The 67,772-nt window shown below is 36.6% G+C and overlaps 11 protein-coding genes, 1 non-coding gene and 1 pseudogene across 17 annotated transcripts; 9 read left to right on the top strand and 4 right to left on the bottom strand.

Annotated features, from left to right (window-relative positions):
- Positions 1 to 6,726, top strand: part of LOC117621972 — a 17,274-nt pseudogene extending 10,548 nt beyond the window's left edge.
- A 4,849-nt stretch (positions 6,727 to 11,575) lies between these two features.
- LOC117622790 (COBRA-like protein 1) lies at positions 11,576 to 15,015 on the top strand. The gene is made up of 6 exons (XM_034353562.1): positions 11,576 to 11,849; positions 12,429 to 12,508; positions 13,138 to 13,594; positions 13,684 to 13,843; positions 13,950 to 14,227; positions 14,404 to 15,015. The coding sequence occupies exons 1-6, from the start codon at positions 11,747 to 11,749 to the stop codon at positions 14,694 to 14,696; spliced, it is 1,371 nt and encodes a 456-aa protein (XP_034209453.1). The 5' UTR covers positions 11,576 to 11,746; the 3' UTR covers positions 14,697 to 15,015.
- A 240-nt stretch (positions 15,016 to 15,255) lies between these two features.
- On the bottom strand, positions 15,256 to 17,540 carry LOC117623125 (COBRA-like protein 4). Its single transcript, XM_034353986.1, has 6 exons — positions 17,379 to 17,540; positions 17,196 to 17,275; positions 16,611 to 17,067; positions 16,340 to 16,487; positions 15,944 to 16,221; positions 15,256 to 15,863 (listed from the first exon to the last, which is right to left on the bottom strand). The coding sequence occupies exons 1-6, from the start codon at positions 17,428 to 17,430 to the stop codon at positions 15,580 to 15,582; spliced, it is 1,299 nt and encodes a 432-aa protein (XP_034209877.1). The 5' UTR covers positions 17,431 to 17,540; the 3' UTR covers positions 15,256 to 15,579.
- Positions 17,541 to 18,722: 1,182 nt separating this feature from the next.
- LOC117623126 lies at positions 18,723 to 19,644 on the top strand. The gene is made up of 3 exons (XM_034353987.1): positions 18,723 to 19,021; positions 19,146 to 19,234; positions 19,329 to 19,644. Exons 1-3 carry the CDS (start codon positions 18,998 to 19,000, stop codon positions 19,474 to 19,476), a joined length of 261 nt encoding a protein of 86 aa, XP_034209878.1. The 5' UTR covers positions 18,723 to 18,997; the 3' UTR covers positions 19,477 to 19,644.
- Positions 19,645 to 21,401: 1,757 nt separating this feature from the next.
- Positions 21,402 to 23,466, top strand: LOC117622863 (PI-PLC X domain-containing protein At5g67130). Its single transcript, XM_034353645.1, has 8 exons — positions 21,402 to 21,527; positions 21,623 to 21,745; positions 22,057 to 22,194; positions 22,315 to 22,413; positions 22,511 to 22,814; positions 22,884 to 23,107; positions 23,196 to 23,282; positions 23,361 to 23,466. The coding sequence occupies exons 1-8, from the start codon at positions 21,438 to 21,440 to the stop codon at positions 23,391 to 23,393; spliced, it is 1,098 nt and encodes a 365-aa protein (XP_034209536.1). The 5' UTR covers positions 21,402 to 21,437; the 3' UTR covers positions 23,394 to 23,466.
- Positions 23,467 to 29,262: 5,796 nt separating this feature from the next.
- Positions 29,263 to 35,150, top strand: LOC117623030 (cytochrome P450 85A). Of its 3 annotated transcripts, none has more exons than XM_034353868.1 (10): positions 29,263 to 29,488; positions 32,431 to 32,634; positions 32,762 to 33,083; positions 33,199 to 33,348; positions 33,450 to 33,692; positions 33,811 to 33,897; positions 34,002 to 34,080; positions 34,439 to 34,545; positions 34,653 to 34,777; positions 34,900 to 35,150. In XM_034353868.1, the coding sequence occupies exons 2-10, from the start codon at positions 32,447 to 32,449 to the stop codon at positions 34,991 to 34,993; spliced, it is 1,395 nt and encodes a 464-aa protein (XP_034209759.1). In that variant the 5' UTR covers positions 29,263 to 29,488; positions 32,431 to 32,446; the 3' UTR covers positions 34,994 to 35,150. The 3 variants fall into 3 exon arrangements, with proteins under 3 accessions (XP_034209759.1, XP_034209758.1, XP_034209757.1); XM_034353867.1 differs by having other exon boundaries at positions 32,420 to 32,634; XM_034353866.1 differs by lacking the exon at positions 29,263 to 29,488 and having other exon boundaries at positions 30,841 to 32,634.
- A 1,437-nt stretch (positions 35,151 to 36,587) lies between these two features.
- Positions 36,588 to 38,991, top strand: LOC117621550 (probable UDP-arabinopyranose mutase 1). The gene is made up of 4 exons (XM_034352101.1): positions 36,588 to 37,100; positions 37,784 to 38,034; positions 38,123 to 38,291; positions 38,410 to 38,991. Exons 1-4 carry the CDS (start codon positions 36,789 to 36,791, stop codon positions 38,746 to 38,748), a joined length of 1,071 nt encoding a protein of 356 aa, XP_034207992.1. The 5' UTR covers positions 36,588 to 36,788; the 3' UTR covers positions 38,749 to 38,991.
- A 1,015-nt stretch (positions 38,992 to 40,006) lies between these two features.
- Positions 40,007 to 45,946, bottom strand: LOC117623133 (probable tRNA (guanine(26)-N(2))-dimethyltransferase 2). Its single transcript, XM_034353997.1, has 12 exons — positions 45,574 to 45,946; positions 44,280 to 44,582; positions 44,082 to 44,169; positions 43,721 to 43,842; positions 43,374 to 43,513; positions 43,208 to 43,280; positions 42,350 to 42,438; positions 42,142 to 42,247; positions 41,391 to 41,603; positions 40,981 to 41,175; positions 40,652 to 40,729; positions 40,007 to 40,565 (listed from the first exon to the last, which is right to left on the bottom strand). Exons 1-12 carry the CDS (start codon positions 45,667 to 45,669, stop codon positions 40,329 to 40,331), a joined length of 1,740 nt encoding a protein of 579 aa, XP_034209888.1. The 5' UTR covers positions 45,670 to 45,946; the 3' UTR covers positions 40,007 to 40,328.
- A 1,284-nt stretch (positions 45,947 to 47,230) lies between these two features.
- LOC117620662 (scarecrow-like protein 3) lies at positions 47,231 to 48,718 on the bottom strand. Its single transcript, XM_034350802.1, has one exon. It carries the CDS (start codon positions 48,446 to 48,448, stop codon positions 47,231 to 47,233), a length of 1,218 nt encoding a protein of 405 aa, XP_034206693.1. The 5' UTR covers positions 48,449 to 48,718.
- Positions 48,719 to 51,758: 3,040 nt separating this feature from the next.
- LOC117621971 (myb-related protein 305) lies at positions 51,759 to 52,839 on the top strand. The gene is made up of 3 exons (XM_034352494.1): positions 51,759 to 51,888; positions 51,976 to 52,105; positions 52,216 to 52,839. The coding sequence occupies exons 1-3, from the start codon at positions 51,759 to 51,761 to the stop codon at positions 52,775 to 52,777; spliced, it is 822 nt and encodes a 273-aa protein (XP_034208385.1). The 3' UTR covers positions 52,778 to 52,839.
- Positions 52,840 to 54,567: 1,728 nt separating this feature from the next.
- Positions 54,568 to 54,641, bottom strand: TRNAI-AAU. Its single transcript has one exon. It is a non-coding gene; the product is annotated as a tRNA-Ile (tRNA).
- Positions 54,642 to 54,728: 87 nt separating this feature from the next.
- On the top strand, positions 54,729 to 55,445 carry LOC117622814. Its single transcript, XM_034353593.1, has 2 exons — positions 54,729 to 54,901; positions 55,181 to 55,445. Exons 1-2 carry the CDS (start codon positions 54,789 to 54,791, stop codon positions 55,404 to 55,406), a joined length of 339 nt encoding a protein of 112 aa, XP_034209484.1. The 5' UTR covers positions 54,729 to 54,788; the 3' UTR covers positions 55,407 to 55,445.
- Positions 55,446 to 61,176: 5,731 nt separating this feature from the next.
- Positions 61,177 to 65,796, top strand: LOC117622421 (agamous-like MADS-box protein MADS2). Of its 4 annotated transcripts, none has more exons than XM_034353085.1 (8): positions 61,177 to 61,872; positions 64,472 to 64,550; positions 64,671 to 64,735; positions 64,814 to 64,913; positions 64,991 to 65,032; positions 65,130 to 65,171; positions 65,246 to 65,385; positions 65,483 to 65,796. In XM_034353085.1, exons 1-8 carry the CDS (start codon positions 61,688 to 61,690, stop codon positions 65,565 to 65,567), a joined length of 738 nt encoding a protein of 245 aa, XP_034208976.1. In that variant the 5' UTR covers positions 61,177 to 61,687; the 3' UTR covers positions 65,568 to 65,796. The 4 variants fall into 4 exon arrangements, with proteins under 4 accessions (XP_034208976.1, XP_034208974.1, XP_034208975.1 ...); XM_034353083.1 differs by having other exon boundaries at positions 64,469 to 64,550; positions 65,483 to 65,794; XM_034353084.1 differs by having other exon boundaries at positions 61,178 to 61,872; positions 64,469 to 64,550; positions 64,674 to 64,735.
- Positions 65,797 to 67,772: the final 1,976 nt, after the last annotated feature.

The following is a 67,772-nucleotide window of genomic DNA, read 5'->3' as shown; positions in this document are numbered from 1 at the left end:
TGTAGACAAAGTTGGAAGGAATAATATTATTAACACAAAGTTGTCGGCCATTTGCAGGATTTAGTGGTCTCATCGTGATATAGGACAGGAGTAGGGGTCATCATTTGGCTAGCGGGCCTATGGACCAATGGCAACCCACTTAGCGCATCGAGAAAAAACCCAACTCAACATGGTTCGTTATGGTCTTTAGGATGGCCTGGCCCGCTATTTAATGGGTTGGGGTGTCTAAAGCCTAACCCAGCTCATAAGCCCAATTCATTTGAGCCCATGAAGGTCAGACCCAAAAAGCCCATTAAGGCTCGGCCCATAAGCCCATTTATTATATATATAAGTTTGTTTGGTTTGCTGGAAGCCCAAGACAAAGCCCAATATCAATGTTTCGTGTTTTTTTTCCGCCAATTATCAATACCTTTGTATAAAAGGAGGCATTACAATGATTTCACTTGATTTGTTATTGAAGAATTTATGGGGAAAAAAAAAAAGAGAAATATAAACATAGAAAAAAAAATGGAGAAAAAAATAGACACATAATAAAAAGGAAAAAAAAATAAGAGAAAAATGTAGTAGGCTCATTTAGGCACGACCCATGGGGCAGAATTAGGCTTTGAATTTGTTGTAAGAGCCCAACCCAGCCTGTTATTTTCTCAATCCTCCTTGAGGCTCAGCCTGGCCCAAGCCCATTAAATTAGGTCTGGGCTAACCAGGCTCGGCTTATTGATGACCTGTAGATAGGAGTGGCACAAGTTGTAATTTTTAAGAAAATTAATCCTAAAATAAGTGTCTTATACATACGCGAGGAAGGTAATCAAAAAAGAAAGAAGATGAGTTCTTCTTTCTTTTATCACTTAGGAGCCGTGCGAGATGAAAGTCTCATGCACAGAGATGGTGAGATTTGATTATTTTTTTATTTTTTTTATTTTTACCGCTCTCAGTCTTAAGAGAAAGACAACATTATTCGGGATAGGAAGAAAAAAATTATGGAAATAAATCTACGCTTGTTGAAGGTGAAGTTTGTAAATAAAACAATGCCTTTTTTAACCAAATAATCAATGCCAAACAGACACTAAGTATTGTTCAAGCCCTTGCGAGCTAGCTGGTAGCTAGTAACCTAACATGGGGATGGATGTAGACAAAGTTGGAAGGAATAATATTATTAACACAAAGTTGTCGGCCATTTGCAGGATTTAGTGGTCTCATCGTGATATAGGACAGGAGTAGGGGTCATCATTTGGCTAGAGGGCCTATGGACCAATGGCAACCCACTTAGCGCATCGAGAAAAAACCCAACTCAACATGGTTCGTTATGGTCTTTAGGATGGCCTGGCCCGCTATTTAATGGGTTGGGGTGTCTAAAGCCTAACCCAGCTCATAAGCCCAATTCATTTGAGCCCATGAAGGTCAGACCCAAAAAGCCCATTAAGGCTCGGCCCATAAGCCCATTTATTATATATATAAGTTTGTTTGGTTTGCTGGAAGCCCAAGACAAAGCCCAATATCAATGTTTCGTGTTTTTTTTCCGCCAATTATCAATACCTTTGTATAAAAGGAGGCATTACAATGATTTCACTTGATTTGTTATTGAAGAATTTATGGGGAAAAAAAAAAAGAGAAATATAAACATAGAAAAAAAAATGGAGAAAAAAATAGACACATAATAAAAAGGAAAAAAAAATAAGAGAAAAATGTAGTAGGCTCATTTAGGCACGACCCATGGGGCAGACTTAGGCTTTGAATTTGTTGTAAGAGCCCAACCCAGCCTGTTATTTTCTCAATCCTCCTTGAGGCTCAGCCTGGCCCAAGCCCATTAAATTAGGCCTGGGCTAACCAGGCTCGGCCTATTGACGACCTGTAGATAGGAGTGGCACAAGTTGTAATTTTTAAGAAAATTAATCCTAAAATAAGTGCCTAATTCCAATACATAATGAACTATTCTGATTGGAACTTAGTTATCCAACACCCTAACTTTGATGGCTCGAAGTTTCAGCTTCAACTACAAATCACTAAATCACTATTAATTAATGTGTAAATTTATTTTTTTTTTTCTCTCAACGGATTTTACTACAGTGCTTTGGGGAATTAATTTGTTCATTGACATCCTGATGCAATCTGGGCCAAATGGATAAGTACATACAGAGTTGCTCAATCTTTGGAGGATGGTTGGGCATTTCCTAGGGCCGTTTTATTTGATGGAGATTACTGTCAAATGCCAAAACATGATGTCTATCCAAGCTTGCCAAAAATAGAGTCGAAGCTCTACTATATTTCCATCTCTGTAATAGTAGTTGCGCTAGTCATGTCTATAGTTATTATATTTGTGACAATTTATGTTCACAAATTGACTATGTCAAATAGTTGTTGAGCAAAGAGACTGATTGCTTCTTACCAAAGCATATGTTCTCTTAATATCTTTCCTGCATACTTGCTCAGGTGTGGTTGTTTTGGGCATTTTTGGGTCTTTACTATGCTGGGCTTTAATTGTAACTCTTTCTTGTAAATGAAATAAAAAGTTCAGTTTGACAAAAATGAAAAAGAGACTCCAGTATGCTTCTCTGTAATTTCGCACAAATAAAAGTGATCAACCATTTCTTAGTAATTTCTCATCTGAACTTTCAAATTATTGGACATTTAACACTCGAGACTCGATGTAAGTAGTAAAAATATAGTAAACTAAGTTCCATTCAATTGATGAAATCACCATATTGGATGGTCAACAATCGAGGCCCGACCCAGCCTGACCCAACCTGACTTAGCCCGACCCAACACGGTCGGTTTGACACCTTTAAATGGCATCCATACATTTGTACATTTAGTGGAAGAGAGCTATAATTAATTTTTTCTCAATTGGATGCATACAAATTTGACATGGATTTAAATAAATAGGCCTACGTAGCACTACATTATTACCAGCACTATCGACACATTCAAGCTCCTGGATGGTCAATTGGATGGACTTGGGTAAAGAAGGAAGCCATTTGGCCCATGCTTGGATCAGAAGCAACAAGGCTAGGGGAAAATTGTTCGTCTCTTAAAGATGCAATCCCTCATAATTTGTGAGCGGAGCTCAACAATTGTTGACCAAATGCCAGGGGTCTTATACAACTAACAAGTAAGAAATTGTTGCAAATGAGGGATCCTTAGGTCTTGGGTGCCAAATGGAGCCCTAGATGTAGGATTTTTCACTATAACTATTAATCAGTCTGAAACCACTTACAGAGATGTGAGAGTTCCTAAAAATTTCACATTGAAAGCACCCGTTCCCAGCTATACATGCGGCTCCACAAGTACATAAAGTTCCCAACTATAGACAAAATGAGGGTCACTCAAGCATCGAATAAGTCGATGTTTATTCAACCCTTGTATTTGTGTTTGTTTAGGGTAGTATGAATTTTAATTCTAACCTCTTTGTTTTCCATTTGGTGTATGATAGTGACGTGGAACATGGCATACACGTTTTCACCATTCATTGCTCGTGAAATGCCAACATGTTGCGTCTCTCTCTTCGCCTTTTACGATAGCAACATTGTGTCGTGCCCAACATCTTCATGTGGCTGCCGAAGTAATACAAGCAGCTCAGAAATATGTGCACAGTGAGTTCATTACTACTTATATCACTTAACTTGCTGTGACGTTTAGTGTTTAATTTAAACATATTTTGAGAATTTGTAGGAGGGATAACATGGATAGCTTCGAGCCTCTAGTTCGATGCATGAGCATATGTGCCCAATTTGAGTTCATTGGCGCATTATGCTGAACTACAAGGAGTACTGGCGGGTAAAAACTACGGTAACTAACTTCCAGTATAGACTGATCTATGCAAATTTCTCTGGAAGCCCAAGACTAAGCCAAATATCCGTGTTTGGTGTTTTTTTCTGCCAATTTTTAATACCTCTATATAGGGCTCGTTAATGGACTGGGTCGGGTTCTTTTAGAAAATTTAAAGCTCAAGTCCGACCCATGGGCCGGACTTGAGAAAGCCCATAAAGTCGGGCCGGGCCTAAACGGGCCTACTTCATTAAAAAAAAATCATAAACTTAATCATAAGGGCATTTTAGTCCAAATTTGAGATTGAACTCACTTAATTCCAACGGTTTCACATCAAACCAAATTCATAAAACACTCAATAAAGTCACACAACTTAATAAGATTTTCCACAAAAATAATAAAACCAAGTATTATTTTTGAGGTTATTACATAATTAGACCGTAATCGTTTTAAAAAATAATAAGTATCAAAAAAATATTTTTTTTTAAAGGATGGTATGAATAAATATGCAAATATTTGGTGATGTGTTCAAGAAAAGCATGATTATATTTGGTGGTACGATTATGTTTCGTGATATGATTATATTTGGTGATGTGATATGTTGTTCATCTTATTTTTATATATATATATATATATATATGATTGTTGAATTAATAATTGACACAAATTAATGTGATAATCATCTAATTATAAACTAGGAATGAGTAAAGAAAAGTAAGTGAAATGAAACAAATTATATATGTGATTTAAGTAATATAATCCTAAACCTAAACTCTTATTTATACATAATTATATATGTATGCGGGCCTAACGGGTCGGGCTTTTGTGGGCGGGCCGAGCTGGGCTTTCTTGGGCTTAACTGGGCCTGGCCTATGGGCCGAGCTGGGCTTCAGACACCCAAGCCCAAGCCTAGCCCAGCCCAAGGCGGGCCCGGCCATCTCAAAGTCCATTACGGGCCGGACCGGACATTTTTCTAATGGGCCAAGCTAGCCCCCATCGACCCATGAGCGCGCGGGCCAAATGATGTGGCCTACCTCTATATGAAAGGAGGCATTACAGTGATTTCACTTCATTTGTAATTGAATAATTTATGAAAAAAATAGAGAACTATAAACATTGAAAAAAATAGACACATAATAAAAAGGAAAAAAAAATTAAGAGAAAAAATATAGTAGGCCCATTTGGGCATTTCCTAGGGCAGTATTATTTGATGGAGATTACTGTCAAATGTCACAACATGATGTCTATCCAAGCTTTGCCAAAAATAGAGTCGAAGCTCTACTTTATTTCCATCTCTGTAATAGTAGTTGTGCTAGTCATGTCTATAGTTATTATATTTGTGACAATTTATGTTCACAAATTGACTATGTCAAATAGTTGTTGAGCAAAGAGACTGATTGCTTCTTACCAAAGCAAATGTAATGAAAGCATGTGTTTTCTTTATATCTTTCATGCTTTACTTGATCGGGTGTGGTTGTTTTGGGCCTTGTTTGGTATTTGTTATGTTGGGTTTTATTTGTAACTCTTTCTTGTGAATGAAATGAAAAGTTTAGTTTGACAAAAAACGAATAAGTGACTCAAGTACGTTTCTCAATAATTTCGCACAAATAAAAGTGATCAACCATTTCTTAATAATTTCTCATTTGAACTTTCAGATTATTGGACGTTTAACACTCGAGACTCGATGTAAGTAGTAAAAATATAGTAAGCAAGTTCCATCCAATTGATGAAATCACCATATTGGACGGTTAACGGTCGAGGCCCGACCTGGCCTGACACAACTTGACTTAGCCCGACCCAACACGGCATGTTTGATGCATTTAAATGAGATCGATACATTTATACATTTAGTGGAAGAGAGCTATAATTAATTTTTTCTCAATTGGATGCATACAAATTTGACATGGATTTAAATAAATAGGCATACGTAGCACTATATAATTACCAGCACTATCGACACATTCGAGCTCCTGGATGGTCAATTGGATGGACTTGGGTAAAGAAGGAAGCCATTTGGCCCATGATTGGATCAGAAGCAACAAAGCGAGAGAAAAATTGTTCATCTCTTAAAGATGCAATCCCTCATAATTGTGAGCGGAGCCCAACAATTGTTGACCTAATGCCAGGGGCCTTATACAACTAACAAGTAAGAAATTGTTGCAAATGAGGGGTCTTTAAATCTTGGGTGCAGAATGGAGCATTAGATGTAGGCTTTTTCACTATAATAGTTGCTCAATCAGAAACCACCTACATAGATGTGAGAGTTCCTAAAAATTTCACTTTGAAAGTACCCGGTCTTGGCTATACTTGCGACTCCACAAGTCCATAAAGTTTCCAACTGTAGATAAAATGAGGGTCACTCAAGCCATGAGTAAGTCAGTGTTTATTCAACCCTTGTATTTGTGTTTGTTTGTGGTAGTATGAATTTTACTTTTAACCTCTTTGTTTGCCTGTTGTGTATGACAGTGACGTGGAATGTGACATACATGTTTTCACCATTCATTGCTCGTAAAGTGCCAACATGTTGTGTCTTTCTCTCCGCATTTTACGATAACAACATGGTGTCGTGCCCAACATCATCATGTGGCTGTCAAAGTAATACAAGCAGCCCAGAAATATGTGCAGAGTGAGTTTCATTACTACTTAACTTGTTGTAACATTTAGTGTTTTTGTGAGTTTAATTTAAACATGTCTTTTGTGAATTTGTAGGAGGGATAACATGGATAGCTTCAAACCTCTAGTTTGATGTATGAGCATATGTACCCAATTCGAGTTCATTGGTGCATTATGTTGAACTACGAAGAGTACTGGCGTGTAAAAGTTACGGTAACTAACTTCCAGTACATAATGAACTATTCTTATTGGAACTTAGTTATCCAACACCCCAACTTCGATGACATGGCTCGGAGTTTCAACTTCAACTACAAATCACTAAATCTCTATTACTTAATGTGTAAAAAATAGACACATAATAAAAAAGAAATAAATAAGAGAAAAATATAGTAAGCCCATTTATGCTCGGCGCAATAGGCCTGACACTTGGTGGGCTTTCTCAAGCCTGACTTATGGGGCGGGCCTGAAATTTGAATTTATTGTAAAAGTCCAACTCAGTCTGTTATTTTCTCTCTCCTCTTTTTGGTCCTGTCCGGCCCAAACCAATTAAATTTAGCCCAAGCTGGCCAAGCCTCGCCCATTGACGACCTATAGATAGGAGTGGCACATGTTGTAACTTTTAAAATAATTAATCCTAAAATAAGTGTCTAGACGGCACTGATCGGGTAAATTGGGCCGCAATCATAGATAGATAACTGTTGGGCTAAAGCCAACACTTTAGCCCTAATACAAAATGGGTCTTTATTGAAATATCCATTTATTAAAAATAAATTAATAAAAAATAAGTCCCCAAATGCAAACACTTTAGTCCTAATACAAAATGCGCCCAAATATGGCCGCAATTATAGATAGATTACAGATAACATTACATGACCATGCCCCAATCAAATCAAGCTTCAAAGTTAAAACCAGAACCATTAACAACTACTCGAAGATGCCAATTTCTTTTTTGGTCTGCAACAAGATGCCAATTACCAAATACCAATTGCTAAACCTTTTGATTATGATTTGTGATCATCACAACTGTCAAGCATTTACTTTGAAACAGTCAATTAATCTTTTTTTAACCTATTATATAATAATTATTCTTTCGTTTTCTTTTTAATAAATAAGCTGTTAATACAATATTAGTTTTTTTTTTTTTAAATTTCACTACATTTTAAAATGACTTGGCAGTCAGACTGGCAAAGAGAGCACACATGCTACTGCGTTCTTCCAGCTCTCTCTCCTCTCTTTACGCCTTTTATTGTGTGAAGTGTGCAGGTGTATTCATTCATCCTTCTCTTTTTGCCTCGTGGTCCAAGGCCAAGGGCTCGGACCAAATCAATCTAATTGAGGAGTTGTCTAGTCAAGTTGTTTTAGTCATCCACTCTTTCAGTTAGCTGGTCAACTCTAAGACTTAGGTATGCTTAACTTCGTGAATTAGGAGGAGAGAATTGTGTGGAGCCCAATTGCACACGAGCTAGGTTTCATTGGAGGTGTACGCGGGAGCATACATCAAACGTGGAGGCAAAGGACGAATGGAGGTATTTGCTCTAAGATCGGGCCATAGCCTAGATGGCCGCATATTGCAGTTGTGCCGGGTGCTGCGATGTCATCGTGGTGGAATGCATCAGACCCAACCGCGTTGCCTTGCAGCTGTAGATTGATTTCGGTTGTGGAGCTGTGAGGTGGGACGGCTGTTTTAGCCGTGAGAACATATGATAACAAGGCAGAGCTCGCCGTGGGCCGCAATGAGGCGCTGTGTTGTGAGCCAGGATTGCGCTCTCGACCGCGAGGCCAAGAGGAGGAGCTCTGACAGTTGCAGGAATTTTTATGTGTCTAGGTCAATCAGAGGTTTGGCTTGCTTCTCCTTTAGCTTCTAGAGTTCTAGGCCCCTGAAAAAATAAAGAGACCCAAAATAAAAAAGAAAGAAGAGAAATTGGGCCATGACGACAATGGTGAAGCGTCGGGGATAGCTCAACATCGCGTCATCTTGGTGGCTTGCACCGGTTACGGCAATCTTGCTTCTCATGCGCTTGCTTCCAACTATGGTTGTTTGAAAGGCTTCAGTTGAGCGATGAAAATGAGGAAACAATTTCCTTTGATTCAAGAGCATGCGTTGAGTATAACTAGTGCTCTTAATGAAAGCACCAATTTATTTATGCAAATTTCTCGCGGGAGAATATTCGCGTGTAGATTCTTCACCCTTCGAGCTTCCTTCTCTCTCTTCCTCGATTCATGCGAACAAATATGAGGAAAAGACCATATTCAGGGGGTATTAGCCAAAGGCCCTCCAATGCCTAAGTTAGTTCAATCGAATCTTTGATAAAATATACGGCAATAGCTAAATTGGACTGAGTTTTCTCTCATGTGGAGAGTCAGGTGGTCGGAGCCATGTGTGGTAGCACTTAGCCGTGTGAGGAGAGTGGGAAAAAGGGGCTGCGAGAGAAAGAAAGGGAGAGAGGGTTTGTGTAGGGTTTTTGATTGTGAGTTTAGAATTACCTTAAGGGCATGTTTAGGTATCAGTAATGGAGAAAGTAAGGAATCATAGAATTTAGGAATCGGAGAACTAATGAATCGGTGTGGGAAGAATCATTCCCATTAATTTGTTTACTAAATATCTAGAATTAGCAAAGGAATGGGGTTGATTCCCATTGTTACTGTTTACTAATTTTCATGAATCTGAATCGAAATTAATTTGATTACTAAAATGCCCTGCACATTTTCACCACAACACATATATAATTCTCAAACAGGTTAAGGAGAACAAACTAATCCCACAACAAACTAGTAAGACGGTGTAAGCACGAGGACTCAATATGCTGAACAAGATGAATAGTAAGAGCCCAATTCAATGATAATGTTAATAACACATTTGTCTAGAGTCAATTTCAAACGAAAAAATAAACTCCAATAAATATATATCTTTCACCTACGTAACTAGTAAACATTCAAATAATAATAACCTGCATAATCTTCATACGATTAAATACATAATCTTCATACTACCTATAAAAAAAAAGATATAATCTCCATAAACGTCACATCCCGGGATCGGCTCAGTCATTGCACGATATTGTCCGCTTTGGGCCCCCCTCTCTGTCCTCATGGTTTTGTTTATGGGAGCTCACGAGCAACTTCTCAGTGGGTCACCCATCCTGGGATTGCTCTAGCCCTCAACTCGCTTAACTTCGGAGTTCACATGACTCCGAAGCCAGTGAGTTCCTAAAAGGCCTCGTACTATATAGAGGCAGGCATGTACATATAAGGCACATCACCTCATCTCTCTTGGTCGATGTGAGATGTTACAATCCACCCCCTTTAGAGGCCAGACGTCTTCGTCGGCACACTCACACCACACGGCAGAGTGGCTCTGATATCAAATTGTCACATACCGGGATCGGCTCCGCCGTTGTACGTTATTGTCCGCTTTGGGCCTCCCTATCTGCTCTCACGGTTTTGTTTATGGGAGCTCATGAGCAACTTCCGAGTAGGTCCCCCATCCTGGGATTGCTCTAGCCCCAATTCGCTTAACTTCGGAGTTCCCATGACTCCGAATCCAGTGAGCTCCCAAAAGGTCTCGTGCTATATGGAGGCTGGCATGTACATATAAGGCATGTTACAATAAAAGTCTTTATCCATGACTGTATTTTGTTTTGTGATGAATGTGAAGACATAAGATATAATAAGAAGAAGAATATAGATAGATAGATAGAATTTCTTACATAGCACAAGGTGTTATTGCTGCTTCTAGGAGGTCGTGTTTGCAACGCTAACGTGAAAAAGAAGTTGGGGCGTCTTGGAACTTCTTGGTGTGAGTTTTTGTTTTTTAAGGGTTTGGGTGTTTTGGAATTATGGTAAAGTGGTAAGGGTATTTTTGAAAGTCATTAAGAGAAAACAGGAATGGGAATCGTATCGACTACTCCTCCCTAGTTGATTTGATATCTAATTTTGAGGGGATGTGATTATGGATTTTGAGGTGGGGCCTACTTATTTTTTCATTCCTAATTGCAAGTAAACACAGGGGAAGTTGGGAATGGAAATCATTCACTTTCCTCCCATACCCATTACTGATACGAAAACATGCCCTAAATGTCTTGTGTGGCTATGTATTTATAGCTTCCTTGTGTGCTAGGGTTTTGAGAGATTAATTCTAAATAATATTTATTTTTCCAAAAAGATTATAGGAATTACTCTAAGAGATTTGGTTTCCTTGATTTAGAGAGATATTCATATATTAAATCAAAGATAATTTTCCTAATTAAATAGAAATTAATTAGGGTAATTTATTTAACTTAAAAAATAATCATTTTTCATGTGTTGTGTTCTTATTGGCTAGTGAAATATATGTTCCACACGAGTCAAGCATATAACAATAAATAAAAAAAATAAATAATCCTTCCTCATTGATCTATAAAATGCTATATTCAAATTTCAATAATATTGAACGGTAGTGATGATGGCTGGGACTGGTGAAGCTTTTGAGAACCAGGAAAGGTTGCAAAACCAAGAGACAAAACGCGTAGCCCAGTTCATGCATTACAAATTCATATTGGACACCAGATTTTAGGGAATGCTTATTGGCGTCCACACGTGACATATGAATTGGATGTATACTGTACACCTCTCTGCAATACACATTTGGTACAATTTACATTTAAATAATAAAAATTGTGTTCTATTTAGGACAAGGTCTTTGTCTTCTATTCTCCAAAAAGGGTTTATAAAATTTTGGAATAAAAATTAATAAATCCGGTATTACCCACAGAAAGATTTGATCAAAACCATATAATAAAAAAGAAGATGCATATGAAATGTAACTTTGCATTTAGACTTTTCAATAAAGCTTTTGCTGCTAGGCTACAAATTATCATTTTCCAATTCAAAATATGACTTAAGTTTAGCCTAATGGTGAATGCCAACCAACCTTGGAGTGTGAACAAACTCCAAACCACAAAGACAATCAAGCTTCAAACCAAGACCATTAGTAACCACTAGAAGCTGCCAAATTCTTTTTCGGTCTGCAAGAAGCTGCCAATTACCAAGCCGTTTGATTGTGATTTGTGATCATCACAACTGTCAAGCATTTACTTTGAAACAGTCAATTAATATGTTTAAGTATTCTTTTGTTTTATTTTTAATAAATAACCCGTTAATACAATATTAGTTTTTTTGAAAATTTACTTCATTTTAAACTGGGGGACTTGGCAGGCAGACTGGCAAGGAGCACACACGTTACCGCGTTCGTCCCACTCTCTCTCCACCCTTTACGCTTTTTTCTGCGTGGAAAAACGAAACTTGTGCCACCCTCTTGACCAAAAAGAAACTTTTTGCCACTCAAGAAATAAAACTCAGACATTCGGACCAGAACACAATCTTTTAACAGAAAATGGGGCCTCTGTTCCTACCCATGATTCGATCAGTCTCAAAATTTATCAGTTTCACCATTTTGCTTCTCTTTGGACTTGCTTGTACCAGCTTCACTGCTACAGGTATCATCAGTCTTCCTCTTTCTCATTCAATCTTTCTTAAGTTAGTTTTTTTTTTTTCTTGGAATTTGATTATATTCATGGGTTTATTCCTTTTTAAGTCTATAGTGGCCTAATGTGTCTGAGTGTCTCATATTAGTTGAATTCTGTTCCTTGAAGGTGTAGTTGACTGTTTGATTGGAGAAATGTTTGTGAGGTTTTGGCAACTTTTGGGTTTTGGGTTTTGAGTTTTGAGTTTGACAAATGAGGAAATCAATTTTTGTTTAATATCAGAACGTTTAATTCTCTGATGTTTATGCAAATGAGTTTTGATGAAAAATATGGACCTTAGCTCTTGTTTTTCCATTTTTGAGTTCTGTTTTGGAATTCGAACTCTTTTTTTCTTTCACAAAGAATTCGAACTTGTTAGTTTTAACAGATGAGATACTGAAGAAAGAAAATTTAATCAGTTAAACTAATTCAGCAATCAAATACTTTCTATTACAAGGAAAATGAGAACAAGACTCCAAAATTACTATTTTTACATAATCTCTATTGATTCAGCTCATCACCGTGTTCATTGTTTTGCTTATTTCTTACCAGAAGCATATGATCCGCTTGACCCCAGTGGAAATATCACAATCAAATGGGATATCATAAGCTGGACTCCTGATGGCTATGTTGTAAGTGTTATTTGAATTTTGAGCCTGTGATAGCGGAGAAGTGTTTATTTATTGTTTATTGCACAGCTTTTCTAATGTGGCTGTCTTCAAAGAAAGAAATAAACATACAAAGAACATAGATAATACAGAAAAATGGTTCTGAATTCCAAGGAATAACAAGAGCTGCTTATCAAGTTCTTCAAACGTTAGTTGCCTAACGTGAACAACAAATGAACTTCATGCTTCCATTTGGCTTCTTGCTTGCACAGATTAGAGTGCACTCAGCCTTGGCATGAGCATAAGAAAGTTTAGTGAATCTTTCATAGCCTACACAGTGACTCTGATTCAGATTTTTTTTTTCCATAGAGTAAGATTGGGGTTTTTTGGTATGTTTGTCACTTGCAATGTACATTCCTACTGGGGATATTCTGCAATTAAACTTAGTCAGTTGAATGAGTCTTAGGGTGTGGTCCTCTACATAAAATTTCGAACACAAGTTGAGATTAAATCTACATCTTTCTCTTTTGGTTGAGTAAATTAAATCTCTGTTAGTTGTGAAAGCAGCATTTTAACATGGATTCATTTAACCTTCCACTTAAGAATAGTTGAATAGGGTAAATATCTAATCAACATTCTCTTTGAATAAACAGGCTGTCGTTACCATCTATAACTTCCAGAAATATCGGCACATTCAAGCACCAGGCTGGTCACTGGGATGGACATGGGCAAAGAAGGAGGTTATATGGAACATGGTAGGAGGACAAGCCACAGAACAAGGGGATTGTTCAAAATTTAAAACAACAATCCCCCACTGCTGTAAAAAGAACCCAACTGTTGTTGATTTATTGCCAGGAACTCCTTACAATCAACAAATTACAAATTGTTGCAAAGGAGGAGTACTTACTTCATGGGTGCAGGATCCAGCCAATGCTGTGGGGTCTTTTCAACTAAGTGTTGGTCAAGCAGGAACCACTAACAAGACGGTCAGAGCTCCTAAAAATTTCACCCTGAATGCACCAGGGCCTGGGTATACTTGTGGTCGCGCAAATATCGTCAAACCAACTAAATTTGTCACTCCAGATAAACGGAGAGTCACTCAAGCTATGAGTAAGTTATAATAATATTATGAATGTTTTTAAAGACAAGTGTTTGTGCTAAGAAAACATCGGTTTAATCTTATCTTTTGTTCATGACAGTGACATGGAATGTTACGTGCACATATTCGCAATTCCTGGCTCAGAAAACTCCCACTTGCTGTGTCTCACTCTCATCCTTCTACAATGACACAGTAGTGCCCTGCCCAGCATGTTCGTGTGGCTGCCAAAGTAATGCAACTCATCCAGGAAGCTGTGTAGAGTGAGCTCTCTTCCAGAATCACCTTTTTAAACTTCTTTTTCCTGATTTTAAGATGGAATGTTTCTTATTTTTCTATAAGACATTTATGTTCTCTGTGAATTTGCAGGCCAGATTCCCCCTATTTGGCTTCAGTTGTCTCAGCCTCTAGCAAGAATAGCTACATGCCTCTGGTTCGATGCACTAACCATATGTGCCCAATCCGAGTTCACTGGCATGTCAAGCTAAACTACAAGGAATATTGGCGAGTGAAAGTTACAGTTACAAACTTCAATTACAGGATGAATTACTCGGATTGGAATTTAGTTGTCCAACACCCAAACTTTGACAATCTGACGCAGAGTTTCAGCTTTAACTACAAGTCAATAACTCCTTATGCGACAATAAGTATGCTAATCCTGACTTATTATTTTTTCATATGTTCTTTAATCGTAGTGTTATTATGTGATTTGACCTGTACTTCAAGTTTTCAAGATTTCTAAAAGACCTGCATATGTTAATCTTCATTACTATGCGTGCGCATTGAAAGTTGGGAATGTGTAATCTGGTTTTCTTTCAAACAGATGATACAGCCATGCTATGGGGACTTAAGTTCTACAACGATTTGCTGATGCAAGCTGGGCCTCTTGGTAATGTACAGTCAGAGCTGCTTTTCCGGAAGGATCAAGCAACTTTCACATTTGATAAGGGTTGGGCTTTCCCTCGAAGGATCTATTTCAATGGCGATAACTGTGTCATGCCACCTCCTGATGCCTATCCATGGCTGCCAAACTCTGGTTTCCGACAGTATACCTCTCTGCTTACTCTAATCATGACTTCTCTATCAACAGCTGCACTCATGTATGTTCATGCTTAACCTGAGCTTGCAAGTGTTGAAATCTTAGATTTTCAAAGGGCTTAGTTGACCTCAAAATTTATGGAAGCCACTCAATATTCCATGCGTTTTGGTGAAATGCTTCCACCATGAAGTTAGATGGATTCGAGTATGCTGCTGGTGTCCATTTTTGTTTCTTGATACTACATAGGAGTGGGTTACTTCTGGCTATTGTGTTGTGTGTATATTCATGTAGTCAACCCCTTTCACTTGTAGAGTGACCAGGGTATTGTAATCGGGATTGTAAATCAATAAGAATGATTAACTAGCTATTGAATCTGATCATAGTATTGATCTTACAGTTGTTTTTCGTTCTCACATCTCATATAACCGGATTGATTCAATCAAATCATGGCAGTTCTGCATTAAATTGAAGATGCCATTTGACAAGCATTGACTCATATAGTTTTACTTTGAAGCACAAAATAGTCATTCTCTAATACCTTCTCTGTTGAGAAGGTCAGTTGTAAGCATTAACTTGTTAAGTGCAAATGCATATATAATTTTTCGAGTTTGGAATTGATCTTCAAGTTGCCAGCCATGTACAAAAATATCACCAGCATTAATTTAAATTCAAATTGCAGCACAAAGCAGAATTTAATAGATCTACTTACATCTCTCAAAAAAACAAAGATCTACTTACATGATACTATATTCCTGATGATGATAGAACATAGAAACTCAAATGCCAGACTCACTCTATTCACAAGATACATATGAGTAAGTCAAGTTTAGTTCGTCAAAGAAAGAGCCCTTGGAATTTTAGTGCCTATGCTTCATTTCTATGAGTAAAATATCCTTTACACCTTTGCTTCAAAAAACTTATTAGCCATATGGCCACAATTCCTAAATCTATGCAGCCAAATCACCAAATGGCTATCAAGAAGAAAATGAATGATGAAATGAATGTTGAGAAGGAAAGTAGATTTTGATAGGCAGAGTTGGGCAGAAAGGGGTAGGCATCAGGAGGAGGCAACTGGCACTCATCACCATTGAAGTAGACTTTGCGAGGAAATGCCCACCCTTCCTTCAAAGTGAATGTGTTCTTGTCCTTTCGAAGCAGCATCTCCGACTGAACATTCCCAAATGGCCCGGCTTCCATTAATTGGTCGTTGAAGAATTTCAAGCCATAGAACATACCAGTGTCATCTGCATATAACATAACATGACAGCTATGTTAGCCCCTGACTATGAGAACAATGTGGAAGAGGAGATTGTTGGGAACTCACTTATAGACTCGTAAGGAACAAGAGGCTTGTAATCAAAGCTGAACACTTGTGTGACATTGTTGAGATTAGGATGCTGAACAACCAGAGTCCAAAGCGTGTAGTTCATCCGATAGTTGAAGTTTGTGATCGAAACCTTCACACGCCAATAATCCTTATAGTTACGCTGCACATGCCAGTGCACTCTAACCGGGCACATGTGCCTTGTGCACTGCAGCAGCGGCTTATTGTCTTTCTTCGGAGTGTTAACTCCCACCATGCTCAGAATTTTGGAGTCACTTCTGTGACCCAATCAACATGGATCATGTTATTATTTATGCATACATCTCTGCACAAATTATGTAATATGTAGTTATTTTAGACTATATTTTGAAAATGTCCAAAAGGGTCATGACTTACTTGACACAATTGTCCTTGGTTTGGCAACCACAAGTACAAGGTGGACAAGGAATAACCGTGTCATTGTAGAAAGATGAGAGAGATACACAACAGCTTGGGTATTTTCTGGCCAGAATTTGTGAGTAAGAACAGGTCACATTCCAGGTCACTGCATAAAAACATGATGATGTTAAGTTAACCAGAGTATACTTATATATCAAATCAAATATTAGAATGAAGCACTTTATAAATCTCTAGATCATCATGTCAGCTAGCAGGCAGAGAAACTTACTCAAAGCCTGAGTCTTTCGGCGTCGATCAGGTGTCAAGAAAATTGTGGGAGGCACAACTCTTGCCCTGCCACAGGTGTATCCTGGTCCTGGGCCTAGCAAAGTGAAGTTCCTGGGAAGCCTCACTGTCCTGTTTGAAGTACCAGCTGATCCAACACTGAGCTGGAAGGCGGAGACAGCAGCTGAGGGGTCTTGGCCCCATGCACCTATCACTCCACCTTTGCAACAATTTGTGAATTGCTGGTTGTAAGGAACACCAGGAAGCAAGTCCACAAATGTGGGGTTTCTCTTGCAGCAATGAGGTATGTTCCCTTTGAACCTAGAGCAGTCACCTTGCTCCGTGGCTTGAGCACCCACTGCAGACCATATCACTTCTCTTCTAGCCCATGTCCATCCTAAAGTCCACCCCGGGCTCATGATGTGCCGATACATTTGAAAGTTGTTCAGAGTCACAACTGCCTGCAAAATACAATTCAGTGGAGGCATAGTCTTTGATACACATTTTATTATGTGATGACTAAGTTCATATGCCCTCTAAATCTTTTTACAACAAACTTCTTTCAACTATAGATAAGTAACAAACTCACCACATAGCCATCTGGTGTCCAAGACATGATATCCCATTTTATTGTTATGTTTCCATTTGGATCCAAGGGATCAAATGCAGCTGCATCAAACCACAAAACATACATGAACAACAAAAATCATAAGCAGAGAGAAGTGATTTTGTTTCATTCCAAGTTCAAGTGTTCTAAGGAGGAAGAGTTTACCTGCATATGAAAAGATGACAAGAGAGAAGAGAGCTGAGACAAAGAATCCCATCTCTGGTTCAAAAGCCTAATTACCAACTTGCCAATGATTGAATTTGGATTGTTAGACAAAGGCTCTGAAATCGATCATGAGCTTCCTAGTGGGCAATGGATGTGTATGTATTTAATAAAGATAGAGACTCTGGAAAGAAAAATTTGTTAGCTTTCTACATAGATGGGTTACCAAATTGTTGTTAGATACTTATAACATCTTCAATTCTCTTAGTCTCTCTCATCTGGAGACTTCTGTTTAGTTTTCCATGTCTTAAAGCAACTTCTAATGAGACCAGGCAGGGTAAAAAAATCTGTAGGGAGCACAACAACTCAACGGTCCGGATTGCAGCTGAAGGTGACAGATAATGAGGTTAGAAGTTGAAGCTAAGAAATTGGCCATACATATGTTACAAAAAATATTTAATCAAACCAGACAATGACATGTTATAATTTTGATTTAATATATAAAATCCCACTATATTATTATACAAGCTGGTTGCTTCTGCATGGTAAGCTCGACCCGTCCATAATAATCATTTTAGCATGTGTGTCATTAGAATATTTTATGTCTTGTCTGAAATCTTGCTCGTCTCCAAGGGTTTAAGTGAGAAGCATGAGTTTATAAATAAGCAAAACACCGAAGTAGGGACAAGTAATGAGTCCCTTTATGCTAGAAAGGCCACTCAACTGCTTTGCATTTAACAGACTTGAATTGGATTTGCTTCAACAGTAAAATGTCTCTCTTTTTGGCTGCAGTATTTTTCCACTCATTTCCATGAATCATTCAATTTGAGAAGGGATTCATAGCCAAACTATTGATGAACTAGTAATTTAGGTTAGATATAAGCATCAATTGGTCGTGCAAAAAGCATAATTTATAGCATTAGGTCATAAATCAAATTCATTTATTCAGTTTTATTGCTAATTTGTTAGCTTAAAACAAGAACAGCCCAAGTGCTTCTGTAACGATAAGGTTATGTTGAGGGGTTCAATTCATCCGTCCGATAATAACTCTGTAATTAATCAGATGACTATTAAGGGCTGATTCATTATAATCCAGATTTCTCATATTTCTCAATCTTTATGAAAATTGGGCTGGGGCATCTAGGCCTAGAATAGTTTTTTCTTTTTCTGGTATACTCTTGGCCCATATTTTATTTTTAACATTTTGATCTGTCACGGAATTAATATTATTCTTTTAATGTTTATGTTCTGCAAATATTTGATTGCCACCGCAGAAGAACATTCTAGTGATAGGATCAAAGACTTAAATTGTCAACCCACAGGCAAAGGCTACTGCCAAATGGCCATTGAAAAGTTACGAGTTTTAGAAATCCAGAGGCTAAGCCGCTGGTTTTAGGTGGTCAAAATAGATGCAGCCCACAGTAAGTAGGATAGACTTTCCATCTAGTTCCCCTTCCTTGTTGGTGACCCCAAGTCCACGCGACACTATATATACTAGGCGCACATAGAATTCCAATGTAACAGTAAAAAGCAAGAAGATAGCCTGTTTCTCTGTCTGTTGGTTGCCGATCATCTCATTCTCATTAGAGCAACAAAGCTAGACAAGGAGATCTTTATTTCTGATGGGGCGTTGGGTTAGGCCTGAGGTGAGCAAGCTTTAGTTCGGCTTTTGTTTGTTTAGACTCGGTTGGTCAGCACAGTGAACCCGTCAAAAAAATAAAATAATTTATAAATGAAAAAATTTCATGTGTGGGATTTTGCTTTGTTTAGGTGTACCCTCTAATGGCTGCAATGACGTTTGTGACAAGCTTGTGTGCATTTCAGCTTACAAGGAACGTGTTCCTCAACCCGGATGTCAGGTACAAAATATACTTATGATTATATGTATGTATAATTAAAGGGTCCTAATTAAATTAAACGTGTGATTAAGGAATTAATTTAATTAACTTGCAGAATCGACAAAGCTAAGCGTGGAATGGGAGTGCTGGAAAACAAAGAAGAGGGAGAGAAGTATGCAGAGCATGGGCTGCGCAAGTTCCTCCGCACCCGCCCGCCTGAGATCATGCCTACCATCAACCAATTCTTCTCTCAAGACGAATGATATATCTACAAATCTATTCTATTCTATATGACATTTACTTGTAAAAAGTTTACTTGGGTTGGGATTTGTAATGTTATGGGTTCTTTTGTTTTGCTTTGCTTTGGGCCAATTTAATTATGTTTTGGTGATATTCTATAGTTATGTTTATCAACTATCCTTTAAAGTTAATTCTTATTTTTTTAAAGAAGAACCATCCCCTAATTCAATTCATGATTCTTCTTCTTAAATAAATATATCATGACTAATAACAGTTGGTTAACCCAGTTGATTAAAACAATAAGCTTGCTCTTTTACACTTAAATTTGAATACCTTACGCGTAAAACTTATCGTAATTTAGATTATCGTTTATACATAGAGCTTTTATTAAGGGATCCCTCAAATTAGCTTATTTGAAGGATACCATTGTAGGGCCCACTTTATATTGTATTTCACTAATCCAAACTGTTTTTTTTTTTTTTTGTAGATACTCATTCAAAGATCATCTTTACAAAAAATCACTTGAATCCGATATCACTCAATTGAATTATTGAAATTTTAGTACTTTTTTGAAGTACCATGTTCATTGATTTTGTAGGACACAATTGGATATCGAAACAGTTTTCGATTTGTCTAATTTTTTTCAAGGATGATCTATGAATATAGACTTAAAAAATAGATGGTTTCGATCGTTGAAAAAAAATTCGTAGGGGACCCTAAAGAGTATCTCTCAAATAAAATTATTTAAGGAATCCCTCAATAGAAGAGGACTGTCGTTTATATAATATAAATATATAAAAATATATATGGGCTCTGTTTGGGCTCTAATATTTTGTTATTTTGGGTTGCTGCCCAACATTCAAACCTCTTGCACATTAGCCTTTAAAATTCTTCTTGAATTAAACACTTTGAGCTATGGACTCGGTTTTTAGTGGATCGGCCCAGGACTATTTCTTTCTGTGCCTTTTGTTAATTTCTAAAGAACATTAATCTTGTTCAGTTGAATTGTATTAGAATTTACAGGGATGCCGATAGTAATGTAATTGATTGTAATGGGATGGGAAGGATGCTAAGTATATCCTCGTATATATATTAATATATGGTCTAAAAATATATTTGCATTACCATATATGGTAACTGCTGATTAACATGGATTAGTTTCCTTATCCTACATTTCCTTTTTTTTTTTTCTTTTTCTTTTAGTGCTGTTATTTCCATCATCCTATTATATTTCTTCACTCACCATGTAAATTTGAAAAAACAACCATATATTTCCACCCACCATTATTCTTAAAATACTCTTTAATTTTTAATTCATGTAATCATTAGTTTGAGACATATGGAGATGATCAAGTTGTGTTTGATGAATTGGATCAAATTCACGAGTCATACGCTTTCCTTCATCTTTTTTTCTCTGTGTCAAACGGTAGAATAAGTGGGTAATATGAGTTGAGATTTTTTCCTTAAGTTCTTTGAAGTTATTTTACTAAGGAGTAAAATTATCTTCAAAATTTTAAAGATAAAATTAATGTAAAAAACAGGAAGAGTGATGAAAATAACGGCACTCTTTCCTTTTTTCTGCGTAGCCATTAGTCAATTTTTCACGAGAGAGTTTGAGTGACGTGTCAAACTAATGAATTATGGGAGCGAAAGTTAAATGTTCCGTTACGGTTCGACTGATTTGGCCAAACCCCATAATTTTTAATCTATTTTCATCTTCGTCTGACCAACGTTTTTGTTGTGAATTGTGATTGGATATAATCATATACAGCCAAGTTCCCATTTTAATCATTTGGATTTCAGCATTTATATCCAAATCCGATCGCTATAATTATGTATCCCCGGCCTCAGTTTTAATTCCTAGTCTAAAGTTCTGCCGAGTTCTTCGTTTTCTCAGCCGAAACTGAGAAACCCAAGCTGCTCACCAAAACCCAACAAACAGATACATTATTTCCTTTCTTCTTCTTTTTCTAGTTTAACGAATATGAAGACTCGGCAGAACTTGCTTTTGATGATCATAGCTAGTGCAGCGGTTTTCAGCGTTGCCACAGCTTGCTCCAACGGACAGTGCAAGGTTTGTGCCTGCCTGCCCTTTTTCATTATGAATGAATGTTTGTGACAGGAAAAAGAAAGAGTAAAGCTTTATGTTTTTGTGGTTTGAATGTGTAGCTTTTAGAACAATGCTCAACAGACGGAGATTGTGAGGCAGGGCTTTTCTGCTTCTCTTGCCCAGAAGCCTTTTCCGGCTCTAGATGTATAAGATCAACCGCTACAGACCAATTCAAGCTTTTGGTATGTCCAACTCAGTCTCTATTTCTCTCTCATACACACTCACATACGGAGACTTTGTGAAGTTTCCAACTTTACATTACAATACCATCAAAGGAAAAAAACAGAGATTTTTGGGGGACATGGAATCCATCCAATCCAAGCATGACTTCTGCCGGCTCCTTCGGATGTCACAACAATTGAACAGAACACAATGGCCCTACCAAACCCATTCATTGTTTATTTGGGCCTTCAAATGGGCCCATTTAGGCCCAATAAGTTTTTTTTTAATTTTGATTTATTTCTTGTTTTTGTTATTTGCTGCAATGCAACAGAACAATTCTCTACCATTCAACAAGTATGCGTTTTTGACAACCCACAATGCTTTTGCTATTGAGGGAGAGCCTTCTCATACTGGAATTCCTCGCGTTACCTTCACAAATCAAGAAGATACTATCACTCAACAGCTAAATGTATATATGCCTTGTGCCTTTCTCAATTCTATTTAATTTGCTGCTTAATTTATAACATGACTTGTTTCACTAAACTTTCTGACCATCATTTTGTGTGTCATCTTCATTGACAATTTACAGAACGGGGTTCGAGCCTTAATGCTCGATACGTATGATTTTAAAGGAGATGTGTGGTTGTGCCACTCTTTCAATGGAAAATGCCATGACATTACTGCATTTGTAAGCAAACCCAGTTGCCCCATTTCATTCTTTTTTGTAACAAATGTTTTTTTTTTTTTTTTTTTGGGGATTAAGAAAGTTGCTACTTAATTAATAGGAACCAGCTATAGATACCCTCAAGGAAATTGAAGCATTTTTATCAGCCAACCCAGCAGAAATCGTCACATTGATTTTAGAGGACTATGTTGAAGCTCCAAATGGATTGACAAATGTCTTCAAAGCTTCTGGGCTGATGAAATACTGGTTTCCAGTGACAAGCATGCCCAAAAATGGTCAGGACTGGCCACTGGTTAGTGACATGGTTGCTAAGAACCAAAGACTACTTGTATTCACTTCAAAAAGTGCCAAGGAACAATCTGAAGGGATTGCATACCAATGGAACTACATGGTTGAAAACCAATGTAAGAACCCATCAACCAACTTCAAATTTTTTACTTCTTTACTTTTTCTGAGTCTTACTTTGAACACAGATGGGGATGGTGGAATGAAGCCAGGAAATTGTCCAAATAGAGGAGAATCAGCACCTCTAAATGACAAGGCTAAATCATTGGTGTTGGTTAATTATTTTTCTTCCATTCCCATCAAGCAAGTCAGCTGTGCAATTAACTCTGGGGATCTCATTAAAATGCTCTACACTTGTTATGGTGCGGCTGGCAACCGATGGGCTAACTTCGTCGCTGTCGATTTTTACAAGGCATGCCTTTTTTTCCCACTGTTAATTTCTTGGTTTGGAATGAAACCAGAGAAATTTTATTCGCACAAATGCTTGGTTTCTGATGCAGAGGAGTGAAGGAGGAGGGTCGTTTCAAGCTTTAGACAACCTGAATGGGGAGCTCTTGTGTGGATGCAATGATGTACATGCATGTGTGGTAAGCTAAAACAAATTTTGATTGCATAAAGATAGTTTTTTTTAATATTATTTTATAACAATTTGTGTTTGATTGCAGCCAGGATCACCTCCAGGGTCTTGCCAGCCATAGCAGAGACTATAGAAATTCATGTAATAAGCTTAAATCCTCATCATGAGAATTGTATTAATCTCGAGGAACTGGCATGATTTGTAATTGATATCTATAAACAGATGTGTTAAAAATCGTTGTCGTTTCATTGCTTCATAGAGGAAAACAATATGTTGTGTCGTCTGTCGTAGGCCTTGAAAATGCTTGGCCCACGGGTCTAAAGACGTGGGCTTCTCCAAACTCGAAAAACGTTAGCATCCAATACGAATGTTCCTTATAAAGATGGTTTCATTTCATGTGCATTGCACCAAGATGAGAAATTTTAAGGTGTCTTCTGATTCTTTATTTCCGGCCACGATTGCATGCGGTTTATGAAATTTGAACTCATGATTTCTTTCAACAAAATAAAGACTAACTCGAATCTTATTAACCCGCACAGTTTAGTACCATTAATTTGAAGTTTGAAGTGAATATAGCATTATTCTAAACATTTGTGGAAAGGAAACCAGTAATGATACTGTCTTTTGGAGAGAGAACATTCTGAGAAGAAAAAGAAAAGCCCCTAGTGATTATGTTTCTAAATGGAATCCTTTGCTATATATATATATATATATATTTGCTGCTTGAACATCGAATCAAAATCCCAAAATTTTGGCTTTTATTAGTGTATTTCCATGCTGTGTTGCGAGAAGAATGGGGCACAATGATGGAAAGTGGGAGTAATTAGATAATAGAAAGGAAAATCCTGAATTATCCTTTGATGCATATTTGTAATGGGAACCAACCAACCACTACTGGTAGTAAATGGGCTCGCACCTTATTTAGTCCAGGTTTTGTCTCTTCCAATAATTGAGTAGTACTACATCCATCTATATCCAAAACCACTTTTGGTTTTGTTCCACTTAATTCCCTCTCTTTTATGACAAGATTGCTGGATTTAAGATGTTACCATAAATTCAAATTACAATCTAACAATTTCAGACCAAAGTAAGTTCTAGAAATGATCCGTGACCGTCACGTCGTGTTCTTATATAGGTGGATTGGTAATCACCCGTGACGGTCATAACTTGTTTGAAGTGGATGTCACCTTCACTGAATGATTAGGGCCATGGGCCAGTATTTCCGCACATAGGAACAAAAGGATGGATAATCCAACCTTAACCTCAGTGCTTGAATACATGTACTTTGACCTACGTACCCAAAGGGAAGAAAAAGAAAGAAAAGAACGTGCCTATAAAGTTTGATAAAAGAAAAAAAAGGTAACTTCTCTATCATTTCATTATAAGTAATCAGATTTTTTGCATTTCTTTTTGGGTCAAAACTATTATTAACAGACTATTGGATTGTACAATTTGTGGTCAGATCATCAGCTAAATTTGGGGAGAGGGTTGGTTGTCTCTACCTTTGAATTTTTGAGTCAGTCAAATTCGTGACTAAGTTTTTAGACTTAGACTTATAGCTAGCTAGTTATTAGTCACTAGTCAAATTTAACTTATTAGAAATCAGGGCTTAATTTTATTCAGAATTTTAGTCATCCAAGATCTAACATTTCTGGCACCACCAACTGGTTGGGTAATCGTGAAATAAACAAAGAGATTATTGCAAGGGAAAAAAGATCATGATCTGATGGATCCAGAGGCATACAGTGGATGCATCCCAGTGGTTTGATTAGAATCGAGTAGCTAATTAAACTTATAATTATGTACCTGATTAAATGTTAATTGGTGTGGAGCATGTGAGTTGGTAGGTTAGGAGGCATCCAAACACATGCTAGCAATCTTAAGAAAGGAATAAAAATAAATTTATAGTATTTATAAAATCAATGTCATTAGGTTGAATTATACAAATGGATTTAGGAATAATAGGATATCAGATCTACTTGATTACCTAATTAGTATTACTTTCACACCAGTAACATGCTAGCTTCGATGATATTGGTTCATCATGCATGAACGGAACATTAGAAAAATGAGAGAGAGAGAGAGAGAGAGAGAGAGAGAGAGAGAGAGAGAGAGAGAGTGGTGTGTTTTGTTTGTTTAATACTATATTCATGTATTTTATGTCATTTTGACTATTGTGTTCGTGGAGTACTACTCTTGTCGTCAACGCACTACTCAATGGCTAAATTGATTGAAGAATTCCCGAAACTCTTATTATATTACCCCAAAAGCATATGTGTGTATATATACACATATATAATTGATCAAATAGAATCATGATTAATAGTACACTACCCACAGTTTGATGATATATATGTGTTTCTTAAGCTTCTCTCTCTCTCTCTCTCTCTCTCTCTCTCTCTCTCTCTCTCTCTCTCTCTCTCTCCTTTCTTTTGAGTTTAAAAATAAAGAGTCACAAACCATATGAGATTAATTAACATTCTATGTTGGACCATAACTTATCTTAATCCTAACTATTTTTCTCATTGTATAACATGGCAGTATAGATATAATACTCTACTTCGATGCGTACCTAACAATACAACGAAGAACAAACAAGTTGTATACTATTACTAATAGATGTTCGTTTTTGTGAATGAAATTAAAAGAATTTGTAACGAGATGAAGTGATGGTTGGGCAATGTGGGTAAGGGAAAGGGGGGGTGATGGTTGATATGGATGGATCATTCACTAGGACAGGAGCTAACTGTGTGGTACTTGTCAATGTGTGTAATGTATATATTTATTCCACAAAGGTACCAAGGACGATTACGATACACCCACGAGGGGGTAACATGCAAATGGGCATATATCTCGTTTCCATAATTCCATTGTTGTTTGTTAATGCATATAACTACACCACAAACACTAGACAACCCAGCCCCAGCCCCCTCGTGTCTGCCTCTGGTGTTGTGTGGGAGAAGAGAAAAGCCCCACGCCACAAATGTCATCCTCCTTGAGGCCAAGCAGCCACCCGATCACGTGGGTTTTGGCCACCCATGCCCACAAATAAGAAACCCTAATAAGCTTACCTAATCTGCCCTCTCAACCCAACTCACTCACTTGTATTTGCTTGCACGCTCAACGCTATTCTCGTTTCATACAAATTTTTCTTCAATACAAGTACTCAGCTAGCCTTATAGTCTCTCTCTAGAGATTATGATAGTATTGAGAAGAATCATATGTAACATACATACGATATATATACATGCAACATATATAAATAATTTATTTAAAATATGATGACAAAGTGGGAGGGAAAGGTCGAATGAAAGAAACAACAGCAAAGACAAGCAATTATGCATCACTCACAACAAATTGGCTATGGGGGACCCCTTCCACACATGGGGTGGGGATGCGCACCCTTCTGCTGTGGAGCCAACCTAGCTACCTAAAGTTTTCTCAGAATCTTTTTCCAAATTGTTGCTTGGATATGGAAGTTGGAACTTGCAAAACCACATATAATACATTAATTCTTCTGATTGATCATCAGTTTTCATCATTAATTAACAATATTAATTTCTTAATAAAGATCGAGCTGGCAGCTTTGATATCTAAGTTTTATAGCTTGACAGATTTGTCTGTCTAGAGCAGCAGAGATCGATGCACGTACAAATTGAAGAGAGGAACGCACGAGTTTGCATGCAGTACAAATTTATTTTCTTTCTTTTCTGAAACAATGTAGTAGTTAGGCTTTTATTGTGGGCATTTAAGTAGAGCCGAAAGTTCATTGAAATAGGGTAGAAAAGGAAGCTCGAGTTTATATCATCGCAGGTACGTCCATGGCCATAGATCAGCACGCGTGACTTCTTCTCTGCAACCCAAAGGACTTCAATTCTCGCCCCTTCTAGTAACTGGAAACTAACTATATATCATGATTAATTATGCGTTAAACCATAATTGCATTGGATTAAACTATATTTTTTTTCTTAACAATGTGAAGTTATCTGTATGATTTAGTGAGTGTTTGTTTTCGTTAAAAAAAATGCTAAACTTACTGTATTTTTATATTACATTATATACCCACCTCTATAGCATTACCCGTTGGTTGGTGAGGTTTTTAATGAACCCCATGTCATGTACGTATATTACGTAGAATCCACCAGACAATGGTGGGTTCCAAATTCATAGGAACGATTGAATCTCTTTGTTGGGTAGAATGAGAAATAATCAAGTTTCGTTAGGTGATCTTGCTCCTAGGGGAAAGACACGTGTTGTGATCCCAATAGGGTAGTTTGCTTTTCGCCTAATCACTCACTCAACATAAAGGAACATTAGTAGTATTTACAGTATAAGAGCATACCCGCTAGAAATAATATATCACACCACTCTAATTGAATTGTCAAAATTGATATAGTATGAAGGCTGAATGTTCAACCGTTACTTTTGACAAGATGTCAAATAAATATTTTGTTATTTTCTAAAGACAACTGGCTGTTACTTTCATTTATTTATTTTTATTTTTTTTCTTTTTTTCTTCTTTATCTTAAATGATTTGACTGTTACAATATATTTATTTGACATATCGGATGGAGTGTAAAACTGTGTAAATGTTAAATTGCTACATCAGCCATCAAATTTAAATTTGATGTTTGGTATTTGACATCTCCCTTGGAGATGCTCTAAGCACATATTATTTAGAGGAGTTAATTACGTTGGCATCTGATTTCCCCCTTTGAAAAATGAAGCAAACTCAAACTAATTAAGATAGCCAAACAGGATGTATGTACCAAGTCCTAATCCTTTTATGCATGTACCAAAAGTAGAAAGATACGTGACTTGTCCAAACTCATTTGTTATAGTCGACGACAGAATTCACAGAATTGTGGCAATTAATGAGTAACTTATGGTCCTCACATATTTATCAACGGTAATTTAGTGCGGTGATATAGTATGATCATGTGGTATAACTAATGAACATGTTATAATATAAGTGAATATATTTTTTAATATTAATACTCTAAAAGTGGAATATATCAACTATGTTTTTGTCCACCTATTTTATAACACGTGAACAAATTATAGCATACTATCTTACTACGATATTATTACTTTTCTCTTCTCCGGAGTAACAAATGCAAGGTTAAAAACAATTATTGGCATTAACCCAGAAGTGAAGCAGTAAAGAGGTAAAAGAAGTGAGAAGTATGTGGTAAGTGGTGGGTAACGAGGTGACAGTTTGCAAAGAGACAGAAGAAAAGGGGGTGAAAAAAAAAAATCAGAAGTTCAGGCAGGCAGCAGGCAGGCAGGAGGAGGGGTGGGAGAGGGAGAGAAAGAGAAGCAAGCAAAGAACCAAATCAATCAATTCAGGGTTCAGCGAATAAAACAGGTGCACGTGGATAGACCTACCACACGTGCACACAATCATCATATGGGAATGGGAATGGGTTTTGTTTTGTGGTTTTGGATAAAGACGTCAAGAACTACAAAACAAACACAGAAACAAACACACATCATTTTACTCTCTTTCTTTCTTCTGTATCCTTCGGTCTTTTGAGGACCCGTGTACTTCCGCAGCTGCACAAATTATTTTTATATTTTTATATTTGAGTTGGGAAATGAGATTGTGAGTCTCAAGACGCTTTCCAGTCACATTGGCATATGTAGTTGACACTTGACACTTTACACCGTCCGTTGTAATTTTGACTTTACAATTTCACTTTTTCTTTTTCAAACTTCTTTTTTCACATTTACTTTCTTTTAAATCATTTTATTCAAATACCCAAATGTAAAAGTTTCTTGATATGATACTGTTTGCTTCTTTCCTTATATGTAAATCACCGTTTCACAGTACATATGTAAAAGGAAAAACTTCTATGTATATGTTACACTGTTATTAATAAAAATATAAAAATTCATACCTGCACGATAAGGAAGAAAATATTTGCTTCTCGATAGAGTTTAAAGTAGCTTCTTATAAAATTCTACCTACCAAAATTTGTAATATATAGTAAGCATGAATCGGAAAGATGCATGCTTATATGCAAACATAAAATCTGCAATTAGTAGCAAATCTGCAGAAATGGATTAGCTATTTATTCAGTAGATTTTTATTTCTCCTTTTGGTGCATGTGTGCGTATATATATTATTCCCTGTATCATATGGATCTGTAGCCAGTTCGAGTCACAAACCAAAGTCAAATTTGGACTGCGCAAGCTGAATTCTGTTGTCTTAAGGTATGATCTCTACCTCTTTAAAAATAATAATTTCAATTTCAGTGTCTGCGCATGCATATTATTATGATTTGATCTTTGTTTTTGTGAAGCTAAATACTTTGATGTGTTCATGAAATTTGCTATAATAAAAAATAAAAAAAACAAATTAAAGACAGATTTAGAGCTAGGGTTTACAAGTTAATTTGCGTAGAGCTTCCAGGCTGCGAGCGAGAAGATCAATCATTCAGAGGAAATAATGGTTGTGTGTGCCCATGTCTGCTGTTCTGGCATGGAAAAAAAGTAGAAGAAAACAAAATAGAGGCCCTCGTGCAACTGGATGCGTCAATGTACATCACAACTTTATATCATAAATTATTCAAACATTAATATTAATGTAATCAAAAAAGCAAAGAACTTTGCATGAAGTGCATGTGTGCGTCTGTGTGGGTAGACATTCTTCCATCTCTCTCTTCTGCCCTCTGTAATGGCCCCCTTCTGGCCCCCCCCTCTCTCTCTCTCTCTCTTCATAATATATAAAACCTTTTGCAGGTACCGTATGTATTCTATCTGGAATTTCCGTGCAACTTCTTTTTGATTCACATATAAGTCCTACTCCTATCATTCGCATATCGCTTTCTCTTATCTCCTTAAGTTTCCTCTCGTATTATTATTATTTTCTTGATAATCAAGTTTCTTTGGCCCCCTTTCTTCTTCCTTTTCTGGATTTTAGCTTGTTCTAATCAATCTATACCATGTCGGCAATTCCTCTAAATCATGCCATGTTAATTCTAGCAAAATTCCTTGGAGTTTGGATAACAAGTTGGAAAATTTTAAGGGTGTCTACATGCCATTTGTCATCTGCTAAACAAGACATCCGTGTGTACTAGAAAACTCCAAATAGGGTTGCTATGGAACAAATTCTCCTTCAAAATTTTGAAATTTCTTTTTCTATTTATGAATCAAGTACATCAGAAAACGAAACCTTATCAAAGATTTCTTTTTAGATCATATTATATGACTAAAACACGTATGTACTTATGTATGAAATATATTTTAAGAGAAAAAATACAAAATATATCGTAATTTTGTGAGCGTAAGAATGCACGATCATCACAAATAACGTTATCCTTACTATCCTCTCTAATTTAGAAATTAGTTAGTAAAATGGTAAATGCAACTTTTGTGTCAAATCCCTTTCCAAGGATCTCCTTAAGGATCCACACCTTTCTTCAAGTCGCCATCCGATCCACCTTTTGTGGCCACTTGAAGACAAGCCATCAGCTTCAAAGCAAAGTCAAAAAACAAAATGAGAGAAGAAGAGATAAACGGAAATTACAGGACGAACCCTGTGTCTCATTAGAATCATATAACATGTTTGATTAGACTGATGAACATTGGCACCTACTGTACGGAGCCGCCCCAAAGATATATTTGTGTGGTGTGTGTTCTGATCTTTGCGATAAACCCTAGTAACACACTTGCAGCATTGATTGAGCCCCTTCACTGTTCCTTTTTGTCAATATTTTGCACAAGAAATCAAACCAAAAAAAGATAGAAAATCAACCAAATCCGTTCGTTAAGAATCTTTATTCACTTGAAAAAAGAAGAGATTACAACAAGGCTAAGTCGAGTTATCTACCATGGCTTCCCTAGGGAGAAGAACACGTTAGAGCCATAACTTGCTCCTACTTTAAATGTCTTAAATTCCAACTTCAACTGCAAAAGACAATCGTCTTCACACCAACCAATGTACCATATTTATAGTACTTGATCCTGCTAAGATGATATATTAATGTTGGCTGCCATTAAAGCTTTTTAAAGAACACTGGTATATCGTTATCGATCAACAAAAAGATAAGGAAAAAGGAGTGCTCGGGATGCATAGTCACTGTTAGTAATGGTCGGCGGTGGCATGTTAAATGCTTTTGGCAATTTTTTTTCTTTCTGAATCGAATATTAAACCGAAACAATACACCAAATATTTGGTTATAAACTTTTGTTGCTTCACAAATACTTATATTGTTGTGTTGTCAAGTTATGAATTTAGACGCAAATATTTGTATTGTTGTATTGTCCGAATGTGAATTTAGACAAGAAGATTGTTAAAGGGAAAAATAGGGATGTGTTATACCATACTCACACATGACTCATGAGGCAAGATTCTATTGTGTTGTCTTGTGACATCATTTGAAACGTCATTTCCCCTTTGAAAGTCCTCATATTAACAGTCAAAAAGTCAATAGTAGGGCGGATTCTAGGAATTTACAGTCTACTACAGCTTCAAACTACTAGGGACAGCCCAAAGTTTCAAACTAGCAGTTAGAATGAAACCAAAATACTCTCTCTCTCTCTCTCTCTCTCTCTCTCTCTCCCCACTTATTCACATGGTAACCAAGCTCCTGTCTTCTTCTGGTTTTTGTAATTCCATTAACAGATATTGTTGAGGGGCATGTGAAGGATATTCACTTTTCTATTAGGCCCTAGAGTGTGGTGTGCATGTGCCTCGTCACATATGCATTCAAATTTTACTACTCAGAGTTAGAGCCTTCTCTAGTTTTCTACCAAAGAAATAAATACAAAACAAAAAAAACCAATTCATTTCTTAAAACCCTGTACCCTCCAAAATAAAATATTATAGCAGTAAATGTTTCTCAGTATCTACCCACTTTTTGAGCAAATCACTCTTAATCTTTGTTGGGTCTAAGTTCAAAACTTTGGAAAGAGCTAAGAACAATTTATTTAGTCATTTAATTATTTTTCTGAGTGTGCTTTTACTTCTGGAGGTCATCGATTAGGGTCCCTCAATTTGTATAGGGTGCATGGATTGGCCTATCTGGCCTTTTTCTCTAATGCATATGGTGGTTGAGTCTTGAGAGAGGCCTATATATATGCACACTTTTGGCTCTCTCATAAACTAGAGCATGCCCATACCATTGAATGCTCTCTGTCTAGGGGTTTTGCAGCTTCTAGGGAGCATCAATGGCTGTGTTCATGGTGATACTTTGTGTTCTCTTTGTCCTCTGTATCTGCTCTGCTTTGCTGAGATGGAATGAAGTGAGGTACAGGAAGAAAGGCCTCCCTCCGGGCACAATGGGTTGGCCAGTTTTTGGGGAGACTACTGAGTTTCTCAAACAAGGCCCTAACTTCATGAAAAACCAGAGAGCAAGGTGATTTTCTATACAAGTTTTGCTTTTTTTTTTTGGCATACATGTTAGTGGTTGTTCCTCTGTTTTGTTCTGTTTTGAACACTCCAGTTGGGTATTTTTTTTGATAATTTTGATTTTCTGGTAACAGGTATGGTAGTTTTTTCAAATCCCACATACTGGGGTGCCCTACAGTTGTTTCCATGGATCCAGAGCTCAACAGATACATCCTAATGAATGAAGCTAAAGGGCTTGTTCCTGGCTATCCTCAGTCCATGTTGGATATATTGGGAAAATGTAACATTGCAGCAGTTCATGGCTCCACTCACAAGTACATGAGAGGCTCATTGCTTGCCCTCATTAACCCAACCATGATCAGAGACCAGATTTTGCCTAAAATTGATGACTTCATGAGATCCCACCTCAGTGGTTGGGCTAACCAAGTCATCAACATTCAAGAAAAGACCAAAGAGGTTTGTGTAATAATATTCCTTTTAAATAAATAAATAAAAGCCAAATTCATATATATATTTTTTTATTGTTATTTTTCACCTTTCTAATCAATTTTCCTTCAACTGTTTTATGCAGATGGCACTTCTCTCATCACTTAAGCAGATTGCAGGCATTGAGTCAAGCTCAATTTCTGAAGCATTCAAGACTGAGTTCTTCAAGCTTGTTTTAGGCACACTTTCATTACCTATTGACCTTCCTGGCACAAATTACCGCCGTGGATTCCAGGTATAAACCCAGTTTATTTTCTCATTATCATATCTAATCTCTCATTAGAGTTATGAAAGATCTAATACTTGAGATTGTGAACCATGTTATGACTTATGCAGGGAAGGAAGAACATCATATGCATGCTGGAACAGCTCATAGAAGAGAGAAGGGCTTCCCAAGAAGTCCATCAAGACATGCTTGGTTGCTTACTGAGTGATGAAAACAGATACAAACTCAGTGATGAAGAAATAATTGATCACATAATCACGATCTTATATTCGGGTTACGAGACCGTTTCGACTACTTCAATGATGGCTGTGAAGTACCTCCATGATCATCCCAAAGCGCTTGAAGAACTCAGAGTAAGTTTAAGATGTATATGATTCTTAAAACAAAAAAACAAAAAAACTTGGTTCTTGTTCATGTTGTTGTGTTGCATTCTCATGCTTGCAGTTCTGACTTTAACTGCATAATTTGTAGAAAGAACATTTGGCTATCAGAGAAAAGAAAAGGCCAGAGGATCCAATTGACTGGAATGACTTGAAATCCATGCGGTTTACTCGTGCGGTAAGAGATTTCTCAGCTTTAATTGGATGCATCGTTTGCATTTTTTCTTATTATAACAGCAGGGTTTGCTAATATTTATATGTTCTCTTTTCTTTCCCCTGCAGGTGATATTTGAGACCTCAAGATTAGCTACCATTGTCAATGGGGTGCTGAGGAAAACCACTCAAGATATGGAGCTAAATGGTGAGCCATGAAATTTTTTAATGGCATATATGATATTCAAGGAACTGTTATTCAACTTCCAATACATTATTGGCCAAAAAAGAGAGTGAAACAGTGCATAGATATGACTCACAAGAGTGATGTGTCCACACCCATGATTATTTTTCACAACAAATATACCCACACAGCTAGACAATCAGGATTTTTTTTAATGACATTGGGAAATTTAGGCTGCATTAAGATGGTTTTTAATGGCTAGGGTTTTAGATAAGATAGTGGTGGACCAGGGCTTAAAATTAAGCTTCATCATCAACAAAGGCAGGAGCTAAGATATGTTTCAAGTAGCTAACCACAGCTTTTTTCTTCAATCCTTCAACAGGTTATCTGATTCCAAAGGGGTGGAGAATTTATGTTTACACCAGAGAGATTAATTATGACTCCTTTCTGTATCCTGATCCATTGACCTTCAATCCATGGAGATGGCTGGTTAGTGACACTCTTTATTTATTTATTTATTTATTTTCCTGTGAGATTAAGATTAGTAATTTCTTCATAGAAAATGTGACTAAATTGGGTCTGAATGAAAAATGCAGGACAAGAGCTTGGAATCTCACAACTACTGCCTTATATTTGGAGGGGGCACAAGGCAGTGTCCAGGAAAGGAACTTGGAATTGCAGAGATTTCAACTTTCCTGCACTACTTTGTAACTAGATACAGGTGACTAAAAGCCCACATCAAAACACATAAATTTTCAATTTTTTTATTTATTTAAAAAACTTTCTCAGTTAAGATGAAATTCTAATACTTGTTCTGATGGTATATATTCGTGTTCCTTGCAGGTGGGAAGAAGTTGGGGGAGACAAACTGACGAAATTTCCAAGAGTAGAGGCACCAAATGGACTGCACCTTAGGGTGTCTCATCTTGCTAACTGAATTATGTACATGGAAAAGAATATATATATAGAGAGAGAGAGAGAGAGAGAGAGAGAGAGAGAGAGAGAGCATATGAAAGAAAATATTTATGATGTATGATAACGTGCTAACACATTAGAGAATCAATGAAATTGAGCAATTTCCTTTTGTCGGCTAATGTTATGTTCTGGAATGCAGAGACAGAAGAAAACTCTAAAACTGACAAATGATATGCATTCCCCTAGGCCCTGTGTAGCCAGACTCAAAACCTATACTACCGACAGACTTGCAGTTACAGTTTAATATGAGGCCACTTTGAAATGATTTCTACGCATATTTCTATGAAAAATTGAGCAATTGTCGGTTTAAGCATATAATTGTAGGGCATTCTGCCCTGTAAGCTTCTGCAACTCATGGGCTTGATAAGATGCAAAACTCTAAAAGTCTCCTTTGGGCTAAAGCAATCAAGATGCCCATGATTGGAAATTTCACATTCTTGAATATTATTAGACTCAGAAGCAATTGGCAATTTCAATAGATGAACAAGCAATGCAAATTTTTCAATGAGGAAGTCCTTGATAGCCATCTGATCAATTACATAACTATTATTAGACGACTGAATGGAACCTCTCAACACGCCCTCTAATTATAATTATAATACTCTCATGGGCCCTGTCGTACCAAGTTGTAATTCTGGGCTATGGGTTTTGTTTTTTGGGTCATTAAAAACTCCATTGACTTTGAAGAAACGTAAAGGTGGAGGAGTTGCTTAAGATAAAGCCCAAATTTTGTGTGAGGAGAGTGTGCTGCGCACGTGAGGTGATGTCTAAAGCTCCGAAATCAATAGCGGGAATTAAGGCAGTCCAGTCCAGAATCTCTCTTTCACTGAGTAATTTAATTTGACGCAAAGAGAAACACAACACAGGCTCCTACGCTCAATGCACGTTCAACTTTCTGAACCCTCCCGCTTTTCTTCTTCTTTTTCACCTTTTCTCTTCCACCTTTCTCTCCCCATCCCATGTTTCTTTCTTTTGTTTACCTTTCAGATTGTCGGGTACTCAAAATTCCCATGTTCCAATTTTAAAAGAAGTTTTTTTAATTAAAAGAAAAATTGGGTTCTTTTGGTTTTTTTCATTAGCTACTATACCTTGGACTATGAAGTTAATAAAGACATAATATTTGGATGATCCTCAAGAGGTTTTGTTTGTATGAAAAACACTGTGCCAGTCTCACTAACAACTAACTTCAACATGGTAACTTTGTTTATGGTAAATGGAGAGATAAATTTGCTCCTCCCAAATCTCTAGAGTTACCACCGTCTCTGCGAGTTCACTTGATAGCACTGCTTTTCTCTCTCAGTCAATCACAACATGTCACGTGTCACGTAACAACCTGTGATTGACTCCCCGTTTCACACAGGTTTTTCTGCTAATTTAGCCAACCAATTACAAAACCTGTGTGACACTGACAAAACGAATGTACCATCAAACTCTCACAAATCACGTGGATGGTTCATAATGCATGATGGAATTAGAGCTAAGAACAGCCTCAGAAAATCAATCAAATCATATATTCTTCTGGTCTTTGCAAATCTCTCAATCGACTGCCTTTTGGTTTGAACAATTCTCTTTCACCTTTAAATCTCGGACACGTCTCCTCCTAACCCCACACTCGTGCCGCTTTCTCCGTCTCCTCACGTGCCACCACGTCCTCCTCCATTTATATTCCTATACAAACTCCCTCTCTTCCTTCATACCCCTCTCACTCTCTCCCTCCTTCTCTGTCTCTCTCAAAGCTTCAATCTTTTGTTTCCGCAATGGCTTCTGCAACTCACCTTTTGACAGATGAGCTTGACATTGTCATCCCCACCATCAGAAACCTCGACTTCCTCGAGATGTGGAGGCCATTCCTTCAGCCCTACCACCTCATCATCGTCCAAGATGGTGACCCATCAAAGACCATCAAGGTCCCTGATGGCTTTGACTATGAGCTCTACAATCGTAACGACATTAACAGGATTCTGGGTCCTAGGTCGTCCTGCATTTCCTTCAAGGACTCTGCCTGCCGCTGCTTCGGCTACATGGTCTCCAAGAAGAAGTACATCTTCACTATTGACGATGACTGCTTCGTAAGTCCGCTGTTTCCTCTGTTTTTCCCATCTTGGCTTTGTTTTGTTTTTATTTATTCTTTTTGGGTTTTTAAAGTCTAGATCTTGTTGTTATTTGATCTTCTGTTTCATGGTTTTGCGTGAAATTTCGATGATTTCATTCATTTGGCACGTTCTGTCTCCTTTATTTTTATTTTAATGCCTCTAATGTCGCAATGTTTGAATGCATGTATGTGTGTTTGATGCCTAGACTGGATCATATATAGACCTCAAATCTGATTAATAGTTTTTCAGTAGTAAGAATGTATATTTGGATTGAACAATGTCTGCAATTCCAAATAAAACTTGATTGACTCAGACCAATTGTACCATTCCATTCCAGGGATGCAAAAGCCACAGCCTTTTTTTATTTATAAGTTTTCTACATTTAGCTTGTTTTAACTTCTCTATTGGAATAGAAGAAAGAATAACATTACCAGATTTGTTTGTTTTTGTATGCGAGATAAGATATAGTTTTGGTGTTTGTTTTATCTGCAACTTGCTTCTGTCCTTTCCTCTCTCAGGGCATGCATCTGCTTGGCATATTTTCTCTTTTCTTTTCTATTTTGTTTTATTATTTGATGTTATAAAAAGGGTGGAGTCTTAATTGTAGTTTATTAGCGTCTAATTTAACTACTCATGGTTTTTTTTATGTGTATGCTTAGGTTGCACAAGACCCAGCTGGCAAACCCGTCAATGCTCTGGAGCAGCACATCAAGAACCTTCTTTCACCATCCACCCCCTTTTTCTTCAACACTCTGTATGATCCTTACAGGGATGGCGCTGATTTCGTTCGTGGATACCCTTTCAGTCTCCGTGAGGGTGTCCCGACTGCTGTTTCTCATGGTCTGTGGCTAAACATCCCAGATTATGATGCACCTACACAGCTTGTGAAGCCTCTTGAGAGGAACACCAGGTAGACACTTCCTAAGTCTTGCGTCTCACATTGTATGCTGCATTATGTAATATTGGTTTTTAACACTCTGCTTGTGCTTCTTCACAAGGTTTGTGGATGCTGTTCTGACAATTCCAAAGGGCACCTTGTTCCCCATGTGTGGTATGAATTTGGGTTTCGACCGTGAACTCATTGGCCCTGCAATGTACTTCGGGCTCATGGGTGATGGTCAGCCAATTGGACGCTACGACGATATGTGGGCTGGCTGGTGCATCAAGGTCCCCTTTCTTTTTCTGTTTCTTCCATACCATATGCCAATAAGACTTGTAATTCTAGTTTTCTTTCTTTCATGTGAATATATATTAACAATAATGTGGTATGTTAATGAATGCATAGGTGATATGTGACCACTTGGGACTGGGAGTGAAGACAGGCCTGCCTTATATCTATCACAGCAAAGCCAGCAACCCATTTGTGAACCTGAGGAAGGAGTACAAAGGCATCTTCTGGCAGGAAGAGATCATCCCATTCTTCCAAGCTGCGGTTCTTCCCAAAGACTGCACCACTGTTCAAGCTTGCTATGTTGAACTGTCCAAGCAGGTCAAGGAAAAGCTCGGCAAGGTGGATCCCTACTTCGACAAGCTCGCCGAAGCCATGGTCACATGGATTGAAGCTTGGGATGAGCTTAACCCAACTGGACCTGGTGCCAAACTGGCCAACGGCAAGGCTAAGTAAAACAAGAACTTAAACAAAGTTGAATATTCAACTGCAATTTGCTCTTATATTTGCTGTACTTTCTTGGAGCTATCATTAGTTTAGTCACTGTATCTTTTTTATCCTCCTGAGACATTTTGGTCAATCGCTTTGATTTGCATACCGGCAGATGTAATTTTAATTATTTACTTCGTCCAGTGAGCTTAGTGCAATAAAATATGTAGTTCATTTAGCATTTTAATCCAAAGATAAACGTTTGCCTCATACATAATTGGCAGATAAACAGACTCGTGTTGGCATATTTTTGTATCTCAATACTTTTGTTGTTAATCGTCAAGCTTTTTCTATCTTGGTGGGACTTTCAATCTTTTTTCATTCATCTTGTTAAATGAGAACCTGGGTGAGGTTGATGCCCCAATATATATTTTCAAGTGTCCAATGTGTATGGTTTGGCATCTCTACTGGGCTCCTCTTTCTTCCATATTCGAATTCTGCATTTACTTCAGGCACTGGGTATATAACAAAATTAATTTCATATAAAAATAATAAGGAGATTCACTATTATACTTAATATAGAGGTCCAAATTATAAAAATACCCCATATGAAATAGACTTAGAGCATCTCCAGCGCAGGGCCTTTAGACCTGGTAGGAGGCCCCTTTTGAAGGGTTTGGACCTCCAGCGCGCAACCAACAGCCCGGGCAAGCCCAAGGGCAGATCTTGCCTGGGCTTTAGCCCGAGGGGGCTAACATCAGCGAGCAAAAAAATATTCAAAAAATCGAAACAAAAACCAAAAAATTATGGATGTTTTCCCTATAAATACATAACAAGTTTATATTTTGTTGCATATACTTTCTTTTTTTTTTCTTGCCCTTGCCCTAGCCTTTTGGGGTGAAACCAAAAAAGACAAGGCTGCCACTATTCACATGAATAGTAGCAGCCCTTGCCTTGCCTTTGCTTTAGCCTTAGTCTTTTGAGGTGGACATACTCTTAGAAACACACCCAAAACCCATTTACAACATAACAAAGAGGCTTTTAACTTCATATAAATTACAAAACTGCTATCAATTTCTTAAAACAAGTCCAATCCCAAAATCTCATAAAAATACCCAAAATACTTAATAAGGCATCAAAGTAATTTAATAATCAATATTAAATTCAATAAGGCAAACTGTGATTTTTTCGAATTTTTTTTTGGTTTGTTAATAGAAATTCAATGTTGTAAGGTCTATCTATAATATTAGTGCTAAGAATGAGTATATCACTAAATATCTCAAAATAAAACTTACTTTTCAACCTCTTGCATAAATAAAATAAAATAATAATCCAAGAAAATTGCTTACAAACTCAAAAGTATGCTAGTAAATATGGTCTAATCAAAACTCAAAATTGCTGAAAATGACTTCTAATTCACTAGAAAGTTGCCGCTCCAGTTAATTTTACTGCGGCTTCATTACTGGCTCGTGAGAAGCCTCTCTCTCCCCCTCATCTCGCTGTCTCCAAATAAAAATCAAGAGGAATGAGGATTATGTATGTTCTCTCTGTAACGGTTGTATGGAGCTCTAGGTCAACTTGGTTGACATACTTAAACGTTCATTTCATCAATTTGGGGTGGGATGATCTTGAATCTTTTGACGCTTGGCATTATGTTCCTCATCCTCTTCATGGTTAAGAACTCCATTGACAGCGTCTGGACCCAAGAGAGATATGTGTTTGCTGGTGATTTGACGACCTGCCCTAAGCTTTGGGCCCCAGTGCCTTTCCGGATTTGGAAGGAAGCGTGCTACCTTCTTGGTTTGTGCCTTGCTTAGAGACGCAACGGCTCTAGCAAAATTAGCCTGCCAAAATAAAAAAAACACGTCAATAAGAGAATTTTCAGTCACAAATATATGCAAAAGCATATCCAAGAATGGGAAAAACATACTTGGAGAACAGGTTCCTTAGCAAGGATCACGGTTCCTGATTGATCTGGAGGCTGAGGTTTCACTGGGTGATTCTTCACCTACACAGAATCAAGGCATAATATGATCCCACAACCAATTAGTGAACAGCAGTAACCTCATGGAAAGTCTAATGCAGTTAAAAAGTAATCTACAGTGTGGAGACAGGATAAACAACAGAATCACACTGTCTAATGTGGGGCAGAGAGGGATCAAGAAGCAGGGACCATAACAGATTGTCAACTAGTTATATATATATATATGCATGACCAAAAAAAAAAAAAACCAGCGAGAACGGAAAGAGACTGCTCACCCAACAGCGCATTATGTCCCAAATGACATCCATGGGAGCATCTGATTTTAACCCCAAGGGGTTTACATGAGTTCCGGATATACGATATCCTGCATTGATCACAGCAGAACGGAAAATCACTGCAGATGGGGAAGTACACTTCAGTGTGGCACAGAGATTGTGCAGACTCAAGAACAAAGGAACATCAGGCAACTCCTGCAAACAATAAACTAGATTACTAAAACCGCGTAAGACATAAATATTATACACATGCACATCTATATTTTTTGGTTTGCCCAAAACATAAGTTATCATTTTTATTTCTTAGAAGAAAGGCAAACTTTTCAGTAGCATCTAATGCCAGCCATGCTTAAACACAACAGCACATCTAATTTATATCTAATAGTATAAATAACAAACAAAGGGCACACCTCTGAAATTGTTGTTAGTACAGCAGAGATGCGATCATAAGCAGGATACCGCTCCTTCATAGATTTCACATCTGATAGTATGGAAGTTACCCACTCTTGATCATGGATAGGAGCAGACCATATGGGCCCACCCATATTGAATTTCTTCCCACAATCATTGCATTCTTGAGGAACAACAGGACCAAACCCAGGTAGATATCTTACACTGCTGTTCTGAAAAAGCAAAGGGATGCCTTATCAGAAAACTATTGAAATAAACTATAAAATAAAATTCCATTAATACAAAACCACAAGCCTTCAACGCATACACAACTCTTTGTAACAATCAGAGGGGTGTAACATATTCAAAACACATACTCACAGAGACGTATTCCATTAATATAAAACCACAAGCCTTCAACGCATGCAAAACTCTTTGTAATAAATCAGAGGGGTGTAACATATTCAAAACACATACTCACAGAGACATGTATATGAAGATATTGTACAGTTGCACAAAGCTTGCTAATAAGTAGGATAAGAACTATGACAGATTAATGTCCTATGAATGAAGGTAACTGTCCTAAAAGGTTGTTTGTAACATCAACCCTTCTAACTTTCCATTTAGCTTTTTAAGGTCATTGTTACAAATATAATTTAGACCTTACACATAGTTGGGGAAAAGCAAGAGAATCAACATTCTTGAGATGATTTTTGTCATCAATACATAAGCACATGCTAACACCGAAGGCATATTATATCAGCATCATACCTTGGCGACAGTCCTTCCAATAGGCTGAAGATGAAAAGAATCGCAACCAATGCACTGATAAACATAGGAGAGCTTAAGGGGAGTGTTCTTCATTGCACTTGCAGAACTGCAACCAATTGTTTGAACTATCAGTCAACAACAAAAGAAAGACATGTTATTTAGCCTAATATCTGACATTGAACTAATTTAAAGTAAAAAGGCCACATACGAGTAGATACGGACGAAAACTCGAACATAGAAGTCCATCTGAACAGATAGCACAGGAACAATGTACCGTTTGTAACGATTCGCATGACTCTGCATTGCATAAAGAGGAATTAACTATGCACCAGAATGAATATATACATAGAAGTAACATTAATCGAACTATAAATCATGATCTACGGGGTACTCTTCATGTTTATAGTTATTTGCCTGCCTTGAGTTGGGATAACAATCAAACTTCAATTTAAACTTAATCGAAACATTTAATCGTTATCTACATCATCACTATACAAAAATAGAACACCCCAGAATAAGGGCCAGTTTGGCATTGTTGTGCTGTGAAAATAATCGCTGTCAAATTTGCTGTGAGAAAAATCAGCTGTGAGAGAAAGTAGTTTGGCGTTTGGTAAAATTTTTGTTTAAAATGTTGTTGGTATTGATTTTACTCATAATCAAAAAATGATTGTCAATTAATCATTAAACCCAACTCCTCTTCGAAATTGATTCCTGCATAATCAGAAAATGAAAGCACCACATTAGCTGCTTTCCCTTATAGCTTTCTCTCACAGCAATTTTTTAACAATAAGTGATTTTCTCATAGTTTACCAAACAGGTTGGGCTTCCCAAAATTTTTAAAAAATCACTTATCACCCCAAATAAGCAATGCCAAACGGGCACTAAATCAAAGAAATGAGAAACTCAAAATAATCATTGTAAATAGTTGCTTCAGAAAAGACATGTGGCAAAAACTATATTACCAACAGAATTGCAATATCAATTCTACTTCCATTCTGGCTAAATAACAACCTTCAAATAGTTTGCATGTTCAAGGTAAAGGCTATAATCAAAGACATAATGATACCTCAATGCAGGCTAGGAGGATCCTCAAAGCCATTTCGTGGCAATATTTCCCTCTCAATGGATAGGAACCGTATCTAATACCACAAAACAGTTCTTGATAGATAAGTCAATGAATCAGAAAACATGTTCAAGCAAAAGTAGATCAGCAGAAAGGTATGACTACTTACTTTGAATAGCAAACCTCCCCATTACCACCACATAGCACTGCCATATCAGTTGCTGTACACATTAGCAATCCTCCGTCAACAACAGATTGAACCGCTGAGTCCAAGAAGACAGAAGGAGAACCATAAGGATCAAGATCAACCTGGAACACCAACAACAAACAAAGAGTATGTTAGTGGTTTATGTCAAGAACTCCTTGAGATGAAACCAACCAGTCTAGGCTTTATTGCTTATTTTATTTTATTCAACATAGAGGTATTATGGCACTTGCTAACCATATTCAGATAAACTATTCTAAATGAAAATTCCTTGAGAATTAACATAAACATATGAAACAACATATGCATACCACATCAAATTCTTTTGGGTGGGTGAGCATATGCACACGAGCATCAGCAAGATGTGATTCCACCTTTGAACATGCAACTGAACCATTGAACTTGATGTTTCTCCTACAAGCTTCAACAGAAACTGCAGGAAGGAAAATAATAGTGATTACTGTTATGAAGCTTACGATTAATCAGAAAAGCTAATATGCAGCTACATCTAAGTTATGCCACCATGTATTTACATAGGAAATAGAATCTTATCTAATTCTTTGGGTCCATATGTTCATTAATTATTCATTCTTTTTAAGGTTATCACAAAAATGGCGTTATACATTTATAGACAATTATTGATGCAATATATTGAGACAGCCTGAAATTTACTTTTATCATTGTCTAGAGCCACAACTTGACCAATCCCTTCCACTTCGCGAGCATACCTAAGAGCTCTTAAACCAGAAGCCGACAAGGCCTGTGAACACAAATGGTACAAAAGAGAAATGTCGATTACATCTTCAATAACAAAACTTTGAATATGAAAGAAACTAATTAATTGATTAAAATTAAAATTCATGCAAAAACCTCAAGAACTCTTGGTGGCTTCAGTTCCACTTGTCCTTTTCCCTCTGTGACCTTGTTCGGTTCTTCTGAAATGCTGCATGGTTCCTCTTGAGATATCTCTGCTGCCACTTCACAATCTCCATTCGTTTTTTCATCAATAATATCAGACTCATTAGATACTTCTTCTACAACAGAATTTGAAGCATCTTTCTCAGACACCTTTGGTGCTGTTTTTGTTTTCTTGGACAATCTTGCTACATGCTCCTCCTTGCGTTTTTCAATAAATGCCCTCAGAACCGCAATTGATATGTCTCTGTTGTTAACCTAAATTTTACAGACTGAAACAATCAAGATCCTTCTATATTATGAAATCTAAAAGCCAACCAGAAAAATTGGAGATGTTAATGTAACCAACAAATACTAATAGTGAAAGCTTAACAGTCGCCTATATTGCAAAGCATAGGCTACATCATTTTTACCATACTAAAAAAGGTTCAATTAATATAATGGACAAGGGCTGTTAAATGTTGGAAATATGTCAAAGTTGAAAGCAGTGGATGACAAACACGTTTTTATTTGAGAACAAGGAACTTTGGGCTGCAGACAAGTTAAAACTGGAAAGAGAACTATAACGCGCAAAATTATAAAATTCTAAGAAAGTGATCAGCAACTTGAATGCCCAAAAGTATAATATGTGCGGACGGCTAGAGCTTCTCGCTTCATCCATGAGCATTCACTTCTGATATTTCATTTTCTTTATTCTTTTCTCCCATGGTTAGGGAGACACACAATTTATATCTGGTAATAATTTTATAAAGTTCTGAAACAAAAACAAAAAGCACAAAAGAAACCCACTTAAGGCAACAATCATCAACATCATTATTGTTTGGGATCGACACATACCTCTGACGTTCCATTCTTTTCCATTAGACAAAAATATACTCAACCTAAATGATAATCCTATTGAGATACATACATGTGAATTGGCGTTGCTTCACCTAAATGCTTCAAATGTGAGACACCTATAACATTTCATCTCCAAGACCCCTCTCACAGACATTCCTCAACGAATATTAATCACACAAATACCACCTTAACATCTCGGACTTCTTTAATTCAAAACTTTAATTTCTTTTCTTGTCCTGCATTGTTTTCCCAGCAACCAAACGCAACTTTTCAACAACTAACATTGACCCAACAAACTTCCAATTCATAACCAACTCAAAAAACACAATACCCCTAACGTTGCATCTCAAAAACCCATCAAAACCAATAATCCAATGCAAAAATCATCGAAAAGAGAAGATTTTGGCACCTGAGTTTTGTTGTAAAAGACTTGGTTTTTAGCATGCATCAGAATCTCAGCCTCTCCTTCCTTAATGATGGCGTAATCACTGAGATCGGTCGTCATTGTTCCTTCACTTTCATGCAAAAACAAGCTCTGGGTATCTTCCTTGGGTGGCCCTCTAGCTTATTCTGGGTTGGGAACAAACGTAACACTGTAAAAGCAAGAGACTTTCTCTTCCCCTTCTTCCTATGAAGCTCTGGTTTGGAGTCTGAGAATTTGTGCAAGAAGTCTGAGAGTTTGTGCAAGTAGCATCAAATTAACGACTTTTATATGTACACAGCACACAAGCTTGTTATTTTGAAAACCCTATCACTGCTGCTGCTAATCGCTATTAGAATATTTTGATTTTCGTATAAATTGAAACGTTTCTTTTTCTCTTTTCTGCTTAAACCCTAACCCTCACTCACCCGGCACACTTTAGCAGCTGTTAGTGGATTTTTGCTAACATGAGCTGGGAAGTTATGGACGATGGGTGGGTTGGAATGTCGGGTCAGCCCGAATCCGGGGCGCTTTGCTAAGATCCAATAGAAAAAAGAGAATTCACTTGTTTTTAGATCTTTTATATTGGAAGTTACTCCCCCACTCCATCCACATTCCTCTTTTCACTCCCCACTCCACCCACATTCTTTTTTCTGTTTTTTCTTATTATTAGTTCTATTTGTAAATATCTATATAGTTACCTGATGTAAAAAAACAAATGATATTTGCATATGGAAATTTTTTTAACATAAATAAAAAGGCCAATTAACACACGCATGACATGACAAGAGGTTAGTATTTAATTAAGCATGTAAGGTAATAAATTTCGTGACAAACCGCAATAATTTATTAAAAAATAAATTTGATATCGTGCACCAAGTGCATTATTTTATGTCATGGAGCCTCCATGATGGAGGTTCTTCTTTCCCGGGTAGATTGATGACTCAATTATTAACTTATGAATTCTATTAAATTATTAATTGTTTAACTTATTTCAAAACTAAAATAAAGCATATATGTGTTTAACAAAGTTGGCTAGAGTGGATGTGCTCCCCACTCTGCACCCAAGTTCGAATCCTCCTCTCTGTAGTTTAGATTAGTTTAAAGTAGAATATCACTTGTATAAAAAAATAATAATAATAATAATAAACCGAATCTCTAAGAGCATTTCTAGCAGTTTGCCCCTTGCCATGGCAAAGGGAGTCCTAGGGCAGCTCCTATTCACGTAAATAGTGGCTGCCCTAGCCTCCCTTCCCCCCCAACAAAGTGTGTTTCCAGTAGTTGCCATTTGCCATAGCAAATACTATTCATTTTATAATATTTTTTTGTATGAAAAATGGTTTTTCAGAATAATCATTTTCTCAAGATAATTTTTTGCAGCTTTTGTTCCTTACACATCAAATAAGAAAACTTGATTTTATGGGATTTTAATATGAAGTATATATTGACTTAATGAGCCATCATTTTTAGCCTAAATCGTATTTTGTACTAAAACCGATTTTTCATATTTTGATTAGGTGGGAATTTGATTTTATAGTATTTTTATTTGAATCCAAATAGGGGATACTTCCTTATTTACATTGTAAACTTAAGTAAATGGAGTAATTAATGGAAACAACAAAAAGAAATTATGATGCTAAGCTAGCTAACAAGTCCAAGCAGACACAGCATAGAGAGGCCTTTCGTTCCAACAAATCATCAAACTTGTTCTCTGGCTAATAATCTTGTAACCCTTCTTTGAATCCTCCATAGAATCCAACCACAAGCGCACAGGTTTGAACCCAACTTCAGAAAACCTAACCATCCACCATGCATATCTCTCATGCCTCTCTTCTCTCTCCACACCCTCCCAAGCCACAATGTTTTCAATCTCTCTCCCAAACATCTCCTCCAAAACGAAGCGTTCTTCACTTGATGAAGACAAGCCCCCAAAGCTGGCCTCTAATGAATCAAACATTGCGCTATAATAGTGCAAGCCCTCAATGAATCTGTCCACCAAATGGTTCAAATTATGGTGAGCTTCTTGTTCTACCAACAACACCACTTTTGGGGACATTGACCTTACCATGCCTAAAAACTCACCCATTTGCTTACAATCCTTGACATCAATATTGCTCTTTTTGGGCCTAAATTGTGCGTCCGCTTGGTCATCTTGCGCCAACAAGACATGTAGATTGAGAATTGAGACAAAACCCAATGCTTCTCCTGACCTTACCTTAAGCATGTCTTTTGTCAACTCTTTTAGGCTAACATTTAGTGGGTTGTATTGGAATGGCATATCTAAGGCCTCTGCCTCTTTTACAAGCTTTGGGCCCAACTTCTCCAAGACAGCTTTATTGCTATGTACACAAGTGATTTTCAAATGGGGAGGCCCATCTGGCAAAGCCGCGAAGCTCTGCAAAAGTGGAGCCCATAGTTTTGGGTCCGCAGAACCCAAGTCGACAATGTGGATTACCCGCTCGGCGGACATGGCTTGGAGCAAGGTTCGGGCGATGATGGCATAGGCAAAACCGAGATAAGGGAAGGCCTTTGTGAAGATGACGCGAGCACGGTCCAACTCTAGTTTGGGCCGTTTGGTGTCATAGTTTAGGGCCTTGTGGATGCCGGGCCAATTCTTGACAAGACGGAACGCGAGAGCAGAGGCAAACCGGGCAGCAAGCCTTTGCATGGAATCGCCATGCAAGGACGCAAGTCGTGAGATTTGGCAAAGACATTCATCAGCTAGATTGAGGTTGCCGGATGCTGCGTGGTTAGCACACTTGATGAGGAGTTGGATTAGATGTAACCCTCTTTCTTCTGGCTTTAAGGCTTCAAGAGGCGGTGACGACGATGACAAAAAAGAAGAAGATGATGATGGATACATGAAGATGGACTTGTGTATGCCTAATTTAGAGAAAATTGTGCTTGTTGCATGTTAATTGATAAAGTTTGAGGAGGCTTTGAGCTTGGGTTGGTTTTAAAGGTTGTATGGGAATCTAGAAGAGGAGTAGGTGCGGATTAAAGGGATGCTTTACTCTTGGACATATATGGGAGAGCTCCAAATGGGAGAGCTCCAAATGTATTCTTTGCTAATTGGAAGTTTATGTGAGAGCTCCAAACGAAAGAGTACAAGCAAGCTTTGGTTGAGACATAGAATATTTTTGTTTTCCCAATCACTTTGTTTGCCCAAAGGATTCATTGAACCATGATCTCATACATGGGCTAAGCCTATTTCAAATGAGATAGTTAATTACAGAAGAAAAAAAAAAAAAAACGAAAAAAAGGTTGCACTTCTTAGCATCTTTCTTCGTATAATTTTGTTGTATGAATATTTGCATGACGTGGAATCGATATTAATTAAGCCTAAGTACTTAGTTAAGACAAAAGAGCTCTTCCAATGGTTTTGGCAATATGCATATGCCTGCCACTTGTTCGTTACTCCATTATATAAAGAAGATTCATATACATATATATACACATTCAAACACTCACATTAACATTTTTTGTATCATCGTCTTCTTTCAACCAGAACCAGCGAAGACGACAACCCTCCATCTCATCGTCATCTTCACTTGTGAATTTCCTTCTCTTTGCGTATACCCGAGAGAGAGAGAGAAAAAAGTTGCGTATACCCGAGAGAGAGAGAGAGAAAAAAGACAAAAATATAAACAACAAAAAGAAGAAGAAAAGAAGTTAATAAGCGAAGGCAAATTAGCTTATTCATTATTGTAATCATCCATGGAGATAATAACAAAGATAATTAGAAAAATAGAAACGTGACAATTGGTGCACCATATTGGATTTATCTTATGTACAGATATATATATTCGTGTGAGTGGGTTGATGCACAAATATTTTTTGTTTTGTTTTATATACATTGTACCGTAAATTGGTGTTCCTCATTTGGTCTCTTTTCTTTTGTTGCATATTCATACTAATTTAATTAGTCAACCAAAGAGAGCTCCTTGTCCCTGAGCTTACAGCTGCTTTCGGACCTCACCATGGCAACAGACAAAATTCTTTTTTTTTTTGGGTTTAAGAACAAGTGATTGTCTATACTACATGGGCAGGAGATTTCTCATATATACACTACCAAGATGTCATGAAATTCGAATCCAAAATAACTAGTTTACAAGTCAAAACCTTGAATCCAAAATCATTAATTTACAAATCAATACCCTTTTTTTAACACTAAGCTAAATCCCGTTTGCATCAAAACTCAAACTTTGTAGTAAATGTAAATCCATATAAGCCAAAGTGGTCAACATCGGACCCACCGAAGTCCCACTATTTCACATTGAAAAGTTGGTAAATACTAGGCTGTTTGGACCGCCTATTTTTAATAGGCCTCCGAACTTCAATGCACACATGAACAAAACGTTATCTTAGACTCGGTTTTGGGCTTTGGGCCTCTAAATTGTGACCCGAGAAAACGCCCAAATAATCTAAATATTAATTTTAATTGATTTGGGCTTCATAATTAGTAGGCTTTTTGCCTTTCTATCCCGTAATAATACTAATTATAGTAAAAATAATACGCAATAACCAAAGACAATGACGAAAAAAATTATGGTTTAACTTCAAAAAAAAGCTATCAGAAACCTTAGGGGCATATAGAACTTCAAAAAAGTCTACCACCGGGATGACTCCATATGCTTTAACTTATGGCAATGATGCAATCCTTCTTATGAGTTCTAAAAGTCTTATTGTTTGTACCTTTTAGCATGCATTGTTAATCCTCCACACATTGTAGTGGAGTTTCTTTAACCATTGAACTCTTGTGAAAAATATCAATATGTCAAAAAGGGCAGTGGGGGACCATTTCTTCATTTAGTTCTTAGCCATCATCAAAAGGAGGAAAAAGAAATTAGATCAAATTTAATCAACAAAGTTCAATTAGTTTCACAATAAAGAAAATACCACTCATTAGCTGCTACATTATTTTGCTCAATATGTACATCTGCTCTCTGCTATGTGGAAAGAAATATAAGTTCCATAAAATTGTACCCAAAATGAAATTATTGGAACCCTTTACAATATCATTTAGGTTGTAAACTAGATCCTTCTAGAAACCATATAATATCATCCACTTTAGCACAAAGATCATTTTTTTTCCTTCTTCTTTTTCAGAAGATGCATGAACAAATACATAGGTTGTGTAGATTTGAAAGGGATAGTTCCCAGTTTATCCAAAGTAAAGTTGGGTTTCGTGGTCATTGATGAAGTAACACTACTCAAAATGGGTTAGGAGAGAAGCAAAGGCTATCTTCATTTTGGCCCCATCAAATCAAGCATTTCATTCTGTAAAATCTTTAAGCTCGACAAGATCTTGAACACTTATGTAATCTTTTCCAAAGCTCAAATACTAATATATAGTTTATGTAACCATCATTACCTACTATATATAGGCATAGATTGCTTTTAAAAAAATCACTCAAACCAATTAAGCACTTCCCAACTTTCCAAATAAGCTACTTAGATAGAGTCCAAGAGCCAGGTGTAGGATAGGTGACTCATCAAGGCCCTTTCAAAACTTTATGTGCCCCATTACCATAAATGGAATCCTAGAAACTTCTCTGTGCTTAAAAAATTTAATTAATAGATGTCATTAACCATAAACAATGCTAATTAATCGTGCAATACTTTTGCCACAGATGTTACACACCAGTTGGATCAAAGGCACTTTCGAAGGAGACATCAACAACCCACTAACCTCAACAATGACAGATTAATTTCATCATCAAGAAAAATAAAACAATGGAACACAATGTGGCTTGTTTGTGTTGTGTTTTATATATGCAGAGGGAATAATATTGATGGTGATGTCATTGTGTATGGTGACTAGGAGTGGGAAGGCACACCTGTTGTGTTCTGATTGTTTGAAAGTATATTGAGCTGGTTGACACACCATGTCTCAACACTTGGACTCAGATTTGTAGATGGAAAGGTCAATTTCTTGATATGATGAGAGACTGAAGCATAGATTCGATTCAAAGATCTTGACTGAGATCATCAAAGAAAACAATATTAAAGTCACTGTTTCAGAGGTAGGAGGAGATATATATATGTCATGCATATATAGAGGGAAGGTAACTAGCCATGCACATTGTGCAATAAGTGTCAAAGAATACAGAGACAACAAACAGCTGGGTTGAATTGAAGTGAAACCAAGGAAAGGAAGGATGGTAACAATGATGGGTTGGGGATTTGCAGAACAACAAGGATGGAGGAAAGGTCCTTGGACACCAGAGGAAGACAAGCTGCTCAATGAATATGTCAACTTATATGGAGAGGGAAGATGGAGTTGTGTGGCTAAGTGTGCAGGTAATTAAATTAAACTCTCTTAATTAACTTCTAATAATTTCATGTTGTTTTTTTTAAAGCTCAGTTGGGGTTAATTTGTTTTTTCAGGTTTGAACAGGAGTGGCAAAAGTTGCAGACTTAGATGGGTGAATTATCTTAGGCCTGGATTAAAGAGGGGCCATATAACACCTCAGGAGGAAGGCATCATTATTGAATTGCATGCTTTATGGGGTAACAAGTAAGCAATATAATGATGTCCTATGCTTTATCTGTCTGTCTGTGCAGTCTAGCTAGATTAAATAATTATCAAGTACACTCATTTTTATGTGAAATGAATATTGTATACAGATGGTCTACCATTGCTAGATACTTGCCAGGAAGAACAGATAATGAGATAAAGAACTTCTGGAGAACTCATTTCAAAAAGAAAGAGAAATGCACTCAAAAGCAAGAGAAACGAAAAGCTCAAATTCTTCTAGCAAAACAACAACAGGAGCAGCAGCAACAACAACAACTGCAGGAAGATCAAAACCTGAAAATACGAGCCACGCCACAATCGGAAGCAAGCCAAGGAGAAAACATTAACATGACTACTGATCATGAGGCACAAGCAAGGCAAGAGAATAATATGGATCTTATTAGCAGCAGCTACCCCAACTTGGAGGGGGACCAATATTGCTTGCCTGCGTTGATGAACCAAGGAAGTGTAGGGTCTTGGGGGAATATATTAGGAGAAGAAGGCTTATATATGGGGCGCCTCTGGAACTTAGATGATGAGCATGTAAGCGGTCGAATGGATCGAAACACAAGCTTAAGCCAGTGCAACAAATCAGCCATGCAGAATCAAGCAGCAGTTACAGCTTTCTCTTCTGGAGGGGATTACTCTAACACATTCAATAATGGAGGCTAAATCTTCTAAGAATCTAAGAAGGCTGATTTATTATCTATTACTTGGTACCAGATTATGTTATATATCCTAATTAATTAATCCTATGAACTTCTGTATGTTGGTTTATTATTGTACTTGCACTATTGTTAATTTTGATTTACATATAATAAATAAGATTTGTGTAACCAAATGCTCATCCCTCTTTTCTATTCTTTTTATTATTATTATTATTATTCATTACCAATGTTATTTCCATTGCATTTGCCATGTATCAGTCAATCTACAAAGATATTCTTTAAGTTGGTTTGGGATGAGTGATCATTAACAAAGCTGTTTTGTAATTTCCATAAGAAAAAAAGATGTTCCCAAAGAGAGAGAGAACAGAGTTTCATGAATTGATCAGCAGACAATTTTACATAAACTTTTCCTACACATGAAATCATGCTTCTGCAGATCTTTGAGAATTGCAAAAGGATTTAGATATGCAAAGTCAAAATGGCTGTCATTCATATGTATAGTCGGATTGACAGGCTTTATATTGCAATCATGTTCATTTCATACATGCAACAATGGAGAAATCAAAATTGCATGAGCAATGAGAGCCATTATAATAATTTTTTGGTCAAATATTTGTACATCTAATTTCCCAATTTTGACTGGGATTGACTTTTAAAGTGACCAAATCTTGACCAGTCAATGACCAAGTTGAAAGCTGATGGCTGGAGATGATTGACAAGAACATCTTCTTATTGATCGATGAAGCGAAAGGGAGGCGTCTAGTCAACAGTAATATGTATGTAGCAGAAGAGTTTAACCCTGAAACTAATTAAAAGAGCTGAGCCTGACATATATTCATGCATATCCATGAAAAGGCACTTGAAAGTTGAACACTATAAAATTAAAGTGACTACGTTTCATCAATTGGATGGAACTTAGTATATTTAAACTACTTACGTCTAGTGTGCTATATGTGTCATGGCCACTCTTTTTTTTACATTTTCTTTTCGTTACCATCAACCGTAGAGAGAGATATGCATGCAAATGGTTGGTTCCTAAAATTTCAAAGCGACCCAAAATCTTACCGCTTCTTAGAGTTTTTTTTTCAGTGAGTAAAAGTTCAGGAGAAGATTGGCTATTCTCACTACCAGCTGCTATCGATATGAATTTATATAGAAAATTACATATCGTGCACCAATAAGAACTGTTGGCAGCGGGACTCAAACACTAGTGAAGCTACACACAGTGCAAAAACCTTATCAACAGATGGTGATGACAAGAATTGTTAAAAAGATAGGTGATGACAAGAATTGGTAAAAAGATAGATGGTGATAAAATTGAATAGTAATTACCAATCAATAACATAAAAACAAATAGTTCTCATTAAAAAACAAAAATCGAACGTAAGTGAGTTATATATATATATTTTTTCTTTTTGACAAAACGATGTTCTAACCACTCTAATAAGTAGGTTACATGTTTTTTTTTTCTTTTTGACAAAACCATATTCTAATTACTCTAATGTATGAATAGGAAGATCGAGATCATATGTAAAGAGGACATATACACCTCCTTTTCCTTAGCAAATTGAACAAGACACAAATGCAAGTGGGTTACGTGTAAATTAGTGAATTAGAAATAAGTTTTGGGTTCCCAAAATGCCAAGAGACAAAAAATGGGCCATTTAACACAACGTGAGATGGGACTTGGAATGTGTAGGTCAAGCCCGCTAAGACAATAGTTTTCAACCCATGACAAAGCCTAGGCCATGGTGAAATGACCAAAATGACACGAAGAAAAACAAAACAAAAAGTTGGCCCATGCAGGTCTCGAACCTGCGACCTTCGCGTTATTAGCACGACGCTCTAACCAGCTGAGCTAATAGGCCGTTGATGCTTTCTCGAGCCCCGAGAAGAATATTAACCGACCAATAATCTGAAAGTTCAGATAAGGTGGTTAATATCAGTTATCAGCAAGAGCTGGGACAGGAAAACAGAGAGAGAGAGAGAGAGAGAGAGAGAGAGAGAGAGCAAAAATGAATAACATAACGGCAAGCGAGCTGGCGGGTTTTGGAGTTGGGGCTCTGCTCCTCTGTGCCACCATTGCTGCCCCAAAGGTCGACGCTTTCATCTCTGCCTCTCAGCGCAGGTAAGTACCCATTTCCAAAATTCATCACAAAAGGCTTGTCTTTGACTCTTTCTAATGTTTGAGTTCATTTCAGCTCCATTATCTTCATCAAGTTGTAATTAGTTTCAAAGAATTGGATAAATATCCTTGTAATGAAATTTTTTCATGTGGGTTAAAAATCAATTTCAATTCAATAAAACTCCATTTTCAGTTTCTACTTGCTTGTGGGATTTGTGTATTATGTATTTGTGCATTCTGATTTATGTGTGCTGTATATGAATGAATCCTTTGAATATTCAGTTCTTTGGGAATGTGCAAGAGATGTGGCAATCTGAGGATGATAGCATGCTCAAGATGCAAAGGAGTTGGATTAATCAAAGAAGGTGGTGTGTTTGGTTTAAATCTCATTGATGACTTCTATGAATCGGTTGGGGGTAGTGATTCGAAAGTAAGATCCATTTCTTGCACCAACTGTAACGCTAGAGGTCATTTTAGCTGCCCTGATTGCTCTAAAACATCTGTTTGAGTTTGTTTAAGTCATCTAAATTAAAATTTTCTTACGCTAGTTGTGCTATCTTAAAATGATTTATCAATGTCCAATGATATAGAGCAAGGAAGTTTATGAACCCACTTTAGACAGTAGAGACATATACATTACAAAATCGTTTTTATGTTGATATCACAGATAATGTCAATTCTAGAGACTGCATATTTATTACCCTGCTCCCTAGCAAGATGAATCCCCCAAATGAATCATATTCATCTTTGGTAAATCTGATGTTATGCTTATGCTTGAATTTGATTTGATGCCCTATACACAAGAAGTCAGGGTGCCTTATACAGAATTCATCTAAGGGTCAGACGAAAAGCATCCCCTCTCCCCTCCGGCGGCCTCTGTTATTGATTTCTTTTGTGGTCAGTAGATATAGTGGCTTATATTTGCTGAAGGTGTTCCTTCTGTTGCATGTTTAATGTGATATGAGTTTTCCAGTCAATTTGGTTTTTGATTAGGAGTAGCATCATACGTCTCTTGAGTTTGAGCTAGGAAATATCTGCTTAACTTTAGGCTATAAGATGTGCTGTGTTGTAAGACGAAATGGTAGATAACTTTTGTTGGATATTTATGCGAAATTACTAAGAAGCGGCTTGCGAGCTGGAAGAGAACTAGATCAGTCAGTGGTCCTTATTGGAGTCGTAGTAAAAATGGAAGCTTTTGCCAAAGATAGCAACTCAGTAGGAAAGTATATATAACCCTTTGAAATTCATACAAAGGTTCTTTGAATGGATACCAGGTTAGCACGCGTTATCCATTTCTCATACAAACTTTATAGCACTTAGTATATGTCTTGAATGTGAGCATTAGTTGGAAGAAATAGAAAAAATGATCTCAAAACTGGTAGTGATTTTCCCTCCTACCATGGTAAGTGGTCACCATTTTTACTTCCACACATTATAGGCAGAGTATAAGTAAAAATGTGGATGAGCTTTCGGGGGCGGCGGGGGGTTCATATTTCTGAAACCTACCCTCTGTAACAAACTTATACTACATGTGGCTGTGGTTTGACAAAATGCCTCTAAGATTCTGAAATTTGCACACACATAGCAACAACCCTTGAACTTGAAGTTGAAGTGGACTTGTGAGACATACATACCCCAAAAAGAAAGCCTCTTATCTTATATCTATTGAGTTGTATTGTGGCAAAGCTTTAAAGCACAGCACCATTTGTTAGTTGGAAAAATCAAATCTCAATCTCATTTGTGCTATGCTGCATTTCCAAACGAGGGACCCTGTAGGAACTCAGAGATGTTGCGAAGTGACAAGGCACACCATGAATCAGCTATTGCCTGTTGTTTGGTGCATGGAGCAGCTGTGAATTCAATTAATTGGATTGCCCAATTTGACTAAATTCACTGATATGATAATCCTGCACTAGTTGAATGCATTTGGCAAGCCCCTGCTATATGCAATGTTGATCAGGTTTAGGTGCAAAGTCTTGATCGGTGAAAGCTACTATTCCAACGATATCGGAACAAAATTACATATTTCTTTTGTAAATTTTGGTCAGGAAATAAATACCCTAACCCTTGAAATCTCTACGAGGAGGAGGTGAAGGTGAAATAAATCTCTATGAGGAAGTGAAGGTTAAATCCAAATGAATTACTAAATAAATGGGATACAAAAAGAAAAGAAATCAAAGTTTTTCTAATTTCATTATTTATCTTATTCACCCCATACACCTTCATTAACTTTCCAGTGCAAAATTTATCTTCGTATGAAATTACTTCAAAAGACTATGGAAATAAAATCTAGAGTCTTACTGCCATGGCCATGGCAATGTAGTGCTCCTCAATTAATGAAAACTACTCGATTGCATCTAAAGTATTATGAAATTGAAGGGAATTCCAAGATTCTAATTCGAATTCTCAAGAAACAAATCCCAGCTCCTCGGGCAATTCGAATAATCAATCATATGCACAATATTTGGTACTTACTACAAAATTATACTCATCTCTCTTTTTAGCATATTTATCGAGAAGCTAATATGGTAGCGGATCTTTTTGATAATATTTTTCATCATCTTCTTATGAGTATTAGTTATAGAATTAACTTTGATTTGTACGGTTATCAGATCCATCGCGGATTTTTTTGAAATACTTTTCTTTTAAAAATAAAAATAAAAATTGCTAGTTTACCGTTTACCAATAGACCTGAGTGCCGTAATAATAAAAGAGGCAAAGGAGTTGCTTTTCCCAGCACGCGTCCGATAAGACGTCCGATTGCGAAAACATCCATTAGTCTTATTTCCGTTGTCATTTCGCGACACGTGTACTTGCGGGGTCTTTCACTATTCCAGGTAAACGCCGTTGGGAGTGTACGGACGACTGGCCAAGGTTTTGCAATCAATCATGTCCGTCACCTGGCACTGTTCTGAACCCCCAATCCCTGATCGACACATAGGTGGAAGAGTCCTGCTTTGACACTAAAGCAGTAACTTTGGACTTGGAAAACAGCGTTTCTCCTCTAAAACCAACAGACACTCGAAACATAAAACGATCTTCCTATGGAAACGCGTGTTTAACTGGTTTAAGTTCGATTTGGCTTTTGCTTGGCCGCATCATCACTATCTTTTAGGAACTCAATTTCTTTTCTCAAATAATAAACTTTACGCACAAAATTCTCAACTTTAATTTAATTGCATTTGGTTATTGTTAGTTTACATTAAGGACTAACTTAAAATTATAAGAGACTTATAACTTAAGTGGTTAAAGAAAAGTTACGTTTGTGTTTGAAATCGCTTATATGAAAAAAAAAAACGATTAAGTAAAAATGCATTAACATGTGGGCTAACTTAAAAACAGGATTAACAATCCAAGAACACATGTTTACAAAATATTAGGTTATATTTGACCAATATTTTACTTAAACTGGATTAATGCTTATTATTAGGCAGGGTCTAAGTTTTGAAGCAACGGTGGACATAAATATAGTCTTTGGAGGAGGGGGTCAAATCATTCATATATTCCACGATAAATTAATGAGGAATAATTTAGGGTGGGGTCCATTGAATAATTGTGCTCATGCATCTTTAATCATATGATACATATATACCCATGGCCAAGCATGGAACTTCAAATGTCCGTCCTCCTCCTTCTAGCTTACCAAACACTAGCCTTTCTTTAACTCTACATGTATTCCTTACAAAACAGACATTGAGTCATGTCACCAACTTTTATAAATATAACTCCATTGCTGATATTTTAGCTCACTTAGGTTAACTTTTTTCTTAATTAGGTGCTAATATTGTGCTTATTATGTATCCTATGAAAATACATACATTATGCGAAAGATGAGGTATTTCTACAAGAGTTATATATGGAAATTTTTTTAATACAAGCAATAGTCGGGAAGGGGAATTTAAACATATAATCTTAGTTGCAGAGGCTTGAGAGGAAGATAATATATTTCCTATGACATTTTTGCCCCCTTGTGTAGCAATCAACCCATTGTGATAGGGAGTGGTGGGGATTCATGGACCTCTCAAAATGCGAATATTATTCTTATTCGAAAAACTGATCTAATCTAATTTCGCAAACCTACCCATCGCAAGAAAAAAAAATCTCTCCCACCACCTACCCCTATTTTTTCTTCCATTTCTTCTTTGTTGTGGCCGCAGACATTGCGTCACATTGAACACATATGCCTTATATGTTCCATCAGTTGGCGCGGTGCTTGAAAGAAAATCACACATCTTTTTCCAGTTTTGGTATTGGATTATTATTCTACCCCCCCATATGGGTTGTATTACTCATAGGGCAATATGGTGGTGAATTGACCAAACCACCCATTCTCGAGTACATGCTTTTTCTTCCTTGACCACACAATGTGAATATGCCCTTTTGTTTTTGTACCAGCACAAGTGGTTTGCCCTCTGGTCCAAGCAATGCAGCATTTATGGCTTTGTAGCATCACAACTTAACTAATCCTTGGCATTCTATTTATGCATCTTGTGGACTCTTCATCTTGATCGTACTTTTTAATTTCATACAATCAATGCCAGTCCTTGGATGAGGATCTGCCATAACTATATATATATATATGTATGTATGTATGTATGTATGTGTGTGTGTATGTATATATATATATATATATGGTTAGGTTAAGTACGATTTCGAAGACTTTTTTCCTTTCTTTTTCTTGAAATGGATCTTTCAATATCTAAACATAGTGGTTCAAACTGGTTATTGTCTTTTACATTTGTGTAGTTATACTTTGTTTGGGGTTACATTCTAGCTCAGAAGTATTGCATTGATCTTCTCAGACCAAAAACATTACAACTATAAATTTATAAGCAACACTTGAAACGAGGATCCCTAGAGGTAAATCTATTTATTTGAAAGCCGCTTGAGCTAAAACTCATGGACAATTCGTAATTTGTATTATACACACATAAACCTTGATCGCTTTAGCCATAATTAAGTTATATATATTTTTATACAAGTGATATTGAGGGAGGTGGGATGCCGAACACAATACCTCAAGTGCAAAGGTAACAGCTCTTATACCGCTACTTGAACTAACCCATGCCTTTTATATTATTTTTAGTTATACTGTTTTTTTTTCCTTTTCCGCTAAATTATGTAATATTGAAGTTTTTATCAAAAATAGCCAAATTTTACCCCTTATTTTCATAAATGTCAGTTAAATTTTTTTTTTCAAAAATAGCAAAAAACTCACTTAAATAGACTCAAATGCCCTCAAAACTAAAACCACGTAAACCTATATTGTATCTTAAAACTAAAGCTCCAAAAAAATAAAACTTGCAATCTTTGTTTTCATTTGATTTTCAACATATAATCTCCCTTATGTTTCGATCAATGTTATATCATTGAAGGACTTGAACCATGAAGCTTCCCTACATTGCCCCCAAGCCTATATATCTTTCACTGAGTTGTATAGCAGTACAACTGCTGGTACAAGCGTAAGTTATTTGAATCATGATCACCATATGTTTGCTCAAAGTCCCGTGTTTGATGATGCCCTTCTAATTGCTTCGATGGTACCTTCCTGTTCCAATGATATAACATTGATCGAAACATAGGGGAGTTTACAGGTTGGAAATCATATTCATGGTTCAATCCTCCAATGATATAATTGATTGAAACTTTGTTTTTATTTTTGAAATCAAATTGAAAACAGAGATGCAGGCTTTGCTTTTTAGATTGATGTGGGTTTTAGTTTTGAGGGCATTTGAGTATTTTTAAGTGAGTTTTTTTTGCTGTTTTTTTGTAAGTTTTTATAAAAATTGACATTTATGAAAGTAGGAGGTAAATTTTGGTTATTTTTGATAAAAACTCGTAATGTTGCAGAAACTTAGTCTCACAAATATTTTTCTATTTTATTTAAGGGGGGTTTTTTTTCTCAAAAGAAAGATTAAGCCAGTGAAGAACAAACACGTGGAGATCTGTTTTAAGGTAGATGAGGACGTTCAACAGTATATCATACAAGCCTCTTATTTATTAAGTATTTATGTCAAACAATTACAAATTACCACGCGCCATACTGCACGTAATATTAGATATAGCATAGATATATTTTCAGATACATATATTTTTTTGATGAAATGAGTTTAGCTTGAATATGACATGATGCAAAATTTATGAATTGATGCATATAATTTGGCAAAAAGTAGACGTGAATTTTCACTTTCAGAAAAAAAGTCTTGTTGAGTTAGGAAGACACAGTAAGTAATAAATGGAGATATGGAGACATACAGACAAAGCCAAACGCGCTCAAGCTGTGATTGGTTGTTGAGTTCTCTCTCAGCACAAAGAAACAGTACAAAAGAAAGAAAAGAAGAGATTTTATACGAAACTAGAAAGAACACCAACCCTAAATTTCATTTCAGAGTTTCTGGGTGTAGATTTAGAACCTCAGGTTAAAAGCCAAAACTCAGGAGAGAGAACTTAAACTCTAAGCTACAAGACAAGCTCTGATCTTTCTCTTTCTCTCTCTCTCTCTCTCTCTCTCTCTCTCTCTCTCTTATCTTTCTTTAGGGTTTTCCACTGAGTGAGTATCTTTCTCTTGTTTTACACAAATTTGGTTACAGTTTGGTACTGACATAGAAAAGGAGGATCAGCTTGTACCAAGGAGAGAGAGAAGAACAAGAAAAGGGAAAGAAAATATTGTGGAGATCAAAACTTTGATATATAGAAAAAAAGAAATTAAAATATATAAAAAAGGGAAAGAAAATTAAAAGGGGTGTGTGTGTGGTTGATTGGGTGGATAATATTTTAGCTGGCAAGGACATGGGGAGGGGAAGAGTGGAACTCAAGAGGATAGAGAACAAGATAAACAGGCAAGTCACATTTGCAAAGAGAAGAAATGGGCTTCTGAAGAAAGCCTATGAGCTCTCTATTCTCTGTGATGCTGAGGTTGCTCTCATCATCTTCTCTAACCGTGGCAAGCTCTATGAGTTCTGTAGCAGCTCTAGGTAAATTTTAGTAAATCAACACACATCATTCACTCACTCACTCTCTCTCATCTCATTTCTTCTTTCTAGATTTATATGAGTTGGATCTGTTTAATTATACTCTCTAGTTTCTTTGATTTCTTCATGGGGGTTTTTGGGATCCATATGATCTTACTTTTACAAGTTCAAGCTTGCATCTTTCATATACAAAGTTTCTCTCTTTTTGGTTTGATTAATTTATTTCATAAGGCTGATGATATAAATTCTTTATTTCTTCATGGGTTTCATTATTAGGATCCATATGAGATCTTTGCTTCCACAAGTGCAAAAGCTTATCACAAAGTTTCTCTCTTTTTTGTTCAATTTAATTTTTAAAGCTATGTTGGAAATATTAATTACTCATGATGATGCATATTTTAATTTCCATTTCTTCTTCTTTTCCTCTTGTGATTTATTGAAGCTTCAAAAAAAAAGAAAAAAAAAATTGGATGTTCATCTAATTCTATTATTATCTGATTTCACAAAGTGATATTTTGTTCAAATTTTTTGGGTACTAAATCTTGCATTACTGGATCTGAATCACAAGGATTCCCTATTCTTTTTCTCTTTGGAGTTTTTTTTCCCCTAGTATATATATGGTTCTTCATGGACAGAAAATATTGTCCCTTTTGTTTTTGGTAGCTAAAAAAATATTGCCTTTGATTTCTCCCCTTTGCCTACCTTAGAATTAAAATTTATATAATTAGATACAAATTAAGAGTTAAACTTAATTATCTTTTGCACTAACTTGTTCTGGTTCCCTTTGTGTGAATGGATTGAGTGAAAGAGAGAATTGGCGGATTGGTTGCAAAGGTGTGTGTGAGTATCAAAAGCCTGAGATCATGATGATCCTATATTTCTTTTGGTATAGAATTTCGGACTCGGAGTTCAATGGCATGGCTAGAGAATTTAAAGTTCCTTCTTCTGATTGTCTTGGTCTGAAATCCGTATAAAATTGACACATCTATCAATGAAGAAAACCCTATCTATTATACAGCGGACAACCAGTGACTTCTTTCAATTCATGAACTTTGGAAAAAAGTTTTTTTCTTTTTGCTTGGCCACTTCTTAAAGAAAAGTGTGTGGTGAACCATTTGTTGCATTCAAGATTTGTTCAGTTTTTTTTCTTTGTTTATTGTTATATGTAAATTATACTTTTGATTGTGCATATGAGCGAACATTCTAGGGTTTTGACATGTTTGATATGTGATAAGCATAAGCCAACCATAACCACGAAGTTGGGATTGAACAGGTCTAATGCAACAGATCGTTTACAAATTTGCAAAAGATTGAAGTTTCTTGAGAATTAGTCAACTTTTGTTTCATCATATATATGAAAAGGAAATCATGAATTGTTAGAGCTGTCAGTCATGAACTTGGTTCAAGGAAAGAGAGGTTCACGAATATACGAGTGACAAGCATGGCTGTGGTGATGTTTATGATCAATTAATTTGCTTGTCATTATCTTTTTCTTTTAATATAATTCTTTTGTTTGGCTTAACTGAAATGATGACTACTAACATAAATCCATTTACTCTAATACTAAAATAAGATTTTTTGGGTTCATGTTTTCTTGTAATTAGGATGTAGAGCAAAATGTTATTGTCAAATTGTTTGATGAGAGATTCTCCAATAAATATTTTATGTTAAGGATTTTGGATTGCATGTATGTTGCATATTAAATCTACCAACACATCTAATGAATGCAATCCGACGGCCAAGATTAAAAATATGTAACTAATAATCTTTAACTTAAATACTTATTGGAGAATTCCCCTTGTTTGATATGTAAGTTTTAATTCATCGACATGTATAATCTTGCTTGAATGCATCCAGACGTAATTAGAAAACATAATGCATAAAATTGCCTATCATGACACCTCTTCTTGTTTAATGTACAAAATTTTAAACCCTTCTCGAGTAAGATGAGCAAATTCCTCGATTTGTTGTTTGACATGGAATGGTTTATGTGATGGAGTACTCTACTCTCTATAATATGACCTCTTCTTGTTTAACGTACAAAAAAGGAGTTGGAAATCGATTCTTTATCACTAGTTGTTGCTTCCATCGAAGCATGGAAATCAACTATAGCTTGTTCTTATTGTGTCATATTAAAACTTTTTCTTTTAGAGTATCATTTTTCAAAACTTTTAATTCTCTTCAGCTATTGCTTGTAAGTATAAATTGGAGTATGAATGTTTATTTTAGTGAATATAAATATATATATATATACTTTATGCAATCATTTGTCAAATGGCTAGTGGTATTTTGGATATAGGTGTCTTTTGGTGGGAAAATAGTTCTACAACATGGTTATAGATGTTCCTAAAGTGCCATATAGGGTAGGGTTTCCTAATTTTAAAGCAACAACCATAGATTGAGTAGGCTTCACAAATTGGTCAGCCTTCACAATTTAAGGTCTGCAGATTCTGCAAAGTAAAGTGCAAGGCAGAAAGAAGAAGTTTAATAATGTTCTTCTCATACATAAAATTTTGAATCTTTAATTCATTTTCAGTAGTATCCTAATTGGCTCTTTTTTCTTTTTCCTTTTGCTTTTGCCCTGCGCCTTCTTCTTCAGCAGCATACTCAAAACACTGGAAAGGTATCAGAAGTGCAGTTATGGTCAAGTGGAAGTCAACAAACCTGCCAAGGAACTTGAGGTAGCACCTAAATTGCTACTTTGCCATATTATATATATAAACTTTTACTTTGCTTTTGGAATGTGGCTTATAGATGATCATATAATAGAATGCGGCTAATACATTTTCGTTCATGCGTAGCAGAGCAGCTACCGCGAGTACTTGAAACTGAAAGGTCGATTTGAGTCCCTACAACGAACTCAGAGGTACTTACTTTGTAAATTATAGAATTAGCTGACTTGATTAGTTAACTCATTAATCATTTCTCCTTATATATTCTGTAGAAACCTTCTTGGAGAAGACTTGGGTCCCTTAAACACAAAGGAGCTTGAGCAGCTTGAGCGTCAACTGGAGTCCTCCTTGAAGCAAGTTAGGTCCACTAAGGTAACATATCAACTTCAATAATTTACATTTACATGCAGATGTTGCTGCATTAATTGTTATCTCATCTTGTTATGCAGACTCAGTATATGCTGGACCAACTTTCTGACCTTCAAAATAAGGTACACATATATAAATATGCCTCCATGTCTTGAAGATATCATCAAGGCATTGCAATTTCATGTGGTTATAATATTAATTAACTTGTTCTAATTACAGGAACAAATGTTAATAGAAGCAAACAGGGATTTGTCATTGAAGGTAATTTCAAAACAAAACCATGAAAACATAGAACCAATTTACATAATACATTGAATTTTATTACCATATTGCAGTTGGATGACATTAGTTCAAGAAACCAAATTAGACAATCATGGGAAGGTGGAAACCAGGGGGGTATGGCATATGGGAGCCAGCATGCTCAATCTCAAGGGTTCTTCCAGCCCTTGGATTGCAATCCCACCTTGCAAATAGGGTAAAGATTTAATTTTTAAGTAATTAATCTTAATTAGTGTGTTTTAAACTTGATTAATAGCCATATATATCCTAATTGATTAACTTCGAATTTGCAGGTACTCTAATGTGGGGTCAGAGCAGATGAGTGCCACAACTCATGCCCAACAAGTCAACGGTTTCATCCCAGGATGGATGCTGTGAGATAAATCCTCATATCAGTCATAAAAGCTTGCCAAGTATATGCTTCTTTAGCTGGCAGTATAAAATTTCATGTAACTTATTTTCACATAAAATCAGCAGTGGCTGAATTTCAGGGGACCTTTGAAAGGCCTAATATCCTTTTAACTTGTTTCACAAGGGGCTTGCAAGAAATTTAATTACAATATTGGGAACTTATTTCTTACTTTAACTATCCTTTGCTTTGCTTGTATAATATTCTTTTCTCAAAGAAGAGCTTGTTCTTTTCTCATCCGGGTCCAGTGCCACTCAGAGCTAAAACAAAACATAATTTGGAAGAAAAGAAAAGAGAAATTGTTTGGGCTGAAAAGGGAAAAAAAAACCCTTTTATGGATTTCAACTCATAATGGGCCTTAGGCTGCTGGAATTCATAGAATTAAACACCTAGAGGTATAGGCCCAAGGTCAATCAGGCCCAACATTTCTAATTTTCCAGAATAAAGCCATTGTTTATAACTCAAAATTGCTTTCACCCGGTTAATGGCGCGATTATCCAAGTTAAAACTCAAAGTTGACTTCGACAGCTAGGAAAAGTCAGACAATGAAGTGAAAGGTTGAGCAACCTCATTAAATGCGATTTGAACCATGAAGGTATACTACACCAATTGGTTGAAGAAAATGCCATGTTGGGACAAGCCACCATCGACAGTGCAGAAATCAATGTACTGGTTCACCATTTTAAATCGCAAAGAAAGAAATGATACATACTCAACCATGTTTTCACCAAGCATGCAAATTCAAGAACCAAGGAGCCTATAAATAGATGCATAGCACAACTCTCAACACATAGCTTTTCTCTCATAAACAAACTTCACACTCGGTCAAGACTTGATCTCGTTGAACTCAACAAACCTCTCTTGCACCAAGAGATCCAGTTGACAACTCCTGAGTTATATTTTTTAGTTTATTGCTTTGCCAACACTTGGTATCGACTCCTAGTTGCTAGGCTTTGTTCATTTTAAGCAATAGTACTTCAATTTATCAAATTTACTTGTTCGTTTACATTCAAATTTATGACTGCAATGAATTAAATCAAGAAATCCTCAATTCTGAGTTGTTTTCCTGTCATTTTACTTTAAGTTTGCATTGATAATGAAATGAGTAGAGAAATCTTAAGTTCCAAATCATGTCTTTCAATTGAATTTAAGTTTAAAAGTGTTTATTTTAGCATTTATTACTTGTTTTCCCTCATATCAGATTGAAAAAAGCTAGAAATTGGCTCCATACTTTGCAATTTGATCTACTCATATCTAGCCCGATTAGGACATCTCTAGCCTAATCAGGGGCTAATTCTTCAGGATTTCACCTGTACCAGCTTATAAAAGTAGAATTTAAAAAGTCCTTAAGTCATACAATGACAGGACCCGAATCAAATTCCGCTTTGGAATTCGAGTCCAACCCTGTGCATGTCCGACACTTGGCAAATGTCGGGCACAAAAGGCCTATTTGCCCTTTTTCTTAAAATTTTGACTTTGACTTCTACCGAAATTTCGGCAGAGTCTCCCCTATATTTCGTTCAATCCAAAACTTACACCTGTCACAACGAGCATAATTATCTAACAACCAACAGCCAGCACTTCACTCAACAAGTCAAAAGTTCCATTCCCGCTCTAGGGCAACATATCAGAGCAATTTAATAGTTTACGAATCACTTAATTATTTTACATACCAACACTTTTGAACCAAAAGGCGCGGAAGTCACGATGGCCCGGTGGTGGATGTCTTGTGCACGCTACAGCCTGGGGGCGCAAAATAGTTGAAAGTGTGAGTGGACCAAAAGTAAAGGTTCATAAAATATCTAAGAATATACTAACCCCCCCATTGTAAAAATAGTGAAATAAATCTAAATACGTATTCTGCATTTAAAGCATATTAAACTCAAGGCATTATATGTAAATCATATTTGAACTCGATAATTCTCGCATAAAAACAATGAAATCAAATGCAGTTGAGTAAAACTGAATATCTAAACTATCTTTGAAACATATTAAACTCAGCGCAGTTTCATATTTATAGAAATATATGCAATCGCTTTCAAGAGCAATAAAACTTGCATGAAAGCATTGAAATCCAAATTTGCATAAAAGCACTAAAATTAAACCTGCAATAAAGCAATGTACTCAAAACTTGAATTTAAGCATTGCAATCAATCAAAACTACCACTCGGATG

This window comes from Prunus dulcis, chromosome 3, assembly GCF_902201215.1.
Source record: "Prunus dulcis chromosome 3, ALMONDv2, whole genome shotgun sequence".
NCBI classification, from domain to species: domain Eukaryota; kingdom Viridiplantae; phylum Streptophyta; class Magnoliopsida; order Rosales; family Rosaceae; genus Prunus; species Prunus dulcis.
The sequence above is the reverse complement of the archived record's forward strand: the minus strand, read 5'-3'. Positions and strand labels throughout refer to the sequence as shown.

Excerpts from the sequence above, each read along its gene's own strand:
- LOC117623133 (XM_034353997.1), bottom strand. The coding sequence starts at position 45,669 with ATGACGACCGATCTCAGTGATTACGCCATCATTAAGGAAGGAGAGGCT. Across the intron at positions 44,583-45,573 it reads TCTTTTACAACAAAACTCAG|GTTAACAACAGAGACATATC; the intron begins GTGCCAAAATCT and ends TGTAAAATTTAG. Across the intron at positions 43,843-44,081 it reads GGCTCTAGACAATGATAAAA|TTTCTGTTGAAGCTTGTAGG; the intron begins GTAAATTTCAGG and ends TCCTTCCTGCAG.
- LOC117620662 (XM_034350802.1), bottom strand. The coding sequence starts at position 48,448 with ATGTATCCATCATCATCTTCTTCTTTTTTGTCATCGTCGTCACCGCCT.
- LOC117622421 (XM_034353083.1), top strand. The coding sequence starts at position 61,688 with ATGGGGAGGGGAAGAGTGGAACTCAAGAGGATAGAGAACAAGATAAAC. Across the intron at positions 65,033-65,129 it reads TTTCTGACCTTCAAAATAAG|GAACAAATGTTAATAGAAGC; the intron begins GTACACATATAT and ends TTCTAATTACAG. Across the intron at positions 65,386-65,482 it reads AATCCCACCTTGCAAATAGG|GTACTCTAATGTGGGGTCAG; the intron begins GTAAAGATTTAA and ends TCGAATTTGCAG.
- LOC117621550 (XM_034352101.1), top strand. The coding sequence starts at position 36,789 with ATGGCTTCTGCAACTCACCTTTTGACAGATGAGCTTGACATTGTCATC. Across the intron at positions 37,101-37,783 it reads CTATTGACGATGACTGCTTC|GTTGCACAAGACCCAGCTGG; the intron begins GTAAGTCCGCTG and ends GTGTATGCTTAG. Across the intron at positions 38,035-38,122 it reads CCTCTTGAGAGGAACACCAG|GTTTGTGGATGCTGTTCTGA; the intron begins GTAGACACTTCC and ends CTTCTTCACAAG.
- LOC117621971 (XM_034352494.1), top strand. The coding sequence starts at position 51,759 with ATGGGTTGGGGATTTGCAGAACAACAAGGATGGAGGAAAGGTCCTTGG. Across the intron at positions 51,889-51,975 it reads TTGTGTGGCTAAGTGTGCAG|GTTTGAACAGGAGTGGCAAA; the intron begins GTAATTAAATTA and ends TTGTTTTTTCAG. Across the intron at positions 52,106-52,215 it reads CATGCTTTATGGGGTAACAA|ATGGTCTACCATTGCTAGAT; the intron begins GTAAGCAATATA and ends TATTGTATACAG.
- LOC117622863 (XM_034353645.1), top strand. The coding sequence starts at position 21,438 with ATGAAGACTCGGCAGAACTTGCTTTTGATGATCATAGCTAGTGCAGCG. Across the intron at positions 21,746-22,056 it reads CAGACCAATTCAAGCTTTTG|AACAATTCTCTACCATTCAA; the intron begins GTATGTCCAACT and ends GCAATGCAACAG. Across the intron at positions 22,414-22,510 it reads GCCATGACATTACTGCATTT|GAACCAGCTATAGATACCCT; the intron begins GTAAGCAAACCC and ends CTTAATTAATAG.
- LOC117622814 (XM_034353593.1), top strand. The coding sequence starts at position 54,789 with ATGAATAACATAACGGCAAGCGAGCTGGCGGGTTTTGGAGTTGGGGCT. Across the intron at positions 54,902-55,180 it reads ATCTCTGCCTCTCAGCGCAG|TTCTTTGGGAATGTGCAAGA; the intron begins GTAAGTACCCAT and ends TTGAATATTCAG.
- LOC117623126 (XM_034353987.1), top strand. The coding sequence starts at position 18,998 with ATGGGGCGTTGGGTTAGGCCTGAG. Across the intron at positions 19,022-19,145 it reads GGCGTTGGGTTAGGCCTGAG|GTGTACCCTCTAATGGCTGC; the intron begins GTGAGCAAGCTT and ends TGCTTTGTTTAG. Across the intron at positions 19,235-19,328 it reads TTCCTCAACCCGGATGTCAG|AATCGACAAAGCTAAGCGTG; the intron begins GTACAAAATATA and ends ATTAACTTGCAG.
- LOC117623030 (XM_034353868.1), top strand. The coding sequence starts at position 32,447 with ATGGCTGTGTTCATGGTGATACTTTGTGTTCTCTTTGTCCTCTGTATC. Across the intron at positions 33,693-33,810 it reads AAGCGCTTGAAGAACTCAGA|AAAGAACATTTGGCTATCAG; the intron begins GTAAGTTTAAGA and ends CATAATTTGTAG. Across the intron at positions 34,546-34,652 it reads TCAATCCATGGAGATGGCTG|GACAAGAGCTTGGAATCTCA; the intron begins GTTAGTGACACT and ends TGAAAAATGCAG.
- LOC117623125 (XM_034353986.1), bottom strand. The coding sequence starts at position 17,430 with ATGGGATTCTTTGTCTCAGCTCTCTTCTCTCTTGTCATCTTTTCATAT. Across the intron at positions 17,276-17,378 it reads TGTCATCTTTTCATATGCAG|CTGCATTTGATCCCTTGGAT; the intron begins GTAAACTCTTCC and ends GGTTTGATGCAG. Across the intron at positions 17,068-17,195 it reads GGACACCAGATGGCTATGTG|GCAGTTGTGACTCTGAACAA; the intron begins GTGAGTTTGTTA and ends TGTATTTTGCAG.
- LOC117622790 (XM_034353562.1), top strand. The coding sequence starts at position 11,747 with ATGGGGCCTCTGTTCCTACCCATGATTCGATCAGTCTCAAAATTTATC. Across the intron at positions 13,595-13,683 it reads GAGAGTCACTCAAGCTATGA|TGACATGGAATGTTACGTGC; the intron begins GTAAGTTATAAT and ends TGTTCATGACAG. Across the intron at positions 14,228-14,403 it reads AACTCCTTATGCGACAATAA|ATGATACAGCCATGCTATGG; the intron begins GTATGCTAATCC and ends TCTTTCAAACAG.